This window comes from Mesocricetus auratus, unplaced genomic scaffold (genome assembly GCF_017639785.1).
Source record: "Mesocricetus auratus isolate SY011 unplaced genomic scaffold, BCM_Maur_2.0 Super-Scaffold_100015, whole genome shotgun sequence".
NCBI classification, from domain to species: domain Eukaryota; kingdom Metazoa; phylum Chordata; class Mammalia; order Rodentia; family Cricetidae; genus Mesocricetus; species Mesocricetus auratus.
The window spans coordinates 9,269,986-9,342,074 of record NW_024429198.1 but is presented as its reverse complement, the minus strand read 5'-3'; positions in this window follow the sequence as shown (position 1 = coordinate 9,342,074).

The window sequence follows — 72,089 nt, the reverse complement described above, 5'->3', positions numbered from 1 at the left end:
CCGCTAGTTGGATGAGCCAAAAATTAAATTACTTAATATGTTTCTGGTTGAATTCATTTAGGTCACTAGGCTTCCACCCCTCCTGGCAGCCAGCATGATTCCATACCCCTGTATTGTCATAATAATACATGTTTCCCTGTGGCTGCTATTCTACAGCATGTCAGATCTGGGGTAATTTAACTGTGTTTTCTGGGGTTGTGTGAAGCTAGAACAAGATGTAGTCAAAGGCATCTGGAGAAATGCTGGTGAATGGTAGATAATACATGAAGTTATATATACATACATGTGTGTGTGTGTGTGTGTGTGTGTGTGTGTGTGCATTATTGCAACATAAGCCTTGCAGTGTGAACCGACATACAAATCTGAAGTCTTTGGAAAACACGCAGCCCCATCTGAATGTTGTATGATACCTAATGCTATGCCAGAGAAGTCTGCAGATATATTCAGTATATGGGGCTTAACAGAATAAAATACATCACACAACATTACTAGTCTCAGACATAACTAAATTCAAATGGGAGGTTCATAGTTGCATATTTGGTCATTAAATTTTATGTTTTCTAAGGAAATATCATGCTCATAAAATGACAGAATCACTCCCACATTCTTCAGTGTTCTTTGTGAGTAATTTGGCCCAAAGAGAAAAGAGTCAATTAAATGGTGGCTTTTAACCTCTGGAGTCGATCTTTAACCTGTCTGCTAAGACATCGCACAAGGGTTCCACTGTCGTCCTCTGAAAACCTTCTTTCATAAAGACATGAGATAGGCATTCCTGTGTGCCCCGGATGAACCCTGCCTGGCTAATAGGCAACACACAGCCTCAATGCCAGTCTTGTTGCTCATTACTAAGTGCGCCCGCCAGCACCTGACTTGACCTGTGACCTCTGCCTCAGACCACAGGATGACCAAGTGGCCCATTGTATACTGTTTAGAGATTCAAAGTTCTTCAGTCCTTCAAGTTCTAGCTGAGAACAAGGACTCAGAATAGCTGACAGCTGTCACACAAAAAATACTTGTTTGTTCATTAAATTGGTGATTCTATTCTTACTACTTTAGTACATTTATTTATTTTGTAAGAGTGCATGTGTGTATGGGGGAGTATGGGTGTGTGTTTAGAGGCACATGCAAACCACAGCACAAGCACGTGGAGGTCAGAGGATAACTTGTAGCAGTAGATTCTCTGTTTCCACAATATGGTTCCCAGATACCAACCATCATTTCCACTGAGCCATTCCACCTGCCTTTAGTGGTTCTGGATTAGTGACAATTCCCTACTTCTCAGCTTCCCTCGTGGCAGGAGATATTTTGTTGTCATAGCTGGGCAGAAACGGATTTCACTAACAATACTCCTGAGAACACTATTAGGTATAAGAAGGTATATAGCAAAAAAGTCACCCAGACCAAACTCTCCACAGTACCTGGGCTGAGATTCTCCAACAATGCTAACATGATTCATGAAACATTTTATCAGACTCTGTGCAGTGCAGGGATTATCTCACAGGAAGATGTGAGGTAAGTAGCTTCATGTGTAGTTTTTAAGAAAAGATCCCAATCACCATTATTCAGAATCTCTTATTCCACAATAACCCAATCAACAGTGTAGGTTGCAAGTGCTTCTTCATGGTAATATCAAAGTGTATTTACAGAACTGAAATTTAGTCTGAGTGAGCACACAATACAATTTGTTTTTTCTTCTCCCTCTTTCTGTCTCTGTATCTCTGTCTAGTCATGCCCCCTCATATTTCCACAAAAATAATCAATAGATTTCAGACATCAAATACTTATTTTCTTGTTTTAGGAAAGGAAGAAGACTTGTCTGTTTAATAATGAGGTAAAACATACTCTCAACATGAGAGGCCCCGGGCAGTAAGACCAGGATATCTTCCTGGTGCATGAACCCAGGGAGTCCATTCCTTATGATGGGATGCTATGGTCAACCTTAAAGCAGAGGGGAGGGGTTGCTCCTGCCCCAACTTCATATGCCAGACTTTGTATACTCCCCATGGGAGCTCTTACCTGTTGGGAAGAGCGGATGGGGGATGAAATTAAATAAATAGTAACATTTGAATAACCATACTTTCAAAGCTATTATTTGTCAAGTCGGCTTTAAGCTTCTTATCCTACTAAACAATCTTGATAAATTATCAATGATAGTCATTATGTATTTGCTCTTAAGCAAAACATATTTAATCAGCTGATTTCAAACAGACTCCACTTGGACTAGGAAAGATAAAGATCAGTCTCCTAATGTGTGTCCAGCAGGACCTCACTAGAAATCTCTCCCAAACTTAGCTCAAATGTCAACTAAATTCCACATTCCAAAGTGCAGCTTCCTGCCATAGGAATCCCCTAATCTCTAAAACAACCCATACACTGTCAGTTCAGCCCTGCCATGTAGATACTTTAAAACCAGCCCAAACTCAAATCCCCAGATAAATCCATTGTCTTTGCATTCACTCCACCTCAGTCCACCACAGGAGTCTGGGCAGCAATCTAATCCAGTAACCAGATCATATTTTTTCTGCTTCATGAAATGTATTTATTTACTCAGTTGTATAAACCAAGAACCTAAAAATTGTTTTTGGGAACTCCCTACTACTCTTACCATATGACAACCCATCCCCTAACCCTAAAGATTCTCATGGATATTTTTAACATTACATAATTCCCAATCTTTCTTCCCAGTACTGCCTAAAGTCACAGACCACCGTGTCCTAAATGTGCTGGTTTCCTCACTAGTTTCCCAGTGGTGCCTGGCTGTGTTTTTCTTCTCAGACTTATTTTATTCAAGCTAACCTTGTGACTTTGCACTTGATGCTATCTCTGACATGTTCTCAATCTATTCCGTTATAAGAAATTCATGTTTTTGATTCAGTAATCAACCAGAATGCCCCTTGAACAAATCTTTTCCTAAATATCATCTATCAACATCTCTAATATCCAAAAAATTAGTTTACACTACACACTTATTTGCTCTTCAAAAAACTTTCACTTTGTTCATGCGATTTTAATACAAAAATAATAAGTTACAGCATGATTAACATATGGTTTTTCTCAGTGTCAATGAACTCAACATTGCTTTCTTTGTTCCAATTACATGGAACATAGCCAATATTTTTTTTAAAAAATGAATGCACACAATTTGAGAATAACACACTTAAACTACAAAACAGCATATTTAGGTACCAAATATAAATGTAACCAACAAGAAATACTTCTTCTACCCATTCCTTCTTTTCCTTCTAAGATTTTCTTATAATTTTAATATTATGTAGCCAAACGGTAGCACTTACACATAGAGTATCATGGGATTCATAAATCAGAATGTATATGCTCTGAGATGTCTGCAAACATCTTTAAAATTGTACCTAAAATCTTTATATGAAGCATATTTTCCTGTAAACGGGGTTCAGAGCTTTCATAAGATTGTCACTTACATGCACTACTATAAAATCCCTGCTATTAAGCATTTAACACTTTAATATTTGCCATTAAAACATAACTGTTAAAGCAGCCACTAGATGTTGCTGCCAATGTTAATGGGATGTTATCTCCTTAAAATATATTCTTGACACTGCTTGAACTATGCAAAAGAGAGGGAGAGACTGAAATATCAAAGAAATAAGATTAGAATTTCCCATAACTAATGTCAAAATAAACTGGTATGGATAACAAAGAAAAATAGAGATTTATTAATTATTTAGAGAAATACCTATATATACAGATATTTGAATATATATGTGTATATATACATGTATATATAATATATATACATATATGTAGCATCATAAAAAGTGAACTTATCCTATCCAAAATTAAATTCTAGATAGATTACAAATCTAGTCTAAAAGATAACAAAATTCTAAATGATAACTTGAAAGAAAATCCCAATGACTTTGAAGAAGTGAAAAACTTTTAAATAGGACATCAAAAGTTCTAATCAAAAATGGAAAGATTAATAAATAAATTAGAATGCATTAAAAGTAAGATCTTCTTTTCATGAAGAACTCATTAGAAAACTGAAAACCCACAAAAGATGCAATAAGAAATAAATTCATAAGACATTCTACTCCCAAGAGATTTGTGTAAAGAAGAGATAAAGAACATCTAACAGTTTCTATGACAGAAAAGCACGGGTATTCTGCTCATCACTGGAGTGAAAACGTAAAGGAGTAATGCCTTAAAAGCTCATCCAGGCTCGTAGTTACTATGTGAAGTGGACCAATATCAACCTCACTCATCAGCAAGGAAACACTCACTAAAGTCACAATGAGACACCTAGGTATGCTCAGCTAAGTGAGGACATTGACAATGATGGCAATGACGAGTAAAAGATTGGGGTTGAAAAGTTTTAATGGCATAATTTATATTCCAATACTACATACAAGTAGAGAAAATGGAATTGTGTCTTTGAAAATCTTTTTGGCAGTGTCTTCTAAAACTGTGTACACAAATGTTACATGAGTTAGCATTTCTACTCTTGGCATATATTCAGAAATGAGAGCCTATGGTCCTTATAAGACACAGTTTGTACGAGTATATAGAGGGACAGTTCATAGTAATCAAAAACTAAAAAGAAAATTTCAACAACAATAAAATCGATGCCCTTAAGATCACCAAAATAATCACTAATCCAGAAATATCTATAAAATGGAAACAAATATATTGATTCCAAAGTAATAACTATTACTACTTGACAACACAAATTAAATTTGTAAAGGAGATGTTTAATAAAGAGGCCAGACACCAATAAAGAGTGCATTGCATGAGTCTACTTTAACAAAATGTGAAAGAGAATAAAATTTCCCTGCAATATCAGGGTACAGAAGAGAGCTTGTTCCTAGGAAAGGGAGGGTGACATTTCTGGGATTAAGAGAAAGGAAGATTAGTGAGCCCAAAATGGATAAGTTTCACTGGTACATTTGCTTTGTGAATGTTTACAAAGATGTGAACTTAATATTTCAAAACTCTAGCAGTGATATACTTTTATAATATTTAATTTTAATAAGTGAAGAGACTGGGCTGAAGATGAAGCTCAATGGCATAGCATTTAATGGCTTCTGTTCCCACCACTTCAAAAAGGATGGGAGGAAAGGAGGGAAAGAGAGGGAGGTGGGAAAGGGGAAAGCATGGGAGGGGAGGGGAAGGGAAGGGTCACAACAAAATGAATATCCTTTAAAATAACAAATTTCTGATTTTACATTGAATTATAAGACTTGCACACCTGCATGTGTGTGTCTGTTAGGAGAACTGGGCAGTCTATGGAGCATCTGGTAAGGGAAAAGCATTAATACCTAGTGTACGAATGGACATTGGGAGCCCATTCCCTACAGAGGGATACTCTGCCCCAAATGATGTGACATACTTTCATGATCCCCCATAGAAGGCCTCACCCTTTCTATGATGCCGCAGAGGATGGGATGGGGATTGGTGGGTGGCATGGGAGAGATAGGGAACTGGGATTGATATATAAAATAAGATTGTTTGTAATTTAAATAAAAAATAAGACACACAAAAAAGAAAATTATCTGTTACTCCTGAAAGTGAATAACTTTCAAAAGTCTTTCTAGACTCTTAAATAACTATAATATACACAAATAAAATAGAAAAGAAATCCCATAGATACGTTAATTAAGTAGACTCTTATCACATGATCACTGGACTTGCTGTAGTTGTTCTACGTCTGTGCCACCTTTATAAGTAATCGAAAAAGTATAAAAATACCTCATTTGATTATATCACTTCATTTAAGAAGGAAAAATCAAGAATAAAGTGTCTAATAAAAATGTACATTGGCATGCCAGCTCAGTCCTCTGAGCCTGCCTGATGCTAGACTCATGTTCATACCCAACTTCCAGGCTATCCCAGGTATCACATCTTGAAATCCAGTCCATACTTGTAAATGAAAGGAGCAAGAACATATTGGACTGAATGAGGAAACCCAGACCCCCTAAATATGAACCTGCTAGTTCTCTCTTGTTCATGGAGCCTAGATTCTGATCTTAATATCGTGATGTGAGCATGTAACTTGAAGTAGGCAAAGGAGCAGAGGATAACTCACCCAGAGGTTTTATGATTCCTGCAGATTCTAACTATGATGCACAACCATGTGATAGAAGCAGAGAAAAATCTACTGAAAGTCCTCCAACCACCACACATGCTCCATGGCAAGCACAGATCCAAACACATGTGTGTGCAAATATACACAATAAATAATAATAAATAAGAGACACATACAGGGGCAATGCCCCTATCTGTGCAAAGAATAAAGGTGAAGAGTTTCTAAATAGTGCATAAAATTCTTCTATGGCTGTACTTGCCATTTGAGGGACACAAGAAAATTTTTTGCCAAATATAAGAGTCTATATAGCCACAACATTTCTGATGAGAGCCATCTATTCCCCAGGGTGAACTGCTCTCTTTTCTATAGTATTCCTTTTTTAATAATTAAATCCATTCCTTGACAATGCAAAACTAAAAATGTATACTCACTCAGAGAAACTAGATATAAAGAATATAAGACTATGTAGGCATATATAGGTGCATGCCATCATCCTGTTTATGCTGTCAATGAGGAACCCCATCCACTGTAATTAGACAGAAATTAGGAGGGCACTAGATCCAGGTCCTCTCAATTTGAAGTGTACTAAAGTTTCTCTCCTGTCTCTCCTATATCCAAGCACTTTATGTGTTGCCAAAAGAAGGTGGCAAATACCTACAACTATCAATCATTCTCAGCTACTACAATTTCATTCACCAATTCACTCAATATTTTCTCATTAGGTGCTACATTAATGACTGTATTGGTAAAGGAGCATCCATATAAAAGCTGGGCACAGCAGCAGTCTTCTACAAACCCCTTGTTGGGGTCAGAAAAATTATGAGCAGAGTCAAACTTAAAGTTCATTGGTCAGATCCAGTGAGACTTTGTCTTAAAATAAAAGGCAGAGAGGCTTCGAGGTGGATCCTAATATCAACTTCTAGCCTGCCTCTCCCCCACACAGGTATGTAAGCATATTACATCCACACTTGCACACCAACAAAGAAATGCTCTTAAGCCACCTACTTGCTATGTATAGGGTACTAAATCAGGTTATTGTATTCAAAGATCTTATAGTCTAGAAATTTCAAGGAAGAAAGATACAGAGAGGGGAAAAATGTTTAAGGAGATAAAGCAAATCCACAATGTAATGAGTTCTATACTAGACAAAAATGCAGAATACATACACACACATTCACAGAGAGACAGAGAGAGAGAGATATCAAAGGTAATGTTTAATATGAGAACTAAGGAGTTCAAAGAAAGCAATTGTGCATAGAAGTCATGGCCTAACAGGCCTTGTAGGAAACATCATAGTACCTAATACATCAGCAGCTAATTCTTTTATATTTTGAAGGTTTAGATTTGCTGAGAACTCATCTAAACACTTTGCATTTAATTTAAACGGTAACTTGGTACTGATGATACTTTATCTTATCCATTTACCATATTATGAGAAAATGAATTTACACAGAAAGAGCACAAATGATTTACCCAAAGCCACTGGGCTGGCAAGTGCACAGTAATATTGCAAAGTCTGTCTACAGAAAGATGCCATTTAATTGTACTCCTGCACCTGCTCTATAGCAAGGAGATCATCACTGTATAGAAAAGAAGCAGGTTGTGGTTTAGGAATCTGCCATTGACAAGGAGGCACTGATGAAAAGAAGACAGCAGATGGTTGCACGACATATTCTGAAAAAAAATAAGCTATGGGATTTGCTGATAAGTTAGAAAAGGGGGTGAATATAGAGTCCACAGTAATACCTTAGACTCCAGTCTGAACAAGTAGGCAGATGAGGTCCATTTCCTGTAATAGACCTTATAAGGCACACTGGAAGCAAAGACTTCTCTGTAATCCCTCTTTAGTTTAACATGTCTATTTAGCCTACAAGATGATACGCAAGTAACCACATATCCAAATGCAGAATTCAAAGAACTTGATAGCCAGAAACGGAAAGATTTCATTATCACAGTATGTGGGATGAATGTAAAGTCAATCATCCAAGAAGGAGATAGAAATGGAAGGAAAGACCCAAAGGGATCAGAGCAATGTTATGATATACACTAGGAGAGTCCAACTTCAAGACAGAGAGTATCAAGACATTTGTATCAAGTACCAGGAAGGGAGCATATTTAAGAAGAGTACATATGACCAATTGGGTCAACATTATTACGTTGAGTAAAATAAAGAGGGAGGAATGCTACTGGATTTGGCAACTATTGTGGAATGTTAGCAATCTGAAACAAACTGAAAAGTGTCAAAGGATGGATGGTGGACTAAGAAGCACAGACATGAGAAAACAATTCTTCCATATGAGAGCCATTACAGGTGTGCATGATATAGATGCTTCAACAGGGTTCAGATTTGGGAAACAACTTTAACTTAGAAACAAATGCAAAGTTCACAGGAAAATAGAAAGCACTAGACGAGTAGAAAACCAGAAAAATGTGGTTGGCTGTATATCAACAACTGAATAAGGAAGGTTATACAAGGTAAATTATCAAAAGTCGGGAAAACATTTGCTGTTCTTTAATTTTTCTAAAATACAATAGGAAACAGACAAATTAAGCCTTATCATGACATACACAGATATAGAATCATCCTATAGATTTCCTACCGTGATCTGGGTTTCGGTCTTAACAACCGACTGACTATAAAGACACAGAGGCAAAAGAAAATCAAACTTTGTCCAAAAGGAACTTAGCAATTCAAAAATGGAAAGCAAAAAAAGTTACCTACCACAAGAAATTTAATTTGATATTAGAATTACAATATAAAAGTAAATTCAATGAATGACAAGCTAAAAAATATGTTAAAGTATGTATTTACTTTGATATTTGGGCCATCACTAGAGTCTTAAATGTGGTTGTCAATCACCTAATATAGAGCCATTTCTGTGGCTATTTTGAACAATGAGGTAAATTAGGCTAACAGTATGCCCACTATATTCCAAATAATTACAGTGTTTCAGGATGAAGCTATTGCTCTATACATAATTAGGGCATTTTAGAGCACGCATTTTTCTGGATAGCTAAAAATATATGCACAGAAATCTGTAACTTTGAATATCTTGAGTTAGTCTTTTAGAACAAAAGAAGAATATAATAAATAGAATAGAAGAATATTAAAATCCATTAATAAATAGAAATTTTTGAATTCTAAGTAAAATATAGATATTTCATTATATATAATAATTAAATCAATTATTAGTCAAATGCTTGTTACTTACATGAAGGCTGTTTATACACTATCAGTGTAGTTTATCAAATATATTTATACTTATGTTCATTAAGAATTCTGGTGAACTGTGTTTTGTGGGTATGGGGAGGATGGGGAGTTTGTTTGGTATAACTGTTCTGAGGCATCCATGGCCATTGCTAAATTCTACCACAGCAGATGTGGGTTTTGTTTCTGATTTGTTTTGTTTCATCATTCATTAAAATCACCCAACCTCTTCAGAACAACAGAGAAACAGCTCTGACTGCCCAGGTGGGAAAACAGCCAAGTAAGCGCCTGTGCATTTCCATGAGGTAAAATTTAATAGGGCAGTTTCTCAAAATGTGAGACAAAAACTGGAAAAAGCCCAAGTGTCCATCAACAGGAAAACAGGAAACAAACTGTGTTATACACTCACAGTGGAATGCTAATCAGAAGAGAAAAAAAAACTGATACAGACTATATTACTATAAACACATGGATGAATCCCCAGAGCACACTGTTGAGTTCTTCCTGTATGATTCCACTAATATGAAATTGTTGATTAGCCGAGCTAGGGTGTTATCAATGAGAAAGTAGATGTTTCACTAGCCACAAAAAAGTGCCAAGGAACATGAGGAAAGTTTCTAGAATGACAAAACATTAATTTTTCATTTTATTTTTATTTCTTTATTTAAATTTCTTTCACTTACTTGTTCTGTGAGCATGAGGTACCACAGTTCTCATATGGAGATCAGAGGAACTCAGCTCTCTACTTCATCCATGTGTGTCTCAGAATGGGACTCAGACCATGAGTTTTAGCAGCATGACATTTTACCTGCTGAACCATCTCACCTGCTTTGATTTTTTTTAAACTTTCAATTGCTATAGCAAAATTATGCCTATTTTCTTAGGGTTTCTATTGCTGTGATGAAACACCATGATCACAAATAAGTCAGAGAGGAAAGGATTTATTTGCCTTATATTTCCACATCACTGCCCATCATCAAAGGAAGTCAGGACAGGAATCCAAGCAAAGTAGGAAACCAGAGACAGGAGCTAATGCAGAAACCATGGAGGGGTGCTGCTTACTGGCTTCCTCCTCATTGCTTTCCCAACCTACTTTCTTATAGAACCCAGGACCACCAGCCCAGGGATGGCACCACACACAATGTTGTCACACTTTCCTATCAATCAAGAATTAAGAAAGTGTCCTCTCATATATGGATTTTAGACATAGATCTCTGGAGTGCCAGCCTACAATCCCATAGCCAGAGAGTCTGGGAAACAGAAACTTCATCCAGTGGCTGATGGAAGCAGAGGCAGACTCCCAAGGCCAAGCACTGAGCTCTACTCAAGAAATCCAGTGACAGAGAGGGAGGACTGATGACCAAAGGGATTAAGACTGGGCTGGTTTAACCCCCAGAAACAGCTGACCTGACAAGGGTTAACTCTTGAATCCCAGGCTGATGCCTGGGAATCCAGCATGGGACTGATCAAGACGCCCTGAAGGTGGGTGTCAGTGAGGAGGCCTAGGTAATCTATTGAGCCTTAGGTAGTTGATCAGTATTTATCCTGGGTATACAAATGGACTTTGGACTCCCATCCAACAATGAGAGATGCACTCTCATCCTGGACTCTTGTGGGAGGGTCTAGACCCTGTCCTGGATGAAATGACAGACTATGGGCACCCCCATGGAGGGCCTCACCCTCCCTGGGGAAATGAGGGGATAATGGGGGGGTTGGGGGAGGGCATGGGAGGAGGGGAGGGTAATGGAGAGGGACCTGGAATTGACATGTGAAGGAACCTTGTTTCTAATTTAAATTTAAATTTAAAAATAATATATGTATAAAGAAAGTGCCTTACAGGTTGCCTACAACCCAATACTATGAAAGCATTTTCTTAATTGAGGTTACCTCCTCCTAGTTGACTTTAGCATGTGTTACATTAACATTAAAGCCTCCAGCACACAAATATGAATATAGGGCCTCATACATTTCACAAAATATAGACATTGTATAGTGTTCAAATTAGAATAGACATACCTTTCCAATTAATCCTAACTTTATTATAAAATCATTCAATATATCTATAGTCACTCCACTATGCAATAAAACACCATAGTTCCATTTTCATATTTAAATATTTTCGTCTTTTTCAATTCCTTCCTTGCCCCTGCTCTCTCTAGCCTCAGATAATTACTATTGCATCTACACTTAGCTTCTATGACCTTAATGTTTTCTACACATGAGGATGAATGTTCAGTAATGTCTTCCTGTGCTTTGTTTACTTCATTTAGCATTTATATAGGTGTCTACTATTATCAAAATCTATCAAACTAGAAAACTTGGTATCTATGCATTTTCTTATGTTGATCGATGAAATTTTAGCAATAACATCTGAGTTTTCTAGTAACCTAGGAAACAGTGTTTAAGAACAGATTGGTAAAATAAATGTACTCCAAGTATATTTTAATGTAGTACTTTTATTAATTCTTTGAGAAATCTATTTTATTTTTATGTTTTTCAATGAAAATAACTGTTTTTTATTTAAATTAGAAACAAACTTGCTTCACATGTCAATCCCAGTACTCTCTCCCTCCGCTCCTCCCCCATCCCCCACCAGGTCCCCCAGCTCCCCACCCAATCCCCACTCCATTCCCCAGAGAAGGTGAGCCCTCCATGGGAGATCTCCAGAGTCTGTTATTTTGTTCAGAGCAGGGCCTAGTTGCTCTCCCAAGAGTCCAGGCTGAGAGAGCATCCCTCATTGTGGGATGGGCACCCAAAGTCTATTTGTATACCAGGAATAAATATTGATCTACTATCCAAGGCCCCATAGATTGCCTAGGCCTCTTCACTGACACCCACATTCAGAGGGTCTGGATCAGTCCCATGCTGACCTCCCAGCCATCAGTTTGGGGTCCAAGAGCTCCCCCTTGTTTGGGTCAGCTGTTACTGTGGGTTAAACCAGCCCAGTCTTGACCATTTTGTTCATCATTCCTCCCTCTCTGTCGCTGGATTCCAGGAGTTCAGTTCAGTGTTTAGCTGTGGGTGTCTGCCTCTGCTTCCATCAGTCATTGGATGAAGGTTGTTTCCCAAACTCTCTGGCAGTGGTATTGTAGGCTGGCACTCCCCTAATCTATGTGTAAAATCCATATATGAGGGAGTACATACCATGTGTATCTTTTTGTGACTGGGTTACCTCACTCAGGATGGTTTCTTCTAGTGCCATTCATTTGCCTGCAAATTTCAAGATTCCATTGTTTTTATCTGCTGAATAGTATTCCATTGTGTAAATGTACCACATTTTCTCTATCCACTCTTCAGTTGAGGGTCAGCTAGGTTGCTTCCAGGTTCTGGCTATTACAAATAATGCTGCCATGCATATAGTGGAACAGATGTCCTTGTTGTATGAATGTGCATCCTAAGAGTGGAATTGCTGGGTCATGTGTTAGACTGATTCCCATTTCCCTGAGGAAACTCCATATGATTTCCAAAGTGGCTATACAATTTTGCACTCCAACATGCAGTGGAGGGGTGTTGCTCTTTCTTCACATCCTCTGCAGCATAAACTGTCATTTGTGTTTCTGATTTTAGCCATTCTGATAGGAGTAAGATGGTAACTCAGAGTTGTTTTGATTTGTCTTCGAGAAATTTTTAAGAAGAAATAATCATAAAAATCTTTTATTGAATTTTTCATACATTTTGATCATATTCATGTTCTGCCTCTATCCCTAACTTTTACCAGATCCAACCTTCCACCTCTCCATTTTCCTACTTTCTGCCATCATCTACTTTAAGTTAATTTTGTATTAAATATATTTGTTCATGCATTCATCACTGTAGGTTCTTCCACTGGAGCATAGCTGGCCTATCAAGGGTCACAGTTATAAAGGAAATCCATTCTCCATTCCTTAAGAAGGGAAAAGGTAGAGGCCCTTACCCTCAGTAGCTCCTCAGCTAAGGGTGGAGACCTCCCAACCAACACACACACACACACACACAACTCTATACTAGGATGATGATAGTCTTGATATTGTGCAAGCAACAATAGTTCCTGTGAGTTCATGAATGCTGCAGTCCTGTTATGTACAGAAGAAACTTTGCTCTGGCACTAACCAACCTTTTACTCTCGTAGTTTCTGCATAATTGTCTTCAATCTTCCCTGAGCCTTACAAAGGTAAGGGGTCATATCGATGTGCCATATAAGGCTGAGTACTTCATTGACATTCATTCTCTGCTCAATGACCAGTTGCATGTTTCTGCATTAACCACCAACCACTTCACAGAAACTTCTCTGTTGATGTCTAAGAACTCCACCATCCTATAAGTGTAGAGATGCAAATTAGAGTACCGTTTGGCAGTGTGCCCATTTAGCCAAAAAATAGTAGCACATTTACCTCTGTGATCTATGAAGTTTCCAGCCGTAGGTTCTTGATCAGATGTACAGTGATAGACATGAGTTTTGTCATATGGAATAGGCCTTAAATCCAAGCGTAAAACTGTTGGTTATCCCCACAGCATTTATACCATTATTGCACCCAGGGGCATATCTTGCCATACCAGTCATTACTGTAATTCACAGCTGGGTGAAGACTGTTAATAAACACACACACACACACACACACACACACACACACACACACACACTTACCTGTAGCCTGCATAGCCCCTACAGGCACTACAAAATTAACTCGCATCCCATGTCCAAAGTGTATGATATCTTCAGCAACAGGATCTTGCCATAAAGCTCTATCCCTCTTTAGAATTTGTAAGTAGTTTTATCTTCTGAAATTCTCTTGTTAAATTTATTATTATCCCTTGTAAAATTAAAAAGAGTAAGAGTTACTGAAGATCCTATAAATATCACATCAAGTTTTAGTCTTTCGATTGATGGAGGTATTTAATATTCTTTTTCAGAGAAAGCACTTACTTTGATGATTTTTTAGAGATGGAAAATTCCCCAATTGGAGAAAAAAATTCTGCATCAACAATTTTAGATATAATGGAAAACTCTGTTTCTCATTTCTACTTTTTTCATTCCTTCCAAGCAACACTTAATTCAATTAAAGGAGTTGACAGGACACAGTCCAAATTTTAATGTCATGATGCAGCAATTGACCTCTTTTTCCTCCAGGGAGCTGTTTTGTTAAATATGTTTACATGGTACATGTTGTCTCAAGAAACAGAATGACAGGGCCCTTGTGATTGACTTGTAATTAATTGATTTTGCCAAAAATATCTCTTCAATGCAGCAGGACAAAGAAAACTGGAACAAATACTGGGAGTTAATGTTTTTAAACTCACATGTGCTATCTATGGTCATTAAAAATTAAATAGCAGGCAACTCTGATTAAATTAACAACCACTGGATATGGAATTAATAAGTGAAAAAGATAAAGGTTACTAGTGTCTATGCCAGGCAAAATTCATGCTGAAATGGAGAGCTTCAGGACTATCTTCTTCCCATGAAACTGCCTCTCAAAGTGATCCTTTGGTTCACCATAGAAGAGACAATAAGAGACAAATCCCTAGTTAAATTCCATTTTAAATATTTCCACATGTTTTTTAAGAAAGATATGCATACAGTTGGGTCCATCCGGGAGAGTGGTTATAATTTTTTCATCTACAAAGACATCAGCACACCATGAATGCAGATTGACCTTTTGTTCCATACCAATTTGCTCATCTTCTCACCAGGACAGCAAGTCAATTCCACAAGTACCCTGATGGGAAGAGAGGATGGATGTTAGCATGTCTGACATAGGCTGTTTAAGTTATAGGTTGTAGAGCTATGAGGAAAACCCAGGAAATGGAGTTGGAGCTATCACAGAAATAAAAAAGGAAGATCCCTGTCACAGCCCAATTGACCCTGTAAATAATGCTGGGCTCCCTGGTGGGACATAGTGTTACCACTGAATTTGCATTTTACAAATCTCTGGAATTTTCTTGCTCCTATAGCTTTGACCTGGACATAAATCCTGCCCAATTATAACATTCCAAGAAATACTTGTGAGCTAAACACATCCATACATAGAATAAAATGCATTATCTTTATATTGTTGTTATTGTATTTTCCAAACTTTGTCTAACTTAAAAATTGCTTTACTTTGTCTTAGGTAAAGACTTGGTTTTCATGATATAGAAACTCATTATTTTCATGTAACAATGTTGATGTATACGAAAATAAACTAAAATACACTGTAGGCTGCCAAATGAAAGAAAACTGTGAACTGACATTTTTTAAATAGGTAGTGTGCTTCATTACCCTAAGTCAACCTGGTTGGAAAAACAACTCAGTTTCTTCTTTATTTCACATAAATTTAGTATAAGTGTTGTCTTGTTGATACACTGTGTTGTGCTGGAGACAAGTTCTGATAGTGATATTTATTTTACGCTGGTGGAGAGCAACTTCACAATGTCAACATTGATATTTCTAAACATTTGAAGGGCTCCCTAAAATATATTCCAATAGAGGTAATAGGTCAGCCTAAGTGAGAAATTTAGGCTTTGAATTTACTCACTTTTAAAAATTATCATTTCTTTTTGAACTTACTCTTGAAGGTTAAGTAAAAAATGCAAATAGTGGAAGGGTGTGCTCAGTTTAGAGATAGAAAACATTGCTTGTAATCAATAGAGCACAGAATTCCTTTGGGTCATATGAAACTTGGTACTAAATTTACACATGAAAGAACATCATTTTAATTATAAGAGCAGGATGGTCAGATTTGTGTTTTAGAAATATCCACCACACAAAAGACAGGACAATGTTGACTGAAAAAGAAAAAATAAAACTACTAAGAACAATATTAATGTAATGCTGTTTAAAAACTGCTACACTCCTACAGCCAAAAATGATGGAAAAATAAGGGAACATTTGAGAGTCTAAAGATGAGAATTACCGTCTTGTGGAAGGGATTGCATAGAGACAAGAGAGCAGGGAATTCATGGGATGGCTGACTTCAACTTCAGTTTAAACTGGTGGGTCATTTAACCTTCAAAATGATGAATTCGTAAGGGAATGACAATGGGCCCTAAACTGAACACGGTTAATTTGAGGGCCCTGCAGAACTCATTGGCTAGGCAGAGAAGCCTACACATCTCCAACTCCCATGGAACACTAAACTGGGAATCGATATTCTCGAATTAAGTATAAAAACGATGAGGGAGACAGTATAATTAAGGAAAGTAATGCAGCCCACGAAAGACAGTAAGCAGAAAGCAAAGTTCAAGCAAGGAGAGGAAAAGAAGAAGTTGGGACAGAGATGGAAGGAAAGTGGACAGTTTGTAGAAAGGAACTATATAGGACATGATAAAATGGACATGGGTCTTCAGGGGATAGCTACAAGAAGTTGGGGTTTGTATAAATGATAGAACGGTGTCTGACAGGGTTCAGAGGCAGCAATGACATTCAGAAGGATCTGACTGTGAGGGGACAGAGACAAAATATGAGTGTCTGAAGTAGAAGAGACTTAGAAATGCTTCCGGGCAGGAGTCTGTTGCCAGTCCTCACTGCTGGCCTGCCAGTTCATAGGGGTCTATAAAATACCACATAGTTTGTGACGCAATCGCATTACAATTGAACTCCAGGTCTGTGTTCAAGCACTATTAGGCTCGATCAAGCAACCCTTAACACTTGGTAGACTTCACAACTCAGAAGGAACAAGACAGTTTCCACAAAGGACTAATTCTTTAAGTTGTTTTCCTCTCCTCACTTTATAATGCTGCCGTTACTTAGACTTCCAGACACTACATAAAGTGAAACCATTCACTCGGGCTGACATTTATACAGGCTAATCAAATGCCTGTGAGGTATGTAGCAAATAACTATAGTATCTGAGAGAAGCTGAAAAAAATCATAAAATACATTCATAGCAGAGCCTCAAAAGCCAGCAAGATTTCTCGCAGCAATGAGATAAAGTTGGCAAAAGGTAATTACACAGGCCATTCAAAGCCACTGAAGTGTGTGCACTGTAAATGGTCCCGACCACGTCCCACCACAGGAGGACATCCTGAAGTCAGTCCGTTTTAACATGGGCTCCTCTCTTCTTGCCCTGCCAAGAAAAGCCGCGGAGGCAGACTTTTCACAGCTGGGCAGATGCGAATATATATCCGTTTTAAACAGTCGAGGTGAAGGGGAACTTGGGGGGCAAGAGTGTGAAACACCATTGAAGAACAGCGGAAGGGCATCCTCACCTCATTTCTGCTTGTTTCAAAGATTCAAGAAAAATACCCGTGGGAGTGATTGGTATAGGAACCTCCAGGGAATCATCTGGTAGATTTGAGTTACTCTGAGATACCTCAGTGGCATCGTCCCGTTTTTGAGTCGTGTTTAAGGACTAGAGAGCTTTATGGATCTGGCAGCTTTAGGAAAGTGAAGGAGCACTAAAGACAAGAAGAGGAATGCCCTCAGATTCAGGGAGAAACTCGGCATGCAGCAGGATGTGCCCAAAATGGGATATTTTCTTCTTTTTTTTTTCCTTCACTGTTCTTTCGTATCCAGTACTCAGGAAAAATATCAAACACGACAAGCGTTAAAGTAAACTACGCAAAGCGTTTTCGTCTAAGGAGTTCATGCATGCAAACCATTCCGCCTTTTGAAAATAGCACAGCACACCTGGAACTCGTCTTCAGATCTTGGATGTGTTTACAAACATGAGTTACCCCTGTAAGAGGGGACTGTGCCCACATTTTGGAGGAGAAATTTACAGAGAGATTTAACACTAGCCTGCCCTGCCGTGTGAGTGACTCACAGAATGGAAAATAAATCTCCCGACTTTCTGCGGCCTTCCTCTGCTCAGAGTACAAGCCCATTTCTGTCATCATTTCAAGTCATTCACTCTTCAAATATTGGAGAAGATGTGGCCTCAAAGTGATGTGTTGCCTGAAAACCAAATAGCTCCAAATGCAATGGGTGCCTACACTCTCCCAACTCAACTCTCCCAACTCAAAATACTACTTCTAGAACTGAGTTCTCCATTCTAGAGTGAGTACCTTTTCTCATTCAACAGAAGACCAACCAACTGTGGCGGTTTGAATAAGAATGACCCCGATAGACTCATATATTTGAATGCTTGGTCATAAGAGAGCAGCACTACTTGAGAAGGATTAGGAGGTGTGGTCTTGTTGAAGTAGGTATAGCTTTGTTGGAGGAAGTGTGTCCCTGGGGGTGGGCTTTGGGAAATGTCAAAAGCTCAAGCTACACCCAGTGTGTCTCTTTTCCTCCTGCCTGCAGATCCTGATATAGAACTCTCAGTTCCTTCTCCAGGACCATGTCTGCCTGCATGTCACCTTGCTTCCTGCCATATCGATAATAGACTAAGCCTCTTAAACTGTCAGCCAACCCCAATGAAATGCTTTCCCTTATAAGAGCTGCTGTGGTCATGGTGTTTATTCACAGCAACAGAACTAAAACACCAACTTTTTTATTTCTATCTTTCTGTCTCAGTCTAAATCTGGTTCTGTCTCTACCTCTCACATACTAAAAATCTGACCAGCCAGCCAGGGCAGAGCTGATACTGCAATTCCCACTGAAAGGCATTCCACTGACAGAATTCTTCATTCCTCAGAGATCTCAGACATTATTCTTAAGGTGTTCAACTGATTAGATGAGGCTAATTAATTATGGGATGTAGTCTACTTCACTTTAATCAGTTTGAAAATACCATTATCTGGACTAGCCTTTGACGAAAACCCTGGAACCATGGTGGCAACAGGGTAAATGCTTAAATCCCCCCAAAATTTATTTCTTGAAATCCTGATACCCAAGATGAATGTGTTAGAAGATAAGGTCTGTGGAATGTGATTATATCATGAGGTTGGAGCTCATAAATGTAGTTAGTGTGATTTTAAAAGAGACCCTAGAGGCCTGCAGTATGCAATTATAGTGAAAGTCTGGCTGGTGTGAATCAGGAATTACTCTGTTGCTAGACTCTGCAACTGCTGGCACTTTGGCCTTGGACTTTCCAGTCTCCAAACAAATTAAAAGGGAAATCTATGTTGTCTCTCTTTGCTACCCACTCTATAGCTGTTTGTTGTAGTAGCAGAGACAGAGACATAACATAAGCAGCTTGACACATGAAACCAAAAATCAAACTCTTTAACATGACAGCTTGCTTCATCAAAGCCCGGAAGCCAAGAAGTCAAATGAGAATCCGTAGATAAATCGGGAGTGACAGTCTTCATGGAAGACTAATCATGGAAATAGTACCACATTTCACTGGTTAGAAGTGTGCACGCACACACACATGCGTTCCAGGGTAGTCTGTTCCTCAAAGGCAGAAATATGAGAAAGAACAAATAAAAGGCCACCTTTAAAAAACCTGCCTACAACTGATCTAATTTAAAAACTTTCATTTATAAAATGTGTGGTATTAATGTTACTTCAAAATTGATCTTCATTTAATTTTTAAAAAACATAACATACTATAAAATATCAGTAATTTTAGAAACAATTGAATGTTTCTTTATTACTTTAAAGTATTTAAAAATTAGATCATATCATTATTTAGCAATAACTCTTGATCATTAAATATAATCTACTATAGTTAGAACTCTTTGGAAGCAGAAGCAGGTCAATAATTTTGGAAAGACCATGTACTCCAGGGGCTCCACAGATTTTTTTCTTAACTATGACAAACATACATACATAACATTGTATTTTACATTTTAACCATCAATGAGTATACAAGTCAATGATATTAGATATATTCATAATGTTTCCCATTATTATTATCTATGTAAATAACTTTTCATCTTTCCCAATTAAAAAAAAACATATACATTAAACTGTATCTTCCCTTGTTCTTCCTCCTCTTACTTCTGGTAGCATCTATTTCACTTTCTATGAACCTGATTATGCAGGTACTTCGTAGGAATGCAAACATATAATTTTCCCCCTACCTAAAACTTATTTCACTAAGCATGTTTTAAATCCATCCATACCTATCATTTCTCAAAATTTAAATTCCTTTTATGGGCTGAATAATATTCCATTGAGTCTAAACAACATATTTTACTTACTTATCCATCTGTATTGTTTCTATCTTTTGATTACTATGACTAATTCTGCTATAAAATAGGATTACAAACACTTGAGTCCATGCTTAAAATTGATTGGATACACATTCAAGGGTGAACTTCTTGAATCATATAATAGCGTTGTGTTTCATTTTTTATTAAAATCACTTCCAAATGTTCTTAGAGCTGGGAATTTCAGGAATGAAACAGAACACATTCAAGACATAAATAAATACAAATTAGAATCAGCATGAGGATGTTCTTAATTTCAAGCAGAGAATCCATAATCTTAAAAATGTACAAAGAAAAATTCTTTTCTGTTAGAACACAGTAAGAAATGTTGCCACAAAAGGGTAGGATAAATATAATCTTAGAATATAGAAGACTGCTCTGAGTTTTCACTTTATAATCCTCATGAATTTTTAGTTGTTAAATTATTTTCTTTTATTAGTTTTTTTTTTTGGTTTTGGGTTTTTGATGGTTTTGTTGTTGTTGTTTTTGTTTTTGTTTTCTTTAGGTTATTGAAAACTTTGTGAGAAATAGTCAGTTAGGCCATAGGTGACATTTCTAAATTGCTGATGTAACTTCATAAGACTTCTGTTTTACTTTACGAAGAGTGACAAGAGATGAATAGATTAGTCATAGATCACCAATCTGGTTAGATGTGAACCTTGTTGCAAACTCTTATTTAACTACATTCTCTCCCCTCCCTAAATAGGCAGAGGCATAGAGGGAAACGAACAGCTGAAAATGTTTGTATGTATGGGCTTGTAGGCGTGGCTGAATTAAAAATTAGCATCTAGAAATCTATTTGATTAACTTCTCTAACATTAGCACTTTCCTTCAAAATTTGGCCAAAACATGACATTTCTGTCCAGTCTCTCCTGCTCTTCTGCATGCTGAATCCATTCGATGGCTCCCTGGGGCTCTGTTTTCCCTGTGAGCCCATGTGCAGTGAGGCCTTCTCTTCTCTCACAGTCCCCTGCACTCATGCGACTGTGCCTGATGATACCATGAGGGCCTCTTTGAAGATAATCAGTACTTTTATATATTTTTATTTGCTCTAATCTCGCCTGGACTGGAAACTTTTCCTCAGAGAATCAAAAGCACTCAAAGTGAAAAATAAGTCCCACAATGTCACCTAAACGGTGTTATTTTCCAAATTAAAATTGCACATGGTGAATAGTGTCTTCTTTAGCTCTTTATAGATTTTATGTGATTTTAGCTTAAGTCATAAACAGTGTGTTAACAGCTATGAATAGTTAAAATCTAGCAGTGGCCAATTCAAGCTGCCTTTGAAATTCATTTAATGTAGAAACGTTTTAAGTATTTTGATCATATTCTTTCCCATTCCCTAACTCTTCCCAAATCCTCTGTAACTCACTATCCATCCAACTTTATGTGTTCTCTCTCTCTATCTATCCATCTATCTATCTCTCACTCTCACTCTGTTTCTTTCTCAAAAAAAAAATCAAACCCAAAAAAGTAAAATAAAAACTGTATAAAAAGACATGAGGTTCATTTTGTGTTAGTCAACTACTCCTGTGAATTGCCTCAGGTGTGGTTCATATACATTGTAACATATCAATATTTTGGGAAAAACTTATTTTCCCTTTCCAAGAAGGTATCAACTGCAAATAGATTTCCCATTAGGGGTGGGTCTTTCAAATAATATTCCAGGAAGATGTTCTAAAACCCCTTGAATAAAGACCGATGACAGAGTGGTCTGTTTACCTGGCGAGGATTGTTTGAAAATAATCACAAAACCTGGGAGGGCACATCTTTAATTTCAAGATTCAACCCAGAAGATGGAAGATCACCTGTCTGAGGTCACCCTTGGCCACACAGATAGACCCCACACATTCACGGGCATTCATCATATACACACATATGTACACACACCATCAATCAGTCAACCAAACTTGTAATGAAAGTGTTTCAAAAGGGTAAGTACAAAAATCTGAATTAAATGACCAATGTAATTTATCATTAAATTGCTTCACTTGGCTGAAAATCCAATAAAATGTCCCCTGTAATTCCTGGTGTACACATAAATGGATTAAATTGGTTAATGAATTTATCTGATATGCCACCTTTGCAAAGTTCCCCATTGAGTGATTGATAGCTGAGCAGAACAGAAATCCTGAGGGAAAAAATAGTGCCTTTCATAGACAGAAGAAAGTGAGCCCTTTGATTAACTGTTTAAAGTCATTTATACAAAATGGGTATATATCAAGCAGGGCACATTACTGGGTTATAGACATATATCAAAGCACAGCTGATGGAGAGGGAGAAGTTCCCAGTCACAGAAAGACTTGGCAACTGGAAAGAGTGGAGAGCCAGCTTAGGAGACAATTCTCTGTATGTCTCACATTTCTGCCCATACATGGTCTGTACAGAGACACCGATCATTTTTGTTCCAGATTGCTTCTCCAAGTGTAACTGTACAGTTAGCAGTCTTGGAAGATGAAGACTCTCTATCCAGAACAGAGCACAGGTTTGTTTCCTGGCCAGGATAATAAAAAGAGCATCTTTCCTAAGGCAAACCTTTGCTTGCCTCTCTTTGTTAAGACAGGTTTGCTTGCAATCAGGACTCTTCAGCTGCCACACAAAATCACTGTGCTCAGAGACTCTGCCTGGATCCTCATCATCCTCTCTGTGAGATCTCTGACCATAGGAAGGGGTAGAAATGTGAATCCAGGGATGTCTTCTGTTCCGTGTACTAAGTAATCACCACCAGTTTTGAGGTTCTTATATTTTCAAGTTCTTCTCTGTCAATGAGGTTTATCTTGAAGTTCCTTGTGCTATTTCTTGTTCCTTTTCCTATAGTTTCAATTAGAGTTCTTCTTCTGTCTCCACTGTAACATTAGCACATTTCTTTACAATGTAAGAGGAAAAACATCAAAGAAGATTTTTTCCAAATAAACTGCTTGTGACTGAACACAGGCATGTCCTATGGCAGTACACATATGGCAGTACATCTGTCATCTGTAACCAGAAGAAACACCCTTGCCTTATCCTTCCCTGCATAAAATGCAATGGTGGGTAATTCTTGCTCTTTGAGTGATGGTGTTTATGATCTTCTCCCACAGAGCTAATGGAACTTCATACAGCTTATAGAGAAATTCCGTGTCTGTAGACGGTGATAGTGTGAAATGGCAGAGCCTTGACCAGCTCTCTACATTGGCAGCAGAAGCAGGATGGCTTTTTTACAGTGCAAAGGGCATTAAATAGCTAAGAACTGGGTTAGACTATTTCAGGTATAAACTAGTTCCATGTGGGAGCTACAGTATCATGGCAGCTTTGCGTCACAGCGATCCTATCCATGAAAAACATTTCCCCTTCAATTTCTGTACCATCACTGTGAAAAGCAAAAGAACAAATACTCAACTGTTTTAAAGCTATAGAAACTGATTGGCAAAACAGTAAAGTAATACACCTGCTGTTATGTTAATCACCGGCCAGGCTGAAAGTTCCATCAATAGCCTTCTCTTTTCAGTAGCTGGAAAGCTACTAATTTTAATGCTGTAGAAAATAAAGATTGAGGCACTTGTAAGGACGTGTGTACATGTGTGAGTGTGTATATATATGTATGTGTGTGCATGTGTATACAGGTGTATGTGTGTAGTATGTGATTGTGTGTTTATGTGTGTGTGAGTATGGGTATTTGAGTATGAGTGTGTATGAGTAAGTTTGTGTGTGTATGTGTGTGTGTGTGCAACATTTGAAACTCTTTAAACTAGAAACCAGACGTACAAAACCTAAAATGTAGTATGTCTTCAATAAATAAAAACAAACATTTTTGTCACAGTTCTATAGGGCAATTTTTGTCAGGAAGTCATAAATCTATAAATTGAGTCAGAAGTTAATTTTGATCCTTTCAGGAATCATTTAATTAACGGAGCAATTCAATAATCAATTGCAGGTATTTGTAAAGTGTCTACAACAAAACCAGTAGGATTGGATGCTGAAGATTTGTGCTAAATAAGGGATTTAGTGGTGACAGTCTGGTGTGACTGACACAGAGACAGGCAACAAATTCCTTCAGAAGTGATCCAAGCACATGATGGACAACACATCTCCAACAGCTGGAAATCAGTCTTCAAAAGTCATAATCCTGGGAATCAGAAGAGATGATAGAGGTGGTTTTGATAATAAGGAAGAGATCTGACTTCAAAAAATATTTGTCTTGCTAGTGGAGTTTGGGATGTGTTTAATTCATGTTTCAAGAGTGATTTTTTTTTAAATCTAGTTGCCATGACAGTGATAGGATTTATAATGATGCAGGGATTTTTTTGTAGATTATATTATGTAGATCACTAACAAACATAAAACACTACATACATTTGATATACAAATGTTAGTGAAAATGTAATTTTGCAGGGATTTAGCATGTTTTAAAAGCATATTTTACACATAAAAACTGTCAATCAAGAAAGAGTCCAAAATATCTGAATTTATAATCAAATTTGAAATAAATACAGTTTCTTCTACAGTTTAATTATGAAGTGAAAAATATCTCTACAATTACTTTCTTCCATTCTACATTGCTTAACTATGAAATTAAAGCACATGTCTTAGTATATTTGTGGATTTGTTTGTTTTTTAGCAAAACCCATATGGCTGGTTAATTGATAAATAATGGAGAGTATATTTGCATACCACTAGGGTCTATTAAGTCAGAGATCAAGGCACTAGCATGCTCAGAGTGTGGCAAGGGCACCTTTCCTGGCTTCACACGGAAGAAGATAGAGGGGAGTAAAAATAACTGGCATACAAAGTTCTTGCTGGCCCTTTTATAACAGAAACATCAAAAATTACGTATTTCCCCCAAAAATGACTAAATTTCATGTCTCAACAATGATAGGTGAGTTTCAATACAAAGTTTGGAGGTGGTACATTCAAAATCTATGGCTGAGTAGCGAGTATTCAGAGTACAGGAAGTCTTGGTCTCAGGAAGACTGTTCACCATATGTCCCCTACCGGGAGTGTAATATGAAAGCTGACTTCCACTTCCCTTTTCTGTGGGATATTTCTTGACACTGTAAATATATGTTTCCCCGGTCAGTTTAATATAGAAGCTGACTGGCCAATAGCTGAACAGGGTAAGGTTAGGAGGGAGATTCAAACTGAGAATGCTGGGAGGAAGAGTCTGGAACAGCTAGCAGATGCAGAGAGAAGCAAGATGGGCACACCATACTGAGAAAAGATACCAAGCCATGTGCCAAGCAAAACACAGATAAGAAGTATGGGTTAATTTAAATGTAAGAGTTAGCGAGTAACAAAAGGGGGAAATGTGGAATATTCCTTTACACTGTGTGAAGACTTGTCACCTGGATTGGATTAATAGAAAGCTGATTTGCCAGTAGCCATATAGGAAGTATAGGCAGGACAACCAAACCAAGGACACTTTAAATAAGGAGTCCTGAACCAAAGGCAGAGGAACCAGAACCTGTACAAAATAAGGTAAAAAGTCATGAGTCATGTGGCAGAACTTAGATATGAAATATGGGTTAATTTAAGTTATGAGGGTTATAGCAATATGGGTTAATTTAAGTTATAAGAGTTATAGTAATAAGCCTGAGCTATTGGTCAAGCATTTATAGTTAATATTAAGCCTCTGAGTGGTTACTTGAGAGCTGATTGTGGAACAGACACTTATGCCAACACTTTTCTAGATCCATATCCTTCCTATGCATTGAAAGATATGCTGCTCCATCCTACCATGACACACTATCAAGAATATGCCATGAGTTGGAACAACATTTGGAAAACACTCATTCTCAAAATAATTTCCATAATTCTTTCTGTTTCTATGAAGTGTACATCAGGAGGTCTCACTCCATGGTCCTTACAAAAAATAAAAAGAGAGAAATGAGAGGGGAATGTGAAGTCAGTTATTCCCACCAATGTGGTTGACATGAGATAGATTATGTTCTCAAAATGTAACTTTATCAAAACCATAGAAAATAGTTTCAGCATTTGTACTTGGAGCTGTAAATGGTAATTTGTATTAGATGAAATCATGAGGATAGAGCTCCTGTGATGTGATTAGTGTCTTATAAGCAGAGATAGCAGTGCTCAGGTCGTTACCACCACTTGCCTCCCCCTAAGACATAAACAGAGGAAGCCCCTGCCCAACCATAATCCAAATATAACACCTTGAAGTAGGACTCTTACATCCTAAAACTATTAAAACTAATTTCTATTGTTTTAGTCACTAGGTCTATGATATTTTGTTGTAGCAGCCTGAGCTGTCTTAACCAGTACAGTACTGTGATTCCAGAAAGGAAGCTCATCTGAGAAAAATTTCAGGGACAGAAGAAAACACACAACATGTTGGCTCTATCCTGGAACACATGACTCAGTCATCTATATAATCCAATTTTATATCCAAAGTCAATTTGTACCTTTATTTACCCTGTTCTAATCATAAATGCTAATTTATGTGAATTTATCAGTAGGCTCTTCTGCTCCTTCCTGTCTGAGTTTAACCATTTGGAAGAAGAGGTGGAATGGGCAACGCCAGGGCAAGAAATATGTAAGTTAGGCTATTCACACCTTCATCTTCCTGAACTGAGAGTTTAAGTTGGGTTTATGCATCAAAAAGAAGCACAGCATTCATACAAGGCAGCTCTCTCCATATAGCTCTTCCGTTCAAGCTTAGGACTGCACATGGCAAGAGCCTTCTGCTTACACTCTTTATATTGTTTCAACCTCTTGTTAGTGTCTTAAATTATGCTAACACTATTGGAAATCATCTCTGTCTATAAAATGTATATGGGTATCTCATATAGTCAAAGAAGATCGTCTGTGGTTGACCTTACCAACTACCAAGACCTAAGTTTCATGGGCTACACTTACTTGTAACACATCACCACAGATATAAAGAGCTTCCTAATAATTCCATAATTGCCAACACAGAAACAAAACCATGTTTTCATTTTCATGAGATGAATATTTTATGTGTTAATATGACTAATAGCTAAATTTGTACCTATTCTAAAATGCATTCCTAAAGAAAATATATTTCTAAAAATCACTCGGCAGGGATGGCTAAGATCAAAGAATAATAATCTTTGAATTTCCTGGAACTATTATTTCCATTCACAAAATACATTGTTTCATCTAGGCTGCTAAGTCTCGTGATAGTTACATACCTTTATCTCCTTGACAGCATTAAAATTCATTATATGGTAAAGCACTTACTGGATTGAGTCAGAATTCAAGGTCAAATATATTTTTGAAATGTAGCATTAAGCAAATTTATATATTTTTATTACTGTAAGACTTCCCAGCATCTATAGTGAACTGTGCTCCCTTGCGCTGTAAATCTCCAAGAGATTCTGCATTGCTATCCAATGCTTTCCAGATACATTTAACAACAGAACTTAGATTGTTTTCATAAAATACCTATTAACATCTCTCTTGCAAGAGTGGTGATTTGGCAGAAGTCTGAGAAATAGCACATGAGTGAGTAATGGCTCTCAGAATACACATCCCAGCCACCCCCTGGGCTCCTGGCAATTTGAGGGCAGAGGCTGTATCTCTGCCATCACTTTACACCCTGCAGTTCCTTCTATCTAAAGCAAGTTCCCTTGTGATTCTCTATCACATCCTTCACTTACTCATTCTTAGCACTCATCACTATCCACAATATTATTTGTGTTTATTTATCCTACTCCATATCCCCTGCTGGGCTTATGTAAGCACCATGCAGACAGAAGCCTTGTCTATTTTGTACACTGCTGTCTCCCCAGCACCACAGGAGTGCCTGGCATTCAGTAAATATTTGAAAGAAGATAGACTCGTCGAATATACATGGCCTGTATTTCGTTAGCTTGATATACCTCAGCACATGTGCATATACATGTAGACTGACTCACTCAAAACCACATTCACTAAATTGAAATGTTCTTCTTCATTTGTAGAAAAATTTAGAGGGCCCTAACATATTGATAAGGCTTTTCATTTTGGCTTTGAATATATTTGAATGCAAAAATATTTTAATTAAGTATTGCAGCTACTATATTGTGTGGGATATCGTTAGGGGAAAAGGGTATAAAATATTAGAATGCCATGTCCCCTGTAAACCAGATCATTATATACATCATAATACAATGTTCATGCATGTGTCACACATATTGATAATAAGGTCAAGGAAAAACCCTAGATGAATGGATGGATAGGAGGGCTGGAAACAGAAGTGAAATGTTTATTAATATTAGATTTTCCTTTTAACAAATCTCTACTAAGTAGTTTTTGTAAAGATAGTTACAATAGCCATCGATTAGAGGTTATTTCATAAGTAAAGAATGTTACTATATTATGTATCATATAAACTGGTGTACTTTTTATAACAAATAGCAGTCCTAGAAGCAAGTAGGTGCGGCACCCACACCACAAGCAAGTCCAAGGTATCAGGAAAAGGAAGATCAGAAGTCCAGCTGTTTGTACTAAGAGAATGCATGCCTTTATTGCCAGGAGAGTGTGTGTATGTGTGTGTGCGTGTGCATGTGCGTGTGCGTGTGTATGTGTGTGTGTGTGTGTGTGTGTGTGTGTCTTTATTGCAAGTGCTAAGAGGTCTCTCTCTTGAAGGAGGGAGCTGTCTTATATATACAGGCTTACAACAGAGTGGAAAAACCCCAGATGGAAGAGAGCAGGTTTCCTCCTGCTAGATGTTGATGTTAGTGGGGAAATGCGGGGCAGTAATCCAGGACCAGAAAACAGGATGCACCTGTGGCTATCTGCTGACAAACAACTCAGAGACCCTGTGGGGGGCTAGGCCCCAACAAGTAGGTACTGACTTAATTGAACAACCCCATAGGTGTCATATTAGTTGCCAATCACCTGACAAGCACATATTTGTCACAAACAGTTGTTTAAATGGTACTAAACAGATTATTCTAATGAAAAACTTTGATTCATTCTACTTAAAACAGGAAAAATGGTCAATGGATTTCTCAAAGAGGATTACAGATCAATGCTACTCTGAGGTTTGTCTTCAAAGATAATAGGATATATCACATACAATAACCTTACAAAATACACTCTCTTCCAAAGGATTTAAGTATTTAAAATTTTCAGGAAAGAGATAACTACCAACACTTGTGTCATGAATATAAGAATGCACTGATTTTTTCAAGATTTATTTTTACATATTGCTTGTCTGTGTAAATAGATTATACTTACGTGGCATTACCCATGGATTCCAGAAGAAGGAGGTTGATCTCAAGGACCTGGTGGTACAGGCAATTGTGATAAAACTGATGTGCATGCTAGGAATTAAGTCAGGTTATCTGGAAGAATACAAAATAGTCTTAACCATTTAGCCATGTCTTGAGCCAAATTGTAATATTGTAACATTTAATCTTATGAAAATAGCTGAAAAGAAATTATACTTATCAAAATGTCAATAGTTTCTCCCAAGAATAATAAACATATGAACATATTTTTTTTATATTTTTGTAGTGGTAGGGAATCAAATTAAAGGCCTTGTACATTCTAAGCAAATACTCTTCCACTGAGTACTATGGGAAAAATATCACCCAATCGCGGAGTCTGTGAAACTCCATGCCTGTCTTGGTCAATATTCAATTTCTGTGAAGAGATGCCATGATCATTTAATTGGGGCTCGCTTACAATTTCAGAGGGTAAGTCCATTGTTGCCATGGCAGAAAACATGGCAGTGGCATAATCTAGAAAAAAAGGCTGAGGTTTTTGTATCCAGATCCACAGGCAGCAGGAAGAGAGAGACATTTGTCTGGCTTGAGGTTTTGACATCTCAAAGCCCACCACCAGTGATACATTTCCTCCAATTAGGCTACAGCTATTAATCCTTCTTAGGTAGCACCACTCCCTGTTAACTGAGCATTCAAATATATGAACCTATTTAGGCCATTCTTATTCAAACTATCACATGTCACTCCCTCACCTTATAGGCTTGTAGTCATATCATAATGCAAAACCACATTCAGTCCAACTTCAAAAGTCCCTATCATCTATTACAGCCTCGACCCTATTTAAAAGTCCTAAATTCAAAGTCTTTCCTGTGATTCAAGGCAAATCTCTTAACTGCAACCTTACATAAAATCAAAATCAAAAAGCAGATCACAAACTTCCAACATACAATAGTACTAAATATGCATTACCAGGAGGAAAGGGAGTATAGTAAGCAAATACTGGATCAAAGCAAGACCTAAAGCCATCAGGGAAAACTCCAAATTAAGAATCTCCATGTCTGATGTCAAAGTGCTTTTCAGAACTCCAGCTTCTTTCAGCTTTGTTGACTGAAATATACTTATCCCTCTTGAACTAGTCCCATACCTGAAGCTCTTCTTAAGGTACCCCACAGCTCTGGTATCTCCTAAATCTTGGGTTCAGTATGAAATCCAGATTTTACCTCCATAGCTTTACCCATTGGCCTTTCTGAGCTTTCATGAAGGCACATCTCTGATACACACATAGACTCAGCTGCTTTCCTTAGTCACAGGAGATTCTGCAGCCTCTTTCTTGTATCCTATACTCTAAAGCTAGAACCATGTGGTCAAAACTGCCAAATTTTTTCTACTTGCTAGAGCTAGAACTTGTCCCCTTGTTCAAATATATTTTCATTAGTTTTCTGATTTAGATTGTCTCCTTCACAGCTTAAGTTTTTCTCTAACTACCCTTCACAAGTTAGAAGTATGACTGTGTAGGGTTTTGTCCTGTGGTCACTACTCCTGTTATTCCATTTCCTGTCGGATTTCTCTTTGAACCTTTTAACCCCTTGAGCACTAGACTTAGCTCCATTATACTTCTTGGTGTTTCTTTTCTTCTCAAGCTACGTTTTGTACCTTTCCTTCACAACTTGTCCTTTTTTTTAGATCTACATAAGAGAGTAACTACATGACAGAGTCAATACTAGGCAGTCTTGAAATCTCCTCTGCCAATGCTATTAATCCAAAATTTTGCACTTTAGTCTCAGGCAGATTTATTTATTTTTTTTTACAAAAGCAGAAAGCAGCCACATTCTTTACCAAATTATCACAAGAATGGTCTCTAGGCCTCTTCCTTCTGCTCTAAAATATACTTCTGCTCTGAAAATTCTTCAGCCAGGCCACCACTTTCCACACTGCCCTCAATACCATCATATTCCATGACTTTAATAGATTAAGCATTCAAATATATGAGTCTATGGGACCATTATTATCAATTCTATCATCTCCCATATATAAGCTAGACAACAAAGAAAGACATCAGACCTGGGAGAGACATTCATTGAAGTGCTATAGTGTGAAAGCCAAATAACAAGAAATTTCAGTAACTGATGGTGGCTGATGGATATCTGGTGCATGGAGAATGAATTCCCCCTGGACCCAAGTTGAGCCTCAGTAAATGGGAAAACAACCATGCATATTACTTAGAAGCCATTTACTGATTCAAAACCAATTTTCTTACAGAAACAGCTTCAAAGACACACCCAGAGATAATGTTTGCTTGTTGTCTAGTCATCCCTTACCTCTTCAAACAAGATACACAAGATTAACCATTACATATGTTTTCATCTTAAAACACTCTTTCTATGCAAATAGTGCAGGGAATAGGATCAATTTGAATATGTCAGACATTCCATACAAGAGATGAAATTCTAAGAGGTCAAATGCTGTGTCTGCTGAACATGTTAATATTTTTCAAAATAGCCTTTAAGGCTTAACCATATCTCTAAGTGATTCTCAGTGATACAGACCACAACAGACATACTCCAAGCAGTGGTGAACTGCTGAAGTAATGCCATACCCACGGAAAAGGGGCAGCAACTTAGAACTTTGACTGGGTTTTCTTCCCTGCTCTCCTCAGATTCATGACAATCTTGAAGCTCCTGTGTGCAATGTGTTCATTTGAAGCTAAGGTTTACAACTACTGGCCAAGATTCTTGCATATCTTTGCTATAATCAATGATACCACAGAAGAAAATGATCAGAAGTGTATTTCTGGAGAAGGAAGCTCATTGTGTTGCTATAAGAGAAACATAAGGTTATCTTCCTTCAGGCTTCTACTTCTCGGACTTTTGCTACACAAGAGTTAAGCAAGTTTAATCTTTTTCCTCTGACCTACCTGACTGATGTAGACTACACTTGTGCTTCTCCTCTCTACTTAATGCTAAGCCCATACTCTAAAAGCCAGCCACCACCCAACCACCTGAAGTTCTACATTTCTTACAAATAAACAAACAAAAAAGATCAGCAATAAACTTGTATAATTACAAAGAACCTAGGAAACATGTGGTGCCAAGACAGTTTTCAAAAACAATGTCACTAAGATATAAGTGTGTACATTGAAAAATAGGTTAAGTAAATCCTTGGGAGAAAATATTTTGTGTTTTTAAGAAAGTATTTTCATATCCTAATCAATAGCACCCAATTGAATTTGGCCTAAGCTAATATAGATTTTATTAATTCTGTAAGACATCCTGTTTGAAAGATACTATCATGTGACCTCATTCATTTAAATGCCAATCTAATGAGACTGTGATCCATATGTATAGTTACCTTCTAAATTACCTGAACAGGATTGTATATTCTTAATAAACTTTGACATTTTAAATGGATTTATTAATGACTTTAAGGCATTTCAGAGCAAATTAAAAGTTTTATATCCTGCTTCCTTTTTATATCACTGAAACAAATGTCAATTGTTTTATGAGGAGAAGTTAAAAAAAAAAAACTAAAGTAGGCCAAGTAGCAGTAGGCATCCTAGTACTTAGATAAGGATTCCAGATGCCCTGGGTTTTGACAGACTGTACATGTTGTGTAGAATTTGCTTATTCTTGACCTCTGCTGGTCTCTATAGACACTCACAGGCAAAGATTTTAAAGTCTTTAGTGGAAATTCTACCCAAAAGCAATGTCAAAAGATCAGTGTGAAGCTTTGTAAATGGCTATGTTAACATTTCAGCTTATAAAGGAATTAGTGATTCACAAGCCACTAACTTCAGTTCACAATTTCTTTAAGAGTGTAATACCAAAAGTCTCTCTGAAGCTAGCCAGGTTGGTTTAAGAGCTATATAGAAAAGCCAATCATAGAGCAATCTCCTATAGTAAGAAATTATGGCTAATTTTATTAATATTCTTGTTAGAAAAACATTTTACCCTTTACTATATGAATGTTAAAAGCAGATATAATGTTGACTATCTAAGTCTATAATGTTAAAGCCACTGCAGCAGAATACAATTCTTTGTTAACATGCCAAATGCATGCCTTGACAATTTGCAGATACCAAGAGCCTATGTAAATATGTACAAATCCCTTCATTCCATGGTAACAGCTGGTGTTATGCAGCATTTGGATATGAATGAAATAGATTTCAGGTTTTTCCAGAACCTGTTTTGTCAAGTACAGGGGAAGTACTCTAGCTTTAAGTATGGCTTTGTGGTTTCACTGCAAACATCCAGTAAACTTAGAGGCAAGGAAATTTTATTGGTACAGTAGTTGTCCCTCCTTATCATGAGGAGCACAGGAAAAGTACAGAGTACACAGTGTGTCCACAACATTTGAAACTTAGTTGCTGACTCTATATCATCATCCATCATATAGATTTTTTCCTTACCACTCATTGTATAATGAGAATACCTTGCTGTTTATGTTAATTCACTGAGAGCTTATATAATACTAATGTACTAATATTCTCTCCAAAACATTACATATTTTAAGAAGTATAAGTAAGTATTCATGCACTCATTTATTCATTCAAATGAAGTTCAGTACACTGATATACCAGTATCATTCTACATTGAGAGTATCCTATGATAAACACAGGATGCATAACCACTGCTTTACAAAGCAGTCCCACATGTAAAGCACTCATCCACTAAGACATATGGCTTAAACATGCATCCCTCAAGAAGTATGGAGAGCCATTTGCATGACTTTCTAACTAAATAATTAATTGGGTGTTGAGACTTTGAGCCAATGATCCTCATTCAAAGTCCCCACTCCACCCCCTTGTCTTTGGGAACTTACAAATTAAATTCTTCTCTAACTTTGAGGAAAGTACTTAACTCCAAGAGACCCAATTTCTAAATCCTAAAATAACCTAGTGTGAGTAGGTGATCTTTGAGTCCCTTCCAGCTGTAGAATTTTAGATTTCTTGATGGAAATGGTTCTACATAACAGATGGACCCAGCAAGATTTTTAGCTGAAGCAACCTATGAAATATGGCCTGTCCATTCACAGCTGAGAACAAGAGGAAAGCTGGGTAGTTTACCAGGGTAACGAGGTCAGTGAAAAAGAGAACTCATTTTGTGATGCAATTTTCTTTTATGGTATAATTCTGTCCTTAATACCAAGTACGCATTTTGATGACCATAGTGTGCTTGCATTAGGCAGTCAGATCCTATTTTAAAGGTAGGAAAAAGAACAGAGGAATTAGGAGAGAATCATAGAGGGTATATGAAGAAAGCAGAGGTGTGCCAAATTGCACATTTACTGAACTCAGAAATACACGGGAAAATGTATAAGCACAGAGTATGAGTAAAGAGTCAGGTAAAAACTGAAGAAAATGTCACCAGTACGAAAAGCTACTCCCCAACCTTTTATGCTTAAATAGAATTTCTGAGCTGAATGATATTTAGAGTAATAGATGTTACGGGAAAGTGATTAGAATTTTAATTAAGATGGGCCCAGGATTGAGAACAAGCCATTCATAAGTTAGAATTTAACAGCGCCTCTATTTCTTGTCTAGAAATGGGAATAATAATTCTCATTTGAAATTTAATTCAGTCTATGAGAAGATGGTGACACTCAGAGGCATTTACAAATTGGGATACCATCTGCCTTTCACTTCAAAAACTATAAGTCAGGGAAATTAATTAATCTTCCCAGGATCCCACATCTGTTGATTGAGCTAACTCTGCTTCTCTGTGTCTCACCTTTTCCTTTATTTCTCCTCTTGATTTGAGATACCACACCTCTTACAACAGACCCATCCATAATATCAAAGGTACCAATTTCAACCTTGCACTGATGCAGATTTTCTATTCAATGGTTTATTCAGGAAATCTATCAATAGTATTCCTGTATGGCTTAAGCTCATTGACAACCTAACAAGGGAAAGAATGAATAAAGTGTTGCTCTTTCAACCTGGAACAGACAAAGCAGATAGTCTTCCGAAGTAAAGTACCAGGAGTTTAGCTTCCCGCTTTACAAGGCAGCCATGTTATAAATTGTGCAAAGCATCTGTATTAGTTACTTTTTGTTTATGGGATAAAAACCCCTGGTATGTGGCAGGGCACACTTATTTTGTCTTACAGCTCCAAACAGGGAGTCCACAGTAGTGGCAGAGGCGTGGAGGAGGGCATGGAGGACTGAGCAACCACATCTCTATTCACACACATGACACAGAGACTGAAAATGGGAATTTAGCATAGTCCAATAAGGGGCATGACTATAAATGTCCTGCCTCTGTGATTACTTCGTCTAGTAAGACTCTACTTCCAAAAAGTTCCACAACCTCCAACTTTGGCCAAATGTTGAAACACCTGAGCCTATGAGGGACATTTCTCATTCAAACCATCACAAGGTTCATGGTGAATTTAGTGCATTTTTCTAGACTGAAACTTCCACAGTGACTTTTTCAAATCTCTCAGAAAGTCTATGAGTTATCCTGCATCATTAGTAAATGTATTTTAAGCTAAATTATAAGTCTGCTTATATTGTTTATGGTTAAAGACCCCAAGTGATGTCCTGCATTTTGAAATGAGTTTTAGAAGTTTTATCCCCATTGAAGTATTGCTGCAAAAACATATTAATCAGGATACGCCACTTATTTCAATTAATACAAGAATCTTCTTTTTCCCAATTTTCAGTAAATTACGTAAAAGATGCTTCCATTCCTGGTCATAACTTTGTAACACATAGATTTTTAAAGCTCTAATGTTCAAAGTAAATTTGTTTAAAAGAAAGTATTTTAAGTAAATTCACCTTTTGACTACATGCAAGATTTTTAGTAGTGAGACTGATTCTAACTGGCTAAAGACTCATCCAAATCTAGGTAGCATCAAAGGCACATGCAATCTAATCAAGCATATTACATTTTCCATTTTCAGCCCTTTCCTTCTCCCAAGAAACCTACAATGGACCAACCAAAATTCTCTCACACACACAGCTGTTTAGTATCTTTTCATGCATAAGGCTCTGAGTACTATTATTGCCATTTACTTACTAAGAGTCCTAACCTAGGAGAACTGAACTGCCCAAAGTCAAAGAGAAACTAAGTGACAGGACTGTGTTTCAAGGAACCAGCCCTAGCTTCTCCCATGTGACTGTCTTGCACTCCAGACATTTCCCAGCCTCACTGGGCTGCTCTAGAGCTTAATGTATATAGTCCATCCCTCCTTTGCTTATTCAAGTATTAACCAGTCTTCATAGCCCAGAGCAGGATCTTAAGCTTTGATGGAGTTTGTTTTACCTCAGCAATTTTTCTCCTTAGAATCAATATAGAATTCATTATCACATTTTGCTACTTTTTAATGTGTATTATTCTGTATTAGTCATTTTATTTATTTTTTCTCCCTAGAGAGTCAAGTCCTGTGGCTGAGAGATTATCAGTTTAGAGTGTCTCTAACAACATTGCACAGTCATCTTCTTGAATATTCCCTCATTCTTGGGTCATGAAGAAGGATATTGACACAATATTCACATTAATTTTGATCATTCGGTGAATGTATGTCCTAGATGATTTGAATGACTGAACACCTCCTTGATAATAACTTCTTCAAAGATTTTTATCATGTGCCTTCAACTTATTGAATATACCCTCAAAACTATTTTAAATAATTCCAATATTCTAGTAGCAAATCCTATTTTTACTGGTGGACTCATTGTTGAATGACTTTAGTTTAACCAGAAAAAAATCACATAGTAATCTATCAGGGGAAGATTATTTATTTCAATTTTTAGAACTCTTTTTTGGGGATGTGTACTGTTTAGAAACTTTGCTTCATTGTTTGGTTGGTTGGTTTTGTGAAGCAATAATAACATCTTATTGCCCTTTCTTCATGACCTTCAGGAAACAATGGAATTACACTGAGATTCTTTGATATTGAACATGATATTAAGTACAATAAATGTTAAGTATAAGCTCATTAGAAATATCCAGCTTCCTATTAATCTAAACCATGTGGAACTGGTTGTTCAAGGCCAATAATCAGACATTAAATATGAGAAAATGTCAGAAATTAAATGCACAGAGATGTATAAATACATCAATACATCACATTTGCTTTTCAGAATTTACATCAAATGACCTAATTACTATCCTCTTTTGTATAGAATTACAAACTCCCTTTTATACCTCCTGTTCTAAGTACTAACGGGAAACTACTGTTTGATATAATTGCATGCTTTATCTTCAGTAATCTGAGCATCTATTGTGTTCCTCATATTAAATTCTGAATTTTAGTTTTACAGATGTCATCAAAATTAAAGACTGTTATAAACCTCAGTGTAAGGCTCTTGAGGAGAGTGTAACTTGATTGCACTACAGTGCATTTTCCATTATGATTGCCTATCACAACACCCATTATAAAGAGTCAATAGTATTCATTTTGGATGTCCTGCTGATTGTACGGTTGTTGCCTTTAAAAGGAGCCTGGGAACTTTCAGCACATTTTCTCCTTTATTTTTGTACAGTTAAATATTTGTCTGGTGTCATTCTATGTCTAATTGATACGATTGTGAGGCCTATGGAAGAACTAAGTCACACTCTCTGGAGAGTGTCTGTAAATAACTTTGCCAACAACTAACTACTAACTGTAGTTGATATGACATGATGGAAAAGGAAGAATGGCTACGTTAGTTATGTTCCAATTATGTTCTTCTACCATATAAATCTAGCCTAGAGTCCTAACCTGGAGATGCATTTACAAACATAGATAAAGTTAAATAAATGGCCAGCAAAATGAATATTTGGAGGGTATTTCAATTGTATATGTTCCATTTTAGGACTGAATTTACATGAATTCCTAAGGCTGCCAACATTTATGTGGAAAACAGCAGTAGATATTTAGGAAATGCACTCTTGAAGTTATTGTTGCCATGACATAAAGTTGAGTCATTTCTTTAACATAGCCATACAACGATTGGTATATATATATACATATATATATATATATATAAAGATTATTTTTAATTTAAATAAAATTAATTAAAAATCCAGGCCATAAACAAAGGAGCAAGAGATGAAAATAGATGCAGAACATAGAATAAAAGGGATGAAGGCTACATAAATCCTCCTTCTTTAACACGATATCTTTCAAGGTTCATGACTACAGGAGACAGTTTCATGATAGAAAGAGCAAAGAAAACATTTTGTATGGGCAAACACCACCTGAGGGTCATTATGTTGTAGGTACTGTCCTAGGCTCTGAGAATTCAGTGGCAAGGAGAGAAATAGGTCATCTAGACATGATAGCTCAGCAGAAAAATCACCCAATAAGCAAATCACATCATAAATTACTAGTGAGTACTTGTGCTTCAATGGGTATGCTTTTCAGCATTATGGGCTTATTACATTTGAATTCCAGGCTTCATGTAAATTACCTTTACACACTGAACCATCTTTCCGGTCCAAGATTATTGTTTCTATGTGTAATGAGTATTTTACTTACTCTCTCTGTAGGATCTGAATGCTTTAGACCCTAATGTTACCACCTACAGTCTGAATGAGATGCTGGTTTCTACATGCCAGTGTTGTCTGACTCTACTCTTGGACTTGTCTGTGTACTATCTTGGTGTTGTGTTGATGTATCGTTAAGCAATATTTTTTTCCAACAAGCTAGGTCTAACATTTTTCCTGAATGTTTTTCCAATAAAACACCTTTTTAGTGCACACCCAAGACTTCCTTCATTCACCAAATTCAGACTGTCCTAGAGTTTTAATTTGTCACAATCTGACGAGAAAATTTAAACTTGGTTGACAACTAACTTTTGGTTTACTATTTCTGTCGGGCATACAAATGTCACCTCCAAATTACTCACTGAGTTTTTCTTTCTTACAAACTTTTCCATCCACAAAGCCTAACACAATCTATGACATAAAAAGATGTATTCTCTTTGAACTTTGCAGATAGTCCAACAACACTGTTAGAATAATCAAAGTCCTGGGTGTTATTGCTTCTGTCTCGACAGCACAAGAGATTTATAGGTGAAGTTAATAAGACATCTCAAGAAAATTGGGGCAACTATTTTTATAGGGCCAAGTGTTGAGTTTAACAATCTTATTGAGGTTGACCATCATGGAGAAGGTCTTTAAGTTGTCTGCAATTCTAAGTCATATCTAATGCCATTGTGGATGTGTCCTCCTCAAGCACAGGCTGGATTTATAGATTTGTTTTCATCTTTGATCAGGACATTGTTTTATATCATACTGCCGAGATGGCAGGGGTGGTAATGGTTTTCTCTCCTGTGTAGTTAATAGAATTTTTTTTACTGCTTTAAGGTTCTTTATATAACTACATTTTCTTCAGGCTTAAGTTCATTTGACTGTCACTGCTCTAAAAAAAATGATCTACAATCCCTTACAAATATTTGTGTAGAAGCATTTCCACATGACTGATTCCAGATCTTATCAATGATACCAACAGCATATTGAGTCAGAGTGCCCTGGCCAATGGTTTGTGGTATCATAGAATGAAAATTGTTCTTTTCATGTGCGCTGCATCCTCCTCTCAGAAAAGGGATAGGGACTTAATAAATCCAAACTACTGCACAACTCATTTCACTTGATCTCAGGAAAAGTGGATCAAGTAGCAGACAGTTGAGTCCTGCGACAAAATCAGAACTCACCCTTTGGGAATTTTATAAGCATCAGAATGGTATCACAATAATATTTTCTTTTATGTTTCTTTATGACACTCAGCAATACAGCAGCAGCATCAACAAGTGTATAGTGAGACTCAAACAAAGCATGAGATAATGCTGAAAATTCATAAATAGTCCTTGTTCCCAGGGTAATTAAACTCTATTTGTAGACTAATGTCCTTGGTACCTTCCCTCATATTCAATGTCCTAAAGAAAACATCTCTGGCAGAAAAGGATTAAAGTGGAAATAGCACAGCTAATGACACCACGTTTTCATGTTTGCCTTCAATTTAAAGAATGACACTTATTTTCTCCAGTTCATGTGTTGAGGCCAAGTCTTCACAGGCATATCAGCATCTGGTTTGCTTTTTCAAAATTCCCAGCATGAAAACCATCTATGCCATTTTTTTCTTTTTTTCATTTAAATGTTTTTTTTTCCATTTTACATACCAATGCCAATTTCCATTCCAACCCCTTCCACTGCCACCCCACTCCCCCTCCCTTCCCACCCCCCCCCATGGACTCCTCAGAGTGTATAAGGCCTCCCTTGAGGAGTCAACAAAGTATAGCATACTAAGTTGAGGTAGGGCCACACCCCTCCCCCCTGTATCAAGGCTGAGCAAGGTATCCCGCCATAGGGAATGAGTTCCAAAAAGCTAGTTCATGCACCCAGGATACATCCTAGTTCTACTTCCAGCGCCCCCCCAATCAAGCTACATAACTGTCACATACATTCAGCGGGCCTAGTTGGGTCCCAGTCAGGTTCCACAGTTTTCAGTCCAGAGTTCATGAGCTTCCACTAGCTCAAGCCTGAACTGACCTTCCCCTATAATCAGATTAGTGACTATGCTAATTGTCATCATAGAACCTACATCCAGTAACTGATGGAAGCAGATGCAATAAGCCACAACCGAGCACTGGGCTGAGTTTCTGAAATGCAGTTGGAGAGAGGGAGGAGGGATCATTTGAGCAATTGGGGCAGAGGTTATCAGGATCATGATTGGTAAAACCACAGAGTCATTTTTTTTATAAACCTACAAGAGCCAAATGAGTTGGGGTTTGGTGATTTGGTTTATTTGTTTGCTTGACTTTTTGTTTTGAGATAAGATCTCACTATGTAACTCTGACTACCTGGGAACTTGCTATGTAGACCAGGCTAGCCTTGAGCTCACAGACATCAACCTACTGCTGCCTCATAAATGCTAGTGTTAAAGACATGTATCATGATATATGGTCTCTAAATAGGCTTCATAAAGAGGAATAAGGACAATTTTCACAAGGATCAGCTTATATCATTTTAAAGGAGATTTGGTGGTGTTTTTGAATACCAATACCAAAATTAATAATATTTAAATGGTAAGCTTCACCATATATAAACTTAAATATTTTGCCTTTCTGCCCAATCTGAGGGAAAAAGGTAAACTAATATCTACAGCTATTCAAAGAGAGAAATATTAGTGTTATATCAACAACAGGAAAAATTATTTGTTACTGGATGTTCCTGAATCAATAAAAGAAAATTTAATGAAGAAAAAAATTCATCCATAGTGAGCAGATGTAATATAACGAAAATACATTATGATTCAAGAATAACTTACCATCCCCTGCAAGCATAAAAATTATTAAGAAATATTTGGTGTGTTATTTAGTTCAGTGTTAAAGTGCTTACATCCAGGTGAAAATTGGGGGTGGGGAGGGGAGGAGGTAGGGAGGGAGTTGGGAAGGAGGGAGGGAAGGAAGAAGGGAAGAAAGGGGAGGGAAGGAAAGGGAGTCAGGCAGTCAAGCAGGAAGGAAGGAAGAAAGGAAAGAAGGAAGAAAGGAAGGAAGGAAAAATGGAAGCAAGGAAAGAAGGAAAGAAGAGAAGAGAACATGATTATGCAGTATGCTTTAGTTGTTTTTAGGTAATTGTTCTATGATAATGCCCATACCTGGGGGGGGGGATCTGTCAAAGACTATATAGGTCAGGACCACAGTACTATAAACTATTTTCTCAACTACCTAAGATTATCTGGCTTAAATGATAACACAAATAATTATACTATGCAACATTCTTCAATTCAGAATGACCATTTCTATAAAGCATGTTGTAGCCAGTGTCTTTACCATGGTAGTCATCTTCACTTGTGTATAAGTGTCTGATTGGTGGAGAGTTGTCTGGAATGAATAGGAATATTGGAATGGCAGTCCTTGACACTTTCTCATTAACCTTGCAGAGTGCTGTGCCACACCATGCTCAGATGGCCTATTTATAAAATGGCTGCTTGATGATGCTGATGATGATGATAATGATGATGATGATGACAATGACCACTGATAGGTTAGTTAGAGACCTTCTGTTGTCCCCTAAATATGATTTCCTCCAGTTGGTGAATCATTTCCCTTACTCTACTAATGGTGAAGGGCAATTAATGTGTAAACTAATGATTCTGAAGCTCCATAAAATATTAGTGGAGCTAGTAAATATAACTTATAACTAAGACTAGAGACATTGTTCTTACCAAAACAAATGTCATTTAGAAAACATTTTTAAAACAGATTTATGATGTAACAAAAGATAAAATGTAAAACATAAGTAAAAATTCATTTTAACATCTCCTATCTTCCATATGGCTTTGCCATAAATAGAATAATTATTACCATAAGTGGCTATTAAAACATGTTTTTATGCTTGTATTTGGTTAATTTCTGTTTGATCTACAGTTTTTTTCTGGCAATTTTGTTCTATTTGGAAGAAAATGAGTTCTGGGATTTTAATGTTCTGGATCTCAAATACTTTGATTTATATCAGCACGTGGAAGAGAAAGCTGCAAGTAACCCTTGGCAACTGTCTTATTGCTTAGAACTTAAATCCAGGAACGAGCCTTCCTTTTACCAAAGATCTCCTTGTCAGTTTGCAATGTATTCATCAATAAAAGTCCACTACTGAACCACTGGGCCCAGGCAGTCTGAGTCTCCACAAGATGGAATTACAGCCAACAGAGAGCAATGGGCCATTCAGAAAATGCCTAGGCTACAGCAGAAGGGCTACCTGCTGCCTCACAGCCTCAGGAAGTGACTATCACCGGTAATTCTGCAGTAATTTAGAGGCCAAATTGAAGTGAGGGTACATTAGCACTCAGTTTTTCTGAAAGTAAATATAATTGAAGTAACAATTAAAACCCTGAGAGAGGTTATACTTGTTGTCTTCATCCTTGAGATGTATTAATGTGAGATAGTCTAAAGCAATTGTCTACAAAATTGTCTCTTCTATTGTCCCTTTATAAAGTTCTCTCATTTTTACAAGTACAGACCCGAAAAGGGAGTTTTGTTCTTTGCATCATGTATCTAAGTCTTGACCTTTCACAGTCTGTTATCCAACAAATCACAGGCTGAACACAAAATAGCCAACGATAGAATTTTACATGTTTAAAATGTCCCCACTCGTTCCACATGCACACTGGGCAAAATTGTTCTATGTTCTGAAACTCACTAACAGCTGACACTGAACAAGGAGGTGGATGGATTGGCATCTGATAATAAGGGCCACTCCATGTCAGATGGGAACAAATATAAATATCTACAGCCAGACTTTATACATGGTGAGAGAACTTGGAACACTCAGCCCAAAATCGGATATATCCATCAAATTCCTCCCCTCAGAGGTCAGGCAACACTATGGAAAAGGAGGAAGAAAAAGTACAGAGGGGATAGAAGACAAGACCCTCTAAATCTACATGAACAAAACTCATATGAACTCAAAGCACTGAAGCAGCACGCACCAGTACAGGTCTGCTCCAGGACCTCTGTGTTTATATTACAGCTTCTGATTTAAAGTTTTTATGGTATTCCTGAGTATGAGAATGAGGGGCAGTTCTCTGATTCTTGTGTCTTCTCTTGGGCTCTTTTCCTTTTCCTACTTTTGATTTGTCTTGTTCAACTTTGATGTGAGAGTTTTAGTTTTGTCTTATTGCATTTTATTTAATTATATTTTCTAAATGAATGAATGAATAAATAAATGAAAGCCTAACTGTTAGATAAAAGCTAACAACCACTCCAGGACAGGCCTCATGATCATGAGTAGTTGGCTTTGGAGTTGAATTCCTAGAAAAATTGAAAGTGGGTAGACATTCAACATTTTAGTCAAACACTGAAGTAAATTTGGAATTTGCCTATGGAAAAAAAAGCAAAAAGGAAGCAAAAGTTTAAGAACTTCTTGAGGTAGATAGAAGTAGGATTCCAAAAGGGAAACAGAAAAATTTCAAAGTACTGGGAAGCATATACATGTTTTAAATGCTAGCATGCAGCCCTCCTGTCTTGGCTGGAAAGAAACAGAGCCTTGATAGAACTAAATTGTGAAGGTTTCACATATGAACCTAAGGAATTTGAAATTTATATCATGTACAGTGAGCAGCAAAGTCAGGATTTCATTAAGAAAATGGTAGTATCAGAATTGTGTTTTAAAGGTTAACTCTTTCGTATGAATAAAAGTATAAATCTTGAATGGAAATGCAAACCATTTCCTATTCTGTGAAGGATGTCCTTGGGACTTGAGTAAGAATAGTGAATCTGTAGATCATGTTAGGTAGTCTCCTTCAACCTCTTGTAGTGTCTTAATATTTTCATTGTAGAGGTATTAGTAAATGGATGTTTTTCCTAGTTCTTTTCTCAGCAAGTTCATTATTTCATCCATTTAAAGGCTAGTTTTATATTTTTGGTTGTGAGTCTAGCCTTTAACGGTCTATCCCCTTTCCCATGGAGGGATACTCTCTTAGCCTAGAAACACAGGGGAGGGCCTAGGCCCTGCCCCAAATGACTTGACAGATTTTGATGATCCCCCATGGAAGGTCTCACCCTCCCTGGGAAGTGGATGGGGGATGGGATGGGGGTGTCAGTGGGGAGAGGTATGGGAGGATGGGAGGGAGAGGGAACTGGGATTGATATGTAAATAAGATTGTTTCTAATTCAAATACAATTTATAAAAAAGTAAATTACCTGTTATAATATCAAAAATGGACCAAGACAAAAATTAATAAAATTTTATTGGATCAAAAGAAAGATAAGTTTTACTTGTTGGTTGTAGGTCCATCAACTCTAATGAAAGTGTTCCTGAAATATAATCATTTTCCAGTGAAATCCTGTGAGGTCTTTTAAGTATAGAATCATGCCACCAGCAAATAGAGATGGGTGACCCTTTTTTTTCTAATTTTTATCATTTTTATATATTTTCATTGTCTTGCTGCTCTATGTAAGTCCTCAAGCACCACATTGAACAGTGGTGCTACAAGAATACTGAGTGGGCACACTTACTCTCAGATTTTAGAGAAAATTCACTGGTTTTCCTCATTTAGTATGATGTACTTTATACAGTTGTCATATATAGCTTCTACTATACTAAGTTGTGTTCTGTCTATTTGTTTTTCACAATTTTTATCATCAAATCATGTTACAATTTTTCAAATACCTTTTAAGTACCACCTTCTTCATGTGTTATTGAATTCAATGTGCAAATATTTTTTCCTCAATATGTTTTTATTTAAATTAGAAACATGAATGCTACACATGTCAAGCCCAGCTCCCTCTCCCACCCCTCCTCCCTTGTCCCTCCCTCCACCAACCCTCCCACCCCCCTACCAATCCTCACATCATTTCCAGGGAGGGTGAGGCCCTCCTTGGAGGATCTCCAAAGTCTGTCATTTCATCCAGGGAAGGACCTAGTCCCTTCCCCATGTGTCCAGGCAGAGAGAGCATCCCTCTATTTGGAATGGGCTCCCAAAGATCATTCATAAACCATAGTAAACACTGATATACTACCCAAGGCCCCAGTGATTTCTGTGGCCTCCTCACTGGTAATACATTCATGGAGTCTGGATCAGTCACCTGTTGGTCTCTCAGCCATCAGCCTGGGATTCGAGCTCCCCCTTATCCGGTCAGCTCTTTGTGGGTTTCACCATCATGGTCTTGACCCCTTTGCTCATCACTCATCCATCTCTGTCACTAAGTTCCAGGAGTTAAGTGTTTAGCTGTGGGTATCTGTCTCTGCTTCCATCAATCCCTGGATGAAGGTTCTAGGATGGCATATAGGGTAGTCATCAACCCTATCATCAAGGAGGGGCTATTAATGTAGTCTCTCCACTATTGCCAGTTTGCCAGTAGGTGTTATCCTTGTAGATCTCTGGAGATCTCACTAATGTCAGCTCTCTCCTCAAGCCTATAATGGCTCAATCTATTATGGTATCTCTCATCTTGTTCTCCTCTACTCTTACTTTGACTCAAACTTCCTGCTCCCCATGCCTTCTCCTCTCCTCTTATAATAGTGTGCATATATTTTATTGACAACTTTTTCATTTATGTCCATCAGGGAAATTAGTCCATAGCTAGAATCTAACTTTCTTTGTTATTGCTAAGTCTTTATCTGGTTTAGGTATCAAGGTAATACTACTTTCACGGTGTGAGTTTAGTAAAGTTCTTGTCATGACCAGTTTTAATTGTCAACTTGACACAATCTAGAATCTCCTGGGAACAGAGTCTCAGTGATTCTTTAGATCAGATTAGACTGTGGACAAGCCTGTTGATGTTATCTTGATTATATGTAGGATTCAGCATTGGCTCTGCCCAATCCTAGGCTTTTCTTCATAGAGAAACTTGATTGTTGCTTCAATTTCATTACCTGTTATGGGTCTGTTTAAATAGTTTGTATTTGTGTACATTTAGAAATGAATCCATTTGTTGTTGTTTTCCAGTTTATGGAATATGATTTTTCAAAGTATCCCATAATGATGTTCTATATTTAACTTGAGTTTGTTATAATAGCTTCTTTTTCATCTAGAATTTTGTTAGAGTCCTTGCTTTCTTTTGGTCTATTTTTAGTAAAAGGTTTGTCAATATTGTTAATCTTTTAAAAGCATAATTTTTGTTTTTAAATTGTTCTTTCTGGTCTTTATTTCATTAATTTCTGTCTTAATCTTTACTATTTCTCACTAACTATTGCTTTTACACTTGGCTTTTTATTTTTCTGGCATTTTATGTTAATAGATCATTTGTGTTCCCCCTGAATATTTAATGTGATCACTTCGAGGTACAAACGTTCCTCTCAGGGATGCCCTGTCTGTTTTCAAGTTGTCCTTCTGGAATATAGTGTGTCTTCGTTAGAGTTTCAATGTTGTGACAAAACACTGTGCCCAATAGCAACTCAGGGATGAAAGGGTTTGTTTCATTGTAGCACAAACTGGGGTCCAAATTGTACACCAGAGAAGCAAAGGGACCAGCCACTAGAGAGCTCTCACCTCTACCAATGCTCAGACTGAAGGGATGATCCACTGAACCTCAGATTGCATCTCCAGACTGCACTGCTCTCCCTAAGCCTCAGAATCCTAGCCTGCCTCTCTGAAACTGCACAAAGCTCCTCATGTACTCCCTAGTTCTGGGATTAAAGGTGTGAGTTCTATTTCTCTTTTAGACTAATTCACTCTAATGCAGCCCTATGTGACCTTTAACTCAGAGAAATCCACCTGCCTTTATCTCCCTCCTTATTCCTTCAGTGAGTGACACATTGTTCATTCAAAATGTGTTCTTCCTTCTTGAATTCAGTTTCTGAGGCTTCTCTTGCTGTTATGTCTACCTTTATTGCACTTTAGACTGATAAAAAAATTACTTCAATTTTTTTTTGTATTTGTTAAGGATGTACTGTGACATATAATGGAATTAAGTTCAGAGGAAAAGTTTCACAGGTTGCTGGGAGGAAAATGTACTCCCCTGCCTCTTGTATGGAATATACTGTAGATATACTGCTAAATCCACTTGATCTATACTATTGTTTAGCCATAAATTTTCTTTACTGATTTTCAGTTCAGAAGACCAGTATAAATATGAGAGTGAAGTGTTGAAGCCACTTACTCTTTTTGTGTCTGGATGTGTTTGGTCTTTTATGCTTGAAGACATAGTTCATGAGTATTTACAACTGTTACATCTTCATGATAAAATGTTCCTTTGATGTAGTAGCTTTCTTTATCATCTTTGACTTATTTTGATTTAAGGTCAACTTTATAAGATATGAGAATCACTTCCATTTACTGAGAAGATCTATTTCTAAGCTTTGTCTCCCAGTTTCAGGATGTCTTTCTTAGCTAGTGGGCTTCTTAGTGACAAAACAGTTGTATCTGTCTTTTAATGTAGTTGCTCTGAGTCTGTTCTGCTCATGAAATGTATTTTTATGTTCTCATGGATAAAACCGTCTTTATTACTCATCTGAATATGACTTTAGGTATTATGTTCTTTGACACTGGTTATCACAAAATTTGTATGAAAATACAAAATACTACAGATATTCAAAGCAATCCTGATCCAAAATAAACTGTCATGGATATAGCAATAATCGTCATCAAATTATACTACATTTCCCTGTTTCTGACCCAAAAACAGATATGTAGGTCAATGGAGCTTAGTAGTGGATCCTGAAATAAACACATAAACATGTCCACCTAATTTTCGACAAATATGCTAAATGTATATGAGGAAAACAGCAGCTTATTCTGCAAATGGTGCTGGCAAAACTGGACATTTACCTCAAGAAGAGTAAATTTAGATTCAGTCTCTCACCCTACCCAAAAATCAATTCAAATGCATCAAAAATCTTATCCGAACAAAGACACACTCACACATCCATGTTTACTGATTCTCTTTCCACTATATGCAGGTATGGAATTGGTCTAGATATCTCTAAGCTGATGGCTGGATAAGGCAAACATGTTACATATACATTCTGAAATTTTATTCAGCTATAAAGAAAAGCGAAATTGCAACATTCCCAGGAGAGGAGATGTATCTGAAAATTATTATATGAAGTGGGATGACCTGGACTGAGAAAGACAAATGCCACATGTTCTGGCTCCTGTGCAAATCTTAGCTTCTCATTTTCATATGTTTGTATTTATGTGTTATCAAGTGTAGCTATAACATTAAACTAAAAAGAGTGACCATGAGAGGGAAGAAAAGAGGTTTTCAGGAGGTGGAGGACAGGGTATTAGAACACATGTGATAGGAAAGTGGAAAGAGGAATGCAGGAAGAGCACAAGTGAGCACAGAGAAATGGACAGAAGACGAACAGAATCAAAGTGTGGGTGAGAACATCTTGATGAAATCTAGTCCTTTGTATGCTGAAAACCAAACTTTAAAAAAGTAAAACTCTTTGTGTTTCTGCGCTTTCTTCTAATTCTGTCTGTGTGCATTAAGCATGATTTTGTTATGAGAAAGTCTCCTTCCAGACCTACTTCAGATGCAAACTAGACAACGGGAATTCCTTTGTCTCATATTGCTTCAGACAGTTAGAAATCTTGTAGTTTATTTATCTTACCTGGATCCTTACATCTAACTTATTCATCCATTAGTTTCTCAAATATTTACTGAGCATGCACAGTGTACTAATAATATCCCCATCTGTAATGAAGCATAGTGTCTATGCCAATAAGGAAAGAACCATGAAATTAAGCTCACATGAATACAGTGCTACACCCAAGTGGTGACACATGACTGGTGAGACTCTCAGAGGTGTGTTGTTTAGATGGCCGGCTTTAAAGGGCCTATTTGAAAATGTGATCATTAAAAGAGACAAGTAGATAAAATGAAAGAAGGCAAACAACATGCTGCAATAACAGGAGAAAATATTTATACAGTGCAGGTACGGAAGGCAGGCAATTTGGATACAGATGAGCAAGGCAAATGGAAACCAGAGAGATAGTGGGGCCTGTGGTTGTCCCAATCAGGTACTGATCAGCCTATGTGAAGCCATGATATCACAGAAAATGTGTTCAAGTTCAACGTCAAGTCCAAGTTTTCTAGTCAGTGCTCTTTCCTGGGTATTCTAGAAGCAAAAAGGGAATCGAGAAGTATCTACACTTTTGACTGTAGTTTGATACTAATGCATATTATCTGCATTGCTCAAAAAAACTTGCTTCCAGATCCTACATTACAATTTTCATCCATTATTTCTTTAAAACGTGCCACATCATGGGAAGCTGTGACAATCCCATCTACTATGACTGGTCATGCCTGTCATCTCAGACAGGTTCAGATAAAGCAGAGGAGACCTTGATCAGAGGCTCCAGGGAATCATGAACAGGAAAAGGAAGCCAGGAAAAGCAGGATATAAGTGGCTAATAACTTATTCATGAATTCAAACTCTCTAGAATAATTAAAACACCTACTTTCGGCAAATAAGCCATTAACTTCAATTTTGCTATTTTTTAATGATCTAATTCTCACCATTTCAGGAAGTTTCCCTTAATCTATGTACATGATTATGTAGATCAATGTTTGCTTTATTCCATTCTCACAGACATGGGGCAAAAATAAAGTGCATAAATAAATAGTTCCCTGGTTGCCAGAAAATGCTTAATATGTATAGAAAGCATATAGACTGTAATAACCCAGATGATGATTTAGGGGTGGACAAAATCAAGCAGTTTCCATTCCCAATGTTTTCCTCCATCACTTGAGGGTGTGGAAACCATGAATATCCCTAACACTCTTTCCTTTATGATGGATTTGCCAAGCTACTTCTCACATAAACAGATCACTGTGAAGGTGGTGAGCCTCCATCACATGGATAGAAATATGTGATTTCTGTTCAAACAGTTTTTTGCTCAAGCAACTCAGAGAAAGGATTTGTTTTTTTCACTACTTCAAGCTTGTCATTTATTTAGTCCTCAGTGGGGAATGGTGTCTTTGCTTTAGTGGAACCTAGCAATTTGTAGAGGAAAGGATAAGGTCCCTGTAGTAAGTTCTGAGGCCAGTCTTTTATAGATCACTGGCACAGGCAATGATTGATTATTTTAAAGGATAAATACACTTAGTGTTTAATCCTTACATCTCAGTGAACTAATTTTAATGTCTGTCTTTGCCATTTTTCTTCAAACAAAAACGCTAATTCTGTTTTTTAAGAATATAAGTTATTTTTAAATTAATTTTTATTTAAATTTAAAACAACATTAGTGTACATACTAATCCCAGTCCCCTCTCCCTCCCATTCTCCCAGTTCTCCCCACCAATCCCCATCCCAGCCCCCATTCACTTTCCAGGGAGGGTGAGGACTCCCATGGGGGATCATCAAAGTCTGCCACATCATTTGGGGCAGGACCTAGGCCCTCCCCACTGTATCTTGGCTGAGAGAGTATTCCTCCATAAGGAATGGGCTCCCAAGAACCATTTGTGAACTAGAGATAATACTGGTTCCACTATTAGTGGAACCATAGTCTTCTCAAGGCCCCCATCTGATACCCACCTTCAGGGGGTCCAGGTCAGTCTTATGCTGATTCCCAAGCTGTCAGATTGGGGTCTGTGAGCTCCAACTTTCTCAGTTCAGCTGTTTCTTCTTATGGCAAGCAGGATATTCTATCCAGTCCTGAAAACATCCAATATTGTCCATGTCTTTGAGCTTTAGATTCGTGCACTTTATAAAACAAGGAAACCTAGAGATAGTGAGCCTATGACAGTGAACATCACTCATTCCACACACTTATGAACAAAATAGAATAAAGATATTCTAATGATGAGCTTTTGAGATCCATCTTTTCTGTTCAACAAACATCTGAGGCCCAAGTACTTTCCTAAAACTTTATTCCTTTGAGAGTTCAGGACACAGAAAACATTCTGATTTTAAAAATATATATTAACACAATGTCAAAAAAGGCCCATGGAGATAGATGAATAACATTTGTATTGTAGATACAAAGCGACTGTGTAGCAATATTTAAAGAAGTTTTTCTGTACAAAACTTCTATACAATTCATAAAATAAAAACTACTGCTGGGCATTGGTGGCACACTCCTTTAATCCCAGAACTAGGGAGGCAGAGGCAGGCAGATCTCTGTGAGTTCGAGACCAGCCTGGTCTACAGAGCTAGTTCCAGGATGGCCTCCAAGACAATACAGAGAAATCCTTCTCGAAAAACCAAAAAATAAAAAATAAATAAAAAAATAAAGATCACCATCTATTCACTTGCTATTTGTATAAGACTCATGTCAACACCACTGCATAAGTTACTTTTCTGTTGCTGTGACAAAACACCATGGCCAAGGCAACTTGAAGAAATATCTAGTTTTGCTTCTCTGATTCAGACACTATGTGTCCACAATGTCAGAGCAGAAATGACCACATGACAGATGGAGAAAGAAGTAGAGAGGAGGAGGGGGTAGCAGTGGGATGATTTCAGATCTCATAGCCAACCTCCAGTGACATACTTTGTCCAGCAAGGCCACAGATTTGAGTTTCCCAAAGAGAACCACTAACTGGTGACTAAGTGTTCAAATACTGGAGAATGTGGGGAGTACTGCTCATTCAGACCACCACTCACTGTTAACCAATTCTGTATAGCACGCAGACAGATTGACTGTCATACACATAAATGTTATTGGCCAGCCATGCAGGTTCATTCTCTTCACTGGCTCCTACACACACACACACACACACACACACACACACACGCACACACACACACACACACACACACACACACATCTATGTCATGGACAGCATCAGAAATAAGAAAAGGAAAAGATAAGGACTGAAAAAGGAATGTAAAACTCTAGAATAGTGCTATGTGGCAAGTAGTAAGTAGCAAGTAGTAACCTATCACAAGAATTTCTTTAGAACAGAATTTTCTGAGAAGTGTGCTCTGAAAATATTCTAATCCAGTCCATTGAAGGAATTTAATATGTATGTCCCCACAATGCAGAAAGATGAGAATTATTTCAATGTCAAATCTGCTGGGCACATGGACCCTGCATCAAAGAATCTGCTTCTAGCTTATGGTAACAGAGCTTCAGTATATTAACTAACAGTCCATATTGATGGTGACAACATCTAGACTACTCAAAGCTGTTAGCCATTTTTCCTGAGAAATTCAAATGATATCCTAGACTCGGGGGATAGATTAAGCTCAGTGGTGTATGTCTATTTAAAGAGAAAGGAAAACTATTTCTTGGATCTATAAAGCTTGAGACTCTTAAATCAATAACTAACAATCTTCCAAACCCAGTCTGTATATAAGCAATCAATCCACAAACTCCTAAAAAGAAAAAAACGGAAAGTGGATGTGGTTTTGTGAAGAAAAATCACTCTAAACAATTCTAATCTCTTGAAATAGATGCACAAATCCTATTTCTCATGACTGGAAATCAGTCATTCAATTTTTTTCCTGTAAGGGTCAATTTAATGAGCAAAAAGATGATCTTTAGTCTAAATGCAGGGAATAATTAATGTAGAGACTTGATTTCAATCACTGCACCCCACGGCCAAGATTCAACTATCCATTTGCCTCAAATCAGTAGTCAGCTAGAGAGTAATTAGGCAGGTGCAAAGCTGCTTCTAACACCCTTCGCTAGGACCCTAGTTCTCCATCTCTCTCTGCACTCTAAATTTTATAGAACATTATTTTTAGTGGTTAGCCTCTAAAGTCCTTCATTAATGATCAAGTGACAATAAAAGTAGTAACAGTTGCTATCAACAAAACTAATATGCAAAGTTAGGCATTAAATTAGAACAGAGTGTCTAATTTATAATGTTCTCATTCATATGGCAAATGATGTACAAATATTATATTGTAGAATTGAAATTAAGGTGTTCCATAAAGTTCCCAGACATGGAAATAATCTTTTTGCATTTGTTTTAATGAATGTAGTCCATCAAGTTGAGATATATCCCATTCTAGAGGGAAATGTTTTTTGCTTATACTTCTTTTTGATATATGTGCAAATCCCAGTATTAGCTTTTAATGTTTCTTTTTCCTCAATATATGTTTTTATTTAACTTAGAAACATGCATGCTTCACATGTCACTCCCAGCCTCCTCTGCTACCCCTACTCCCTTCTTCCTCCAGCACTCTCCCCAACCCCCCACCCAATCCACACATCATTCCCCATGGAGGGTGAGGCCCTCCTTGGGGGGGAGGGGTTCCTCCAGAGTCTGTCATTTCATCCAGGGCAGGACCTAGGCCCTTCCCCCTGTGTCCAGGTTGAGAGAACATCTAGAGGGAAAATTTTTAATGAAAAGTTTTGATACTCAAAGAAATTAGTTTCAAACGCTGAGTGACAGATGGTGAGAAAAATCTTGAGGACTGTAAGTCTATCCTAGATGTCTGTGGATGCCATTAACTGTGTTTCTCAAAAGGCATTTTCAGAGGATATATCTGCATATGTAAGAGTTCATAACATAATAGAAAACACTCCTGAACCAAATATGTTATAATGACCTATTAATTCGTCAGTAAGGTTTAACTATACAATCTTCTATACATCTCTATATAAAGTTATAAGTCCTGTTATTTATTTAAATGTAACCTGCTGTATATGATTGCAATCTAAAATAAAATTCATTGCCAAATATGAAAACTGAGATTGCCACCAGAAATTTTAACTTTGATACATATAAAGTCATACCAAATTCTATAAGCTGCCTTTGGCAGGAGGAATATACAAACAATGATAAGATTGGAAATTGTTAAGAACCCATGCACTTACAAGACAATGTGAGGAATAAGTAAATAAAATCACACAGCACTGAGCAAATGCTTCAGGACGAAGGACGTGGTTTGTTACATCCATGTGTCCTGTGTACAGCTTCAAAGCACATGTTTTGTGTTAATCCAAGAGGTGCTTTCACTGCTTTGGAACTAGCACACCTTTGTTTATCAATAACTACCAGAAATAATTTTGTGATTAAAATGTGTCTTCTCAGGATGTGTATCATCAAGTAAGAAAGCTTTGTCTGTCAAAAGAATATTAGTTTATGTAAAGAATACGATGTACTGAAGTTTATGAGCTTAACTAACACGAGCCCAGCATGAGAAATGGAGTTGTTCTCATTATTTACAAAACACTAGGTTCTGAAATTCTGAAATTACACATCTGATAGTTAAGCTAAGCAATGCAGAGAATGCACATGAGCAGCACACTAGGGTCTCTCCACATTCAAACTCTGATCTGATATACCTTCTTAAGTTTGTGGATAGATCAGAATAAAAGGAAGAAGACTAGTAAAAAGAGGGAATGAAATCCAAGAAACCTGAATCTTGGCATGAAGTCAGTACTGCAAATGGAATAAGGAGAGGAGAGCAGAGATAGAAAAATTTCCAGGCAATGCATTGCATAGTGGAAAAACAATTGGGCTTGGGTGCCTGGCTTCATGCTTGGTTGCTCTGAAATGAACCTTTAGCTACATAATAAGAGGAATAATGCCAGCTTCTCTGGATTTTTTTATTAACATGTAACAGTAGCTGTTAATCAGGATCTAATAAAGACACTTAATATATAACTTTTTTTGCTAGTATCATATTTTTTCATGTTACTCATACTAAAGCAGTCTGCTGTTGTCTTATAGAGAAGTTAAAAACAGACATATCTAATCTATATCATCTCTACTTAAGATACTTTTCTTCTGCGGTTAATGAAGAAAGAAGAACAAATGTTGCAATTTGCTTTGCTGATAGTAACCGATATTTTTAACAGTTTAATACTAAACACCTTTGAAATACTTTGTTCAGCCTGTTCACTCAACCTAGCCACTAGGCTTAATCTACCTATCGTGTAATCAGTTCAGTGTTTTGCAAATCATTGTAAAATATTCAGCTGCAAAAGAGAGCTCTGTTCAACACAAAATAAATGACTTCTTTGGAAAAACAAGTGTTTAGAATAGGGAGTATCAACATAGAGCTCTAACCAACATAACAAACTCCATTGACAGCACTTAGCAGTTTGCATGTGTTTCTAGCAATACTGCAATGCTTTGTCCTTTAGAAAATCTTTGGTTTCAGACTTTCTGCCAGCAAAGGAAAAGAAAAACTATACTTTAATTCCCTATTACCTAATTTTAGACATATGCTTTGCAACTTAAGCCATGCTTATGGTAGATCCCGTGATTAATGTCCTGTCTTGCCCCTGTTAAGTTGTATCAATATCACATATAAAGGAAGTGGCATAATGGGTCATAATTTATCAAGAAAAAGAGTAGAACAAAATGCCAAATAGTAGCAGCAAGTATGTGAGGGTCCCACTGCATGGAGCACAAGTAACTTGAGGAAATCTACTTTGAAAGTTATAATTTAATTTGAGTCACAGTCTAGTGACTCTAGCCAGAGGAAATTTTTAAAAAACGCGTTATGGCAATAGTGAATACAAATTCAAAAGAACACTAGCTTCTGAAATTCCTACAAAGAGCTGTGAGTCAAGCCTTCAGGGAGTTTCTATATTGAGGTCCCACTTATGAAATCTTTCCATGTCTCCACATAGCAAGGTAGACTCTTTCTTGTGGGACTTTGTTCAGGGAATAGATTGGTTTTATTTCATAATGATGACTAACACTGCCTACTTTAAACCTGGAACCAACTAAGTTCTACAACATCCATGTAACCATGCAGTAGCCAAATGAGCCAGGTTTTATTACTATCCTAATTTCACTACTGCAAAAAGCAGTTTGATTCTACAGCTAAATGCAAAGCTAATTCATACTGTCTTCTTTTTAAGTGTGTGTGTGTATGTGCGTGTATGTGTGTGAGAGAGAGAGAGATGTTTATATTATATAAGCAAACTTTTCACAAACTCAAATGATAGAAATAATGTTGGTTCTGGGGGGGTACTTTTCAAAATACATGTTTCCAAATTTATTGCATGAGGAAGTAACAAGAACCAGCATCAATCTTATAAAAACACAAATATACTTTATATATCTGTGACATCAGCTGCTTGAATCACAGTGCTTTACAGTTTACAGCCTGGGACTTACACATTTTTCCTGAGCTTTACCTCCTAGAGGGTACTATAGGGAAATGTTCATCATAATAAAATATTTTACAGTTGGGCATGGTGGCACATGATTATAATCCCAGTATTCAATAGACAAAGCCATGAAGATAATAAATTTAAGGCCAGCCTAGATTAGACTATGCAGCCAAAGCTAGGCTGCAGTATATAGTGAGATCTTGTTTCATGCCATCCTAGAACCTTCAGTAAATGACTGATGGAAGCAGAGACAGACACCCACAGCTAAACACTGAACTGATCTCCTGGAACCGAGTGACAGAGAGGGAGGATTGATGAGCTAAGGGGTCAAGACTGGGCTTGTCTAACCCACAGAAACAGCTGACCTGAACAAGGGGAGATATTCGACCCCAAACAGATGGCTGGGAGGCCACCATGGGACTGATCCAGACCCCCTGAATGTGGTTGTCAGTGAGGAGGCCTAGGTATTCTATGAGGCCTTGGTTAATAGGTCAGTATTTATCCCTGGCATACAAATGGACTTAGGGTGTGCATCCCACAATGAGGGATGCTCTCTCAGCCTGAATTCTTGGGGGAGGGCCTAGGCCCTGCCCTGAACTAAATGACAGACTCTGGATATCCCCCATGGAGGGCCTCACCCTCCATGGGGAATGGAGTGAGGATTGGGTGAAGGGGATTAGGAGGTTTGGTGGGAGAGTGTGGGAGAAGGGGTGGGAGAGGGAGCAGGGACTGACATGTGAAGCAATCTTGTTTCTAATTTAAATTTTTTTAAAAAATTAAAAAGACTGAGGATATAACTCAGTAGTAGAGAACCATCCTAGTATGCACAGAGCTCCAGGTTTAATCTCTCCCAAAATACCTCATGAAATCTCATGAGTTCATTATTTTATTAAGGAAATAAATGACAACAGGCTCTCCTTGTGTCTACTTGAGTATCATTGTAATATCATGTGATAGAGTACCCACACGGCTTGCGTTGAAAGAGAAATTCGATTGAGTTTCAGGTCTTTTCAGACAGTCTTTACACATCTCTAAGGTTTTCTTCAATTGCAGGGAAATCCATTTGATCACATGAATAGGTAACACTTTAAGAAATACCAAACCTCTTCTTTCTATTAAAAATATACTTTTTAGCTTCATGTCCTTATCATTCCTTGTCTAATTCTTCCCCTCATGCTTTAAATAAAAATATCCATCTGGGTAATGTATAAAAACATAAATGTAGTTCTCAGAGACTGAGAAACACAAAACCAAGGTAGTAGGAGATTTAGTGTCAATTGACAGCTACGTTGTGCTTCCAAGACAATGATGTCTTCCTTAATCTTCACATTATGGAAGAGAAAAGGACTATTGCTGCTTCTATACATGCAACATAAAGCAAAGGGCCCCCAAAGCCTGGATGGACTTTTAAAATAGGGGGTCTTTGCTTTATTGATAAAGTCTCATCATTTTATCATTTCCAAAATGACTTGTCTATTAATGATATCACCTGGTGATAAGCTTTCATTGTTTGAATTTTAGAGGGACACAAGCATTCAAACCATGGCATTCTTTTGTTTATTGATTATATAAACAATTGGCATCAAAGAAACAGACATCAGAGGTCAAACACAGTTATAAAATGTTAAAACCAATTCTTTCATTTTACACACACACACACACACACACACACACACACACACACACACAGCAGCTAAAGAACGAAAGGGAATGTTTGTGTTCACTCAAAATTAAAATTCCCCTGAACATAATTTTGTGGGTTTGTTCAACAGGTATTTATTGAATATATGAAGCTATAATGGGTTCCAGACAGACCCTTTGTTTTCCCATTTAAAAAAGCACACAAATTCTGTTGTCACTTCAGCCTAGCATAAATATGATTTTAGGGTTGTTTTAATAATTAGCAGAAGAGCTAGATTTTCCTATTCTAGGCTTCGCTCCTGTTGATGACAACCTCCCCACTGTACATCTACATACGTCTGAAAACACAGAAAACACATGAACTCAATCCAAATATGCATTCCCCAGCCCACTGATTTTCTAAAATATTACTGCAAAACACTTTACCCATCTGACACAGCGTGCAAACATGGTATGCTGAGTGATTGAATTGTCCTAGAAATGGAAATACATCCTGATCTTGAAAATCCCATTTTAAACAGAAAGAATCCTCTTTAGACTCTAATATTCTAAGATTCCTGCTCTGATTCTTTAAATAAGATCCAGTGCCCAGAATATAAGCAGGCTGAAATCAAATTGAGGGACCTAAGTCTACTCCCACATCTACCACAGACCTCTACGAGCTGATTTCTGAGATTGGGCATGTTCATAGATTACTACTTGAAACAAGTTTTCTTTGCAATAGTATATTCATCACATCAGCCAGTTCAGAGCCTCTGAGAGCTGGCCAACAAGAAGGCATTAAATGGAGAGTAGGTGGTTTGATCGCTTATGGTGACCAGAGGAAGACAGGCAGAAACAATTGGGAAGGACTTTTGAGTGCTAATGTGTATCTGACACCTGTGAAACAAGAAATGAGAGAGAGACTTGAATATCACCAATCTCACACCAGAGCTCAGCATAGAAAGTCTCAGTCAGGCTGCAGTAGCACCCTTATGTAGAAGAGTCCTACATCTAAGAGAAAAGGCTTCCGCCTCATGTCTTCCATGCCCAGTTACTGGCTGATACAGGTCAGGGAAAGAATCACAACAGGCAGCTTTCAGTCAGCTGTGCCCTGGCCTGCCCTTTAAGGAGGGAAACTCCATTGCTTCTCTTCCATCTAACTTATTTGAAGAATTAGCTATTCCTTCCTCAGGAATGATAAAACTGAACACATAGTGATAGGGCACATTTCACTTGAGAAAGCATATCTCTCTACACTTTGGGAGGGACCAGGGGAGGCATTTTGTCAAGAGTTCAGTGAATCTATAGATACATGTACTGGAGCTAGATACTTGTGATTTAAGGGCAAGGCAAGTTACCCTACAAGGCACCTGAGTAATAATATACTTCTATTTGACCATATTGGAAAATGTCACTGCTCTCCTAATATCAGCTGACACATATACGCTGAGCCATGAGTCCCAGTAAGTCATTGATAATTAACAATTACATTCATATATTGACATGAAGAAGGTAAGAGAAAGCCACTAATATTAGTTTTTAAAAACACAAATATTTGAAAGACAGAAAAAAGAATGACAGCATCAATCATGTCATGAGAGCCTTTTTTTTTGTCAGCTAACTTTCTTTTTTATTTAACTTTTTATACATTACTCACAGTTCCCTCTCTCTCCCCTGGCCTCTCAATCCTCCTAACCCCCCACCTCACTCCATCCCCCCTCTGCTCCCCAGGAAGGGTAAGGGCTTCCATGAGGGATTTTCAGAGTCTGTCATATAATCTGGGGTAGGGCCTAAGTCCTCTCCCACGTGTCCAGGTTGATGTGGAATGGGCTCCCAGCATCTATTTGTAAAGAGGAGTGATGAGCAAAGGAATCAAGACCAGGTTGGGGAAACCCACTGAGGTAGCTGACCTAAACAAGGAGGAATGCATGGACCCCAGACTGATACCTGAGAGGCCAGCATGGGACAGATCCAGACACACACCCTAACCCCCCTGAACCTGGGTGTCAGAGAAGAGGCCTCGGTAATCTGTGGGACCTTAGAGAGTAGATCAGTATTTATTCCTGGTATTATGTGAGCTTTATACCATCATCTTTCCATAGAAGGGCCCGTTATAAGAAATAATTATCCATGAGCAAGAGCAGACTCATGGGAGTTGAAAAATCTAGCAGAGAACTGACAGTACATTTTTGGAATAAAATCTTAATCTGAGAATAGGCACGTGGAAGAGGTAACAATATTACTATGTTCGTGTCACTCCAAAATGGCACACAGTTCAGTAACAAGATATAATCCTCTTATCGCCACCACAAGGGAAGGTAAGAGTAAAATGAATATACTCTTGTTTTATTCAGCCACTTCTTTTTTGAACAGCCCAGAACATTGAGATGATTGGCACACCTCAGTGGTTGGTATAACTAGAAGCATGGAACAGAGGATGTGAACCAAACTTATTGTCCTATGAATTCCATCTAGAAAACAACCGAGGGGCTGCTTGTAAATCCATAAATAGCCCAGGAACAATCCAATTGCTCCTTACGCCCTTTCCCAAGTCTCTCTTAGAATACCCTTCTATACAATGAAAAAGGAACCTCATGAAAACACCTATCTGGACACTGACATTTCAAGAAAGACAGAAACCTGAGTATTTCAGGACCCCAATTTATGAAAAGTAAAAATAAAATCTTTTACTGCTGGTCAAAAGAAGACACAGCAACTTAACAATTGCCTCCCAAGAGGCACATTCATACAAAATGCCTGAAAATCCAGGAGATGGGTGAGGATTAAGAGTGACAATAGCATACCTCAGAAAATGCGTTAAGTATACCTTAGTACTATTGTTGTTTGGGTCTTGCAGCCCTATTGTTGGCCTATTGTTGTGTAGCTTCCTTGTGATTTCTAGGAGACATAATTTCACAGAAGACTTCCTGGTCCTCTGGCTCATTAATAAAAAGCTTCTCCTAAAAGGAATGCCCAGAATTAGGTGACTTCCCTGGGACATTGTTACAAAATAAAGAATTAATGTCAGGCTCTCATATTCTTCCCAAAAACGTGAAGGGGAATTTTCATACTTCCTGTTTGAGGCAGGAGCCACTGATGCCAAAACAAAACAGACATAGTAGGAAGTGAAAACAATAGACTAATAACTGTGATGAAACAAATGCAAAAGTCCTTAATAACAAATAAAGTAATTCAATGATTCATCAAAAAGATCATAGAACATAGTCAAATGGGATTTATGCCTGGGATACAAGAATGGTTTAACATACCAAAATCAATCAACGTGATAAATCATGCTATCAGAATGAGGATAAATATTGGACAATCATCTCAAAAGATGGATAAAAAGCACTTGGCAAAAAAATCGACAATCATTTAGGGTTTTAAAAATACAACAGATGAGGAATGAATGGAAATATTCTCAACATAATATGTGTTATCTTTGAAACCCCACACTTACATGATACTCAAATGTGAATGATCAGGAACAAGATGATGATGCTGAGTCTCATTGCTTTTGTTCAACAGAGGACTGAAAGTACTAATCAGAATTATTAGTAAGGGAAAGGATACAAATGCCATGCAAAAGAAAAAGAAGCATGCTCCCCATATTTCCATGACTCAGGCTTTCCTTTGATCGCCAGCCTCCAAATATGGCACAGAAACTTATCAGTTATGAAAGCGCAGCCTTTAGCTTAGGCTTGTCCTCCAACTATCTCTTGTAACTTACATCAACCTGCTTCTATTAATCTACATTCTACCACATGGGTCAGTCATCTCCACTCTGTACTATATGTCTGACCTCTTCAGTGTTTCCCTGGATTCCTGTGTGCCTGCCTTCCTCTCTTTCCCCAGAAATGCTGCCTCTCCTCTCCTGCCTAACTGTTGGCCATTTAGTTCCTTATTAAATCAATCAGAAGGTGTCTTAGGCAGAGACACATCTTTACAGTGTAAAATAAGGCTATCCCATAACTCTTCCACTCAAATATGTGGCTTATTTTTCTTTATTATTGATACATTCACATGTATGGATAAATATATAAATAGAATCTGCTGAGTTCATTCAGTGTTGCTTGTATCTGTGTGGTTGCATGGCTCAAGGAACATTCTATAAGTGGAGGCCAAAAGATTGTAGGAGCCAAGGAAACAAGAAGTCTGCAGTGAGATTGCATATCCTAGAAATGACAGGGAACCTATGCCCAGTCTACCCCCAACAACATGGTTCTGTAAAAAGACTCAAACAATGACAATACTAATAGACATGCTAATGTGAAAAGGGGAAATATCAAGGGGACCCACTCCTAGACAAGAGTTACAGGCAACCAAGGACTGATGAGAAAGGAAGAATTAGTCTTTTTCAGAAATGAGCCCTCTAATCAGTTTTCCAACTACATAATAAGAAGTAAGTTATACTAGAATTTTTGACTCTCTTGGTCTTGGCCAGGTTTTATGTAGGCAGCCAGATCTTCTGAGAGTTCCTATCTTTAGCAGCCATATCATCTCAAGGAAAGAATTTCATATCCCTGTCTTCCAACTCTTACATTCTTTTTACTCTTTTATTATGCTCCCTCAATTTTGGGCTGGGTGCTAATGCAGATGTCCTACAAGTGGCTGAACACTCAGTCATTTATTCTCAGCACATTAACCAGCAAGAGATCTCTGTATATCAAGCTTTCCTAACCAAGATTAAGGACATCATGAATCTACAGATAGGGACATAAATATTTATAAGGCAGATTGACAATATGACCATTCAGGGAAACAGTATCAAATATTTCTTCCCTAGGGCCTATGACTTTATTCCTAGCCCTGGGTTTGACAGTGATTGTAGCACCAGACATTAATTCCTTCCTGTGGAATAAGCCTTTAATCCAGTAAAGAATAGAGCTGGCTCACATAAACAGTCATGCCACTACTGCACCAGTGGACATAACTAACAGTCATGCCACTACTGCACCAGTGGACATAACTTGCCTAGCATGTCAGGGTAGTAGCATGCAAGTTCCAGCACTGGATAAGACCACTGATGTATTTTCCCCTGCACCCTGCATGGCACCTTCCAGCATTGTGAAAGATAGCAAGCAGGGAGAATCTGCTTGTCATTCTAAGACTGATGTCTGTGAACTTATAGTTTCTCAGCAACAGGCGCATAGAACAATATAGTAGGATAGAAGATGCAGAAATTGATTCTTTCTTGACAATAATGCCCAAAGCAAGAACTGTAACATGGGTTTCCTCTAACTGGTAGTGCTGAGGAACCTGAATATCCACATGAAAAAGAACTAAACTAGAGAACTGTTTCTTACCCTGTACTGAAATCAACCTAGACAAAATCAAAGACCTTAATATAAAATTAGAAAGTTCCAAACTGCTAGAGGATATCACACCAACATTTAGGCATAATAAATGATCTTCTGAAGATAATTCAACACTAGAAAGAATAACAAGAAATAGGAAGTGGAATTGCCTAAACTTAAATGCCTTTGCAATGAAGGAAATACAAAACAGTGTGAAGATCTAGCCTACAGAAAGGGAAAAAAATCTTTGCTAGATATTCATCAGATAAATAACTAACATCCAGGGTATACAAGGAATGCAAAATTAAACAACGAAACTGTTGCTAATCCAGGCAGTGAATGGTAGAAGTGAATTGAAAATTTAGCAAGAAAGTATAAATGACCCATCCAGCTATAAATTCACAATAGATTAATCTATTCCTGTAATGCTTCATGACCCAATCTCCTCTCAGTAGTATCACACATAGGATCCAGTATGTCAATACATGGGCCTTTTTAGGAGATGCTGCATATCCAAACCTCTAAATACCATCACTTCCCAAATCTATCTAGCTCTTTAGAAATACTTACCAGTGCACATCATATAATATTTCCATTGCTGTAGCTGTAGCAATGGAATTGTCTGAATGTAGTGAGTACTTGTTGGATATCTGGGCCTGAATTAATATAAAATAGTCAGGTAGCCTGTCTTTAGACTCTATCTCACATTGGAAAAAAACTGTCTCAGCTTTTCTTTGTATCTTCGGGAAAATACATCTTCTTGTGGTTATCTCTGATTCCAACAACCCATTTCTGCTGAGTTGTGAAAAAGAAGATAGGCCTTTTAAAAACTATAAGATACAACATGGCCTGGAGGGAGAGTGATAAAAGGAAGTGACTGGAAATGAAGCTAGGGCAATAAGAAGCCACCAAAGCCATGATCTTATAACTGTGGCTCCTGAAGCGGCATATGGCTTCATGCTTGATGGAAGGGTGGCTTTGTGGAGAGTTTCATTCAGTCCTCACAATTACCTTGACAATCTCTGGTTGATGCATAAAGAATAACTTGTAAGTGATATGAACAGGATATATATGGATCAGTAAACAATCAACCAAAATGAACAATAGAGAGAAATTAGTATGATAGAGTGCAACGAAATTGAAGAAAGTTTCAAAAATGCTAATAGAATCAACAATCTTGCTAATTTTTATAAATAATTCTCGAACCTGTTATGATCATATAGAGCAGGTCATTTTACATAGGTGTCAGCAGGGAGAGAATTTCCTGATGAATTCAAGCCTGAATTCTCTATGTCCTACAACAAAAGTACATAGTGTCTTTAACAATAATTTCTTACCAACTAGATATGATGGGCAGCCAATAGCAATGGCAACAGTGTGTGTTGTTTGGGTATCTCTAGGGACTCCCCAATCAATAACTTAGTAACAAGGTAGACTGCCCCTGGCTCTGGAAGTTTCATTTAATTACTCACATCCTCCAGAAGCATCATTGTTCATCCATGTGGGATACTTCTTTTCAAACTCCATTTTAAATTATATTTTAATTAGTTTACAGTTACATGAGTTTTCACAATGCCTATTATTCATCCTTGGTTTTGATTATCCCCTACCCAGTCATTCCACCACAACCCCACTCCTGTCTCTACTTAAACCTCTAACATCCAGTATTTTACCTCCCACTCTTTCTTATCAGGTGTGTTCCATTATGTCCTCTGATTACATTTTGTACTTGAATTGCAATATCATAAATTTACATATTTTCTCATATATCCCTTATTTTATCAACCCTTCTACCACCCTTCTTTCCCTATCCTCATCCCATTCCTTTCTTGAACCTTTCTATTCCCAATAGTTCCCTCTCTATTTTCGTCACCTGTACTCTACTGTTCTCCCTCCATTAATATAGTCCTCTAATGGTCCATTTTGATTCTCCTGGCTTTGCCAGCTACATATCACAAAGAAAAATAGCACCTAGAATATACAAAGAACTCAAAACACTAATTTTTATTGTTTGACAGTTTCATAATTTTGTACAATGAATTTCCATAACGTTCACACTTCCCCCACCCACTTGTCTCCTCCCCCTCCTTCCTCCACTTGAACTCCTCTTCTCAACAAGCTTCCCTTCCTACTCTCCTATTTTCTTTTTTATGTGACTTACTAAGTTTCATTAGACTCTCTTGCTGTCTCATTTAGGTTTCCACTGCTGTGTTTACACATTGTGACCATCACAACATGGGGAGGAAAGGGTTTATTTCATCTTACAAGTCTCAGGTCACCCTTCATCACAGAGAGAAGTGGGAGAAGAAAACCAGAGGCAGGAGCTGGACCAGAAGCCATGCAAGAGTGTTGCTTATTGGCTTGATAGTTCTGACTTGCTCGATTGGTTTTCTTATAGATCTCTATCACTACCCATCATTGGCTGTGTCCTCTCACATCAATCACCAATCAGGAAAATCCCCTACAGATTAGCTAGCCTTCAGGATAATCCTATGGAGGCTTTTCTCAATCAACATCTCCTCTTCTCAGATGACCCAACCTTACGTCAAGTTGATGTAAAACTAGCCAGCACACTTTCCAGAGCATAGGTGAGAGGTGCTTTACCATAGCAAGAACAACTAATAATCATTGACTGTAACACTGAAGAAAAGAACATTTCTTGTTCCTTCTACCAGGGCTTGTAAATAGTCCCACAAGGAGGAGGAGGACTCCATGGGCTTCTCGTCATCCAAATAAGAGGCTTATGGGCCCCGTCATGTACAGGTCGTGTACAGAAAATCACAGCTGCACTGAGTTCATGAATGTAACAGCTATGTTAAGGGACATGAAACTCCTTAAATGAAGTAAAGTCTCCATTTGTTTTCTATGCTGCTGTGCAGTCATTTGCAACCACTTTCATCAGATTTCATCAAGTATTGTAGTAATACACTATCACTGTTCTTCACTCCTATTTTAAATAAGTAGCTGGACTTTTTTAATGGTTTCAATCATTCACATTACATCTTGTTGCTCCTTCATGCACGCTAAAGAAGTATAACATAAATTGTCAAGAAGAGCATCACTGGAAGGGTCAAGCAGCACAGATGTTTCAAAGAGAGTGCCTACCTGGCCTATCACATAGTTGTTATTTGGCACATTTTATGTGCTAAACATTTGATTAACATCCCTGCTGGTTCTTCCGAAATTTCAGGGCAGGTAAGTTTGGCATTCCTCAATTAAAGAATAAGAGCAGTAAAGAGGTCAAATTAAATGCTTCCAAGCAAAAGAAATAATTGACCTTGAATCTAGGGATAGCCCTCGGAGTATGTTAGCCTTCATTATATGTTCATTAATTTTTGTAGAAATTGGCTATCATTAACTGATGCCTGTAAAGTGGCTGGAATTTTGAAACAGCAGAATTGAAGGAAGCTGTTAGAAGAGAAATTATTTCTCAGTAATTCTACACCAATCTTAGAGCTGTGCCACCTGGTTTTATTTTAACTGACTGTGAGATCTTGATAGTAAAAGTTGAATAGAACTCTATTAGCTTAAAAAACAGATTTTTGTTTATTAATCAAGAGGAAAAGAAAAATAATATTACTCACAAAGAAAGTACAGCAATGATTAAATATACTTGCAACAAAAATGGAGAGTAATGGGACATGTTGTTTGAATTGTGTGGGGCACCTGACATCAGGATTCATCAAGACTAAAATTCATGGGATAGCCTACTTTTCTTTTCTTTTGCATCCTGAATGCATTGCTATGCTAATCAGAGTGTGTCAATATCATAGATGAGGACAGTTATTAAATAAGCTTAATTTACTCTGTTACATCCATAGATTCTTTTTCTCATAGATTGGGTCTAGGTTAAAAATGAAGAATTTGCGTTCACTCTTACTATTATTCTGATAACTGGGACCTAGCATTAAAATGACTCCTAATGATTTACATCTTTACCCATCAATTAATGTACCTTCCAAGCCTCATCAGAGAAACTTCTTGCAGCAGATTGTGACTAATACAGAGCCTCCCAAATGGTCAATGTGTAGAGAATAAGAAACTGTGTGGAATGCTCAGGCCTAAATAGAACAGTTTTCCCCCAAGTCTTAGTAATCACTAATGGAGAGCTGAGTATGGTGGGTGACCTCAACAGTGTTTTCTGAACACAACAACACAGATACCCATAGGAGCTCACGTTGGTCGTGACAGCATACATGAAATCTGCACAAGCTCAAACGAGACAAAGTGCCAGCATGGAAAGGGGTAGGTGGATGTGAAACCCTACCCCTAGCTGAGGAGCTATTGCATTGATAGCTGCTTGGAGAATGAGTGCCAATTTCTTCTTAAGAGTGCAACCCCCTGCCAGGCAGTGGTGATGCACACCTTTAATCCCAGTACTCAGGAGGCAGAGGCAAGCAGATCTCTGTGAGTTCAAGACCAGCCTGGTCTACGAGAGCCAGTTCCAGGACAGCCTCCAAAGTCACAAAGAAACCCTGTCTCGAAAAACAAGAAAATAAAAAGTCACAAATTAAAAAAATAAATAAAAGAGTGCAACCCCCTCATAGGACAACCACTCTTCAGGACACTCAAGAGTGTGGGAGGCAGAGAAGTAGAGAGAGTACACATAGTTAGGTGGATAAGAAGGAATCTTAGAGGGGGTTAATATGATCAAAATGCATTGTGTGAAATGTCAATTAACATCATTATTTACAAAAAGAATTTAGTTTAAAAATATAAAGCTCCTAGAGAGATTGCAGTGTAAGTGGAAGTGCTGGGTTGATTCCTAGCAGAAGGCTGGGCATACAGCCCAAGCACTGCTGCTGACTGCCTATGTGAATGCCCTCCTTCCTTCTGGAAGCCACATCTTCCTGAGTAAATCCCAGTGCAGAGATTGCAAGCATCACATGTAATAACTTAGAACAGTCATACATGTCACCTCCCCTGTAAAACATTTCCTGAAGTCCCTCAAGTTAAATGATCTCTTTAGTGCTTCCAGATCTTTGTTTAATACCTTTATTATAGCATTTATCAAACTGCATTATAATTATCTTCTTAGATGACTCATTCCTCTAGGAAAATTAGAGTGACCTGAATATGGTGGTTTCATTTTTATATCTCTGCCATCTAGCACACTTCTTGGCACAAAGCAGGGACTAAATTAATGTTTTCTTCTCATCCACGAAAAGAATGATTGTTTAAAATAAATCATGAAGTTTCATGTATACTAGAAAATTAGCAACCATGAAATTTAGCTAGAAAAAAGGGCTTCCTAGTCAGGTCAGATGCTACAATAATATATGCATAAAGTGTATGCTTACACAAAAGCAAGTTATTCCTCAAATATCTGAAAGAGAGAAGATCAAGATCAAGTTGTTAGCAAGGTAGATTTAATTCAGAGTTCTTCCCTTGGTTCTGAGCCACTGCCAACTCCCTGTGTATTCATGTCATCTCTTTCTTATGTGCTCTTGGGGACCAGGACAGAAAGCTCAACAAAGATTCCTCTTATAAAGACAGTAGTCCCTAATGGGTTCAACTCTCAACACATTAACTAAGCCCAATCAACCCCATCTCCAAACACTGTCACAATGCAAATTAGGACTTCAACATAAGAATTTCTGAGAAATATGGTCTACAACAAAAAGGTAGTAAGTAGGTTATCTGAAGCTGGCCTTCTGTCTGGAGCTTCTACAATTTAGTATTAAAAGAGCAGGAGTCCAGATTCTGCAAACTCAAAATGGCAAGTTGTTTTTCCCAGCACAGTTATGGGGAAAGTGTAGAACAGGCTCTAGAAACACTCAATGTTTTCTGTACTCAGCATAGTCAGTAAAAGCCCTTCGTTAACTTTGAGGCTGCTGCAGTTTATAAAGAATAGGAAATTACTAGAAGTGTCACACTGAAGCTCAGCAGGACTGACAACTGGACAACTGGTGATGCCTGCATTCCCTCCCTTTGAATGCTTAGAAAATTCTAGCATGGTGTAATTTTTATTAATTTATTTGAATAATTTGATAAACATGATTTAATCTGCATAATAACTATCATTAGCTTTGTTTGTAGGCAAACTCTTTTAATGAGAATGCTGAGAGAAATGTTGTGCATTGCATTAGCACTTATTTGTATTTTTTGGCAGTCATAACACATGGCTGGCTCCTTATAGAGAGGTTGATACTGAACTGAAACCTTGTCCATCATCTCAATGCTATGCCAGGGGCCGATCAAACAGTTTTTGATGATTTTCTGGAAGGAACTTATTGCCAGGCTTAATTCAGCAAAAGTGATAACAGTGAGGCTATATACCCCTGGCAAATGGTAAGAAGGAGAAGGGAATGAGGCTAGATTAGAAAGACGTGAGGGCTTTTCCTTTTTGTGCTAGCAACACAGGTTGGTAATTTCCCACCTAGAAAAACACTGGGAAGTGGGAGAAGAGATGCCAAGTCATTAAACTGCAATAAAGGAAACTATGACAATGATCAGCTTGGAGCATCTCGATGCAATGGAGTTCAGGGAAGAAAACAAGGTCAAGCTGAAGTGCTGACAGCAGTGGACATTGAAAGCAATGGTTTCTTCTTTGTTTAACACGACTTCTGTCGAATACTGCAGATCATCTCCTCCTTTGACCATACTCTGCTCTTAGTTGTTCATGAAGAAAAGGAAATGACAGTTTGGGAGAATGACCGTTTAAATGCCTGTTTTTATTATTTTAGTATCCAGTACCTCCTCTGTCCCCGACTCTGGGATTGTTCCCTGGCGATAAAACATAATTTGTGAGAATGGAGAATGAGACAGATGGTGGAAAGTGCATGACTGCATCCACTGAATGAATCTCAAGAGGAAAATGCATGACTGTGTCTACGGAGATGACCCCTGGCTCACAGCCTAACCTCATGCATGTTCTCTTCACACAGATGAACAGAAAATACTCCCTAAGGTTCTGCCACTGACCAACTAATTGTTTTCATTTTCATCAAAACTGTGCCATCTTCTATATATATATATATATATACTTTATTCTAAACAAATAAAATACAGTCCCCATGAATTAGGGACCACACAGATTAAAAATGTTCTGCAAAGCAGAATCACTATTAAATCTTTAAAAGAAAAGGCATAATTGTACTTTTGGAATTTTTACCTTCCTCTATAACTTTCACATCTACATGGAGTACTGAAAAAACAAGGTGTCCTAATTTGGGAGAAGCCTATTCCAGATTTAACCTATCCTTTCTTGTTATTCTCCACTGAAGACTCTTTAAAAAATGAAGAACCAGAAAGAAGCAGAATCATTGTCATTACAACTACTGCTTTTTAAAAGTAATTGAAGCACCCTGAGATGATCTAAGTCTATCATCACCTTTTTCCTTTAGATTTACTTTCCATATTTGAATTTCTGATGCATTAGCATCCATAAATACTTGAAAATCACAGGTAATAACAGGAATACTGTGGAATAACCCCCCCCCGAGTTACTGCTCGGTGTCCTCAAGATGGTTCTTTTGTTCTTGTCTCTTAAGTATGTGGCCCAAGAATCAAATAATCCTCTGGGTATAAGCTTGTTGAGTCTTTTCATATTTGTAATATTAAAAGATAGAAAGCTATCACACATAAATTTATGCCATTATAAAAACACCTGAGATAATCAATTTATAAAGTAAGAAAGTATATTTTGTTTTTTCTCATTGCTTTGGGGGCTCTGTCAAGGCAGCACATCAAATAGAAAGCATTTGGCAAAGCAAAGTGAAAGTGGGTCTACCTCCTCTTCAACAACGCTCCCCACAACTTACAGATAGATACATCACTAGGCTCCACCCCTTAACAATTCCACTACTATATAATAGTGTCACCCTGAAACCAAGGCTTTGACACATGAGTCTTTGGAGGATGTGTAATATCTTTAGGTATTATTTTAGTAATATAAAGTACATCTTTAGACTTATATGATAATGCGATATTCTATACTTGTAGTGTTAATAATGGAGACATAAAGATAAGCAAAGTTTGATTTCCATGTAAGTACTGGACAATGAATAGGTTACATGCTGCAAGTCTGTGTGAGGCTATTTCTTCTCAACTGAAATTCAGTCTGTATGTGTGTGTGTGTTTTGTGTGTGTGTGTGTGTGTGTGTATTGTGGGGAACTATTTTATCCAATGTTGAAATAAAAACGAAGGGGAGATGCTGACTTTCAGTCCTAAACAACAACATAGATAATACTTGTATCATATCCTGATATATCAGCCAGAATACAGGGCATTTAAGGCAGGAAAGAAGGGAAACTGGGAATTCAGTCTGGAACATCCTGGGTTTTCAGACATCTTTAAGATATGGTACACTATAGCACATGGGCCTT